Source organism: Equus caballus, chromosome 1 (assembly GCF_041296265.1).
Source record: "Equus caballus isolate H_3958 breed thoroughbred chromosome 1, TB-T2T, whole genome shotgun sequence".
Lineage (NCBI taxonomy): Eukaryota > Metazoa > Chordata > Mammalia > Perissodactyla > Equidae > Equus > Equus caballus.
This window is the reverse complement of record NC_091684.1, coordinates 82007323-82066084: the sequence shown is the minus strand read 5'-3', so window position 1 is coordinate 82066084 and position 58762 is coordinate 82007323. Positions and strand designations below refer to the sequence as shown.

The following is a 58762-nucleotide window of genomic DNA, read 5'->3' as shown; positions in this document are numbered from 1 at the left end:
GAACATTTTTGCTCTTAATCCCAAGTTTCCATCTCCCAGATGGTGTGAGTAAAGATGGAACGAGACCCAGGGTTATGCCAATCAATCTCCCTTCATAGAGAAAGGAAACACTGGGAGTGGGGAAGAAAGACGTTCCTCACTAACGTCTTCAACCTTTCTAAACTTATCTGTGTCTCTACATCAGCAGCTGTGCTCTCTGGCTGCACATGAGAACCAGCTGTGGAAATCCAAATATATCTTATCTGGCCTCTCCCCTAGAGATTCTAATTAATGGTCTAGAGAGGGGCCCTAGCCAGTGACATTTTACAAAGCTCCCCAGATTGCAATGTGCAGCCAAAGCTGAGAACCACAGCTCTACAAGCTTGCAACTCCAGGCATCATCTGGTAGCTTGTAAAAAATGCGGAACCTCTGATCTCAGGTAGACCTACTGAATCAGAGTCAGCATCTGATCCACAGACCACACTTTGAGGAGCTAGATGCTACAAGAACTTTGACATCCAAGAGGATCAGCCCCACTCTAGGGGTTTCCTGTGGGACTGACAGGTGTTGGCAGCCACCTCTTTCTCTGTGGATGGCTTACCTAACACTCCAGAGTTTCATATGCACGGGCTTTCTTCTCCACCCACCTCATCTAATTCATTGTGGTAAATATATATAACATAAAAGTTATCATTTCAAACCATTTTTAAGTGTATAATTTAGTGACATTAAGTACATTCACAATGTTGTATTACCATTGCCACTATGCATTTCCAGAACTTTCTAAATACCTTTTTTTTTAGGGAATGAGGTCAGAATCCACTTTATTTGTTTAAAATTACTAGCCACTTGGCCTAATATAATTTATTGAATAGTCTATATTTTCTTTCATAGTGTTAAGTGGCACTTTTGTTATATATTAAATTCCTATATATATTTGAATCTATTTCTGGATTTCCAAACTTTCAACTATTATAGCTTTAGAATAAGTTGTATTAGTTAAAATGTATACAATCAGCAATATCATTCATTTTTGATATAAAGATGGCAATTTTTCAAAATTACTTATTTATTTATTTAACTGCAGTAACATTGGATTATAACATTATATAGCTTTCAGATGTACATCATAATATATTTCAAATTCTGTGATTATATCACGTTCACCACCCAAAAACTAATTATAGTCCATCCCCTTACATGTGAGCCTAATCACCCCTTTTGCCTCCCCCCCCCCCTTCCCCTATGGTAACCACCAATCCAATTCCATTCCTATGTGTTTGGTTGTCGTTGTTTTTATCTTCTACTTATGAGTGAGATCATACAGTATTTGACTTTCTCCCTCTGACTTATTTCACTCAGCATAATACCCTCAAGGACCATCCATGTTGTCACAAATGGCTGGATTTCATCATTTCTTATGGTTGAGTAGTATCCCATTGTTTATAAATACCACATCTTCTTTATCCATTCATCCCTTGATGGGCACCTAGTTTGCTTCCAAGTCTCGGCTATTGTGTATAATGCTGCAATGAACCTAGAGGTGCATGTATCTTTATGCCTTTGTGTTTTCAAGTTCTTTGGATAAATACCCAGCAGTGGGATAGCTGGATCATATGGTAGATCTACTCTTAATTTTCTGAGAATACTCCATACTGCTTTCCATAGTGACTGCACCAGTTCGCACTCCCACCAGCAGTGTACGAGGCTTCCCTTCTCTCCACATCCTCTCCAACACTTGTTGTTTCCTGTCTTGTTAATTATAGCCATTCTGACTGGAGTGAGGTGATACCTCATTGTAGTTTTGATTTGCATTTCCCTGATAGTTAATGATGTTGAGTATCTTTTCACATGCCTGTTGGCCATCCGTATATCTTCTTTGGATAAATCTCTGCTCAGATCTTTTGCCCAATTTTTAATTGGATTGTTGGTTTTTTTTGTTGTTGAGCTGTATGAGTTCTTTGTATATTTTGGATATTAACCTCTTATCTGATATATGGTTTGCAAATATCTTCTCCCAATGGTTAGGGTGTTTTTTCATTTTGTTGATGGTTTCCTTTGCTGTGCAGAAGCTTTTTAGTTTGATGTAGTCCCATTTGTTCATTTTTTCTTGTTTCCCTTGCTCGGTCAGACATGGTACTTGAAAATATGCTGCTAAGACCGATGTCAAAGAGCATACTGCCTATGTTTTCTTCTAGAAGTTTAATGGTTTTGGGTCTTACATTCAAGTCTTTAATCCATTTTGAGTTGATTTTTGTGCATGGTGTAAGGGAATGGTCTACTTTCATTCTTTTGCATGTGGCTGTCCAGTTTTCCTACCACCATTTATTGAAGAGACTCTCCTTTCTCCATAGTATGCTGTTGGCTCCCTTGTAGAATATTAGCTGTCCATAAATGTGTGGGTTTACTTCTGGGCTCTCGATTCTGTTCCATTGATCTGTGTGTCTGTTTTTGTGCCAGTACCATGCTGTTTTGGTTACTATGGCTTTGTAGTATATTTTGAAATCAGGGAGTATGATACCTTCAGCTTTGTTCTTTTTTCTTGGGAATCCTTTGGCTCTTTGGGATCTTTTGCTGTTCCGTATAAATTTTAGGATTCTTTGTTCTATTTCTGTGAAAAATGTTGTTGGAACTTTGATAAGGATTGCGTTGTATCTATAGATTGCTTTAGGAAGTATGGACATTTTAATGATGTTAATTCTTCCAATCCAAGAGCATGGAATATCTTTTCATTTCTTTGTGTCTTTGTTGATTTTTTTCAACAATGTTTTATAGTTTTCTGTGTACAGATCTTTCACCTCTTTGGTTAAGTTTATTCCTAGGTATTTTATTCTTTTTGTTGCAATTGTAAATGGGATTGTATTCTTAATTTCTCTTTCCGCTACTTCATTTTTAGTATATAGAAATGCAACCGATTTTTGCATGTTGATTTTGTATCCCGCAACTTGACTGTATTCGTTTATTGTTTCCAAAAGCTTTTTTAGTGGATTCTTTAGGGTTTTCTATATATACAATCATGTCATCTGCAAAGAGTGGCAGTTTCACCTCTTCTTTTCCAATATGGATCCCTTTTATTTCTTTTTCTTGCCTGATTGCTCTGGCTAGGACTTCCAATACTATGTTAAATAAGAGTGGTGACAGTGGGCATCCTTGTCTGGTTCCTGTTCTTAGAGGGATAGCTTTCACTTTTTCTCCATTGAGAATGATATTTGCAGGGCCACCCTGTGGCCGAGTGGTTAAGTTCTCCCGCTCCGCTTCCGGCAGCCCAGGGTTTGGATCCTGGGTGAGGATATAGCACTGCTCATTAGGCCATGCTGAGGCGGCGTCCCACATGCCACAACTAGAAGGACCCACAACTAAAATATACAACTACATACAGGGGGGCTTTGGGGAGGGAAAAAGTAAAGTAGGAAAAAAAAAAGATTGGCAACAGTTGTTAACTCAGGTGCCAATCTTTAAAAAAAAAATTGAAAAAAATGATATTTGCTGTGGGTTTGTCATATATGGCCTTTATTATGTTGCAGTATTTTCCTTCTATACCCATTTCATTTAGAGTTTTTATCATAAATGGATGCTATATCTTGTCAAATGCTTTCTCAGCATCTATTGATGCGATCATGTGATTTTTAGTTTTCATTTTGTTAATGTGGTGTATCACATTGATAGATTTGCAGATGTTGAACCATCCCTGAATCCCTGGAATGAAACTCACTTGATGATGACGTATGATCTTTTTAATGTATTGTTGTATTCGATTTGCTAGTAAAAAATGGCAATTTTGTATGGTTCAACCTAATATCTCATTGGGTCAGTTCTGCATATCTTCCTTTTTCAACTCCATCACTCTTTTTTAAAATACACTTTTTCTGCTTATCCTCAGTTTTTTTTCTCTGACAAATTTAGTGTCTCTTTGTCAGATTTTCCCTGTTACAGGGAAACTGTGTCCCCCTAGAGTTCATGTGTTTAAGCCCTAACCCTTAATGTGACTGTATATGGAGACAGGACCTTTAAGGAAGTAATGAAGGTTAAATGAGGTCGTAAGTGTGGGGCCCTGATCCGATAGGACTGGTGTTCTTATAAGAAGAGGAGAGACACCAGAGGGCATGTGCACAGAAGAAAGGCCGAGTGAAGACACAGCAAGACAGTGGCCATCTACAAGCCAAGCAGAGAGGTATCACCAGAAACTGACCCTGCCAGCACCCAGACCTGTGAGAGATAAATGTTATTTAGGCGATCTAGTCTGTGGCACTTTGTTATGGCAGCCTGGGTAGACTAAGATATGCACTCACCCCCATAATTTTGCTGTTTTTGTTAGGATCATCTGAATCTCTAGATCAATTTAGGAAGAATTGAGATCTTTAAAATATTAGTTTTCATATACAAAAAGGCATAGTTTTCCATTCAATCAAATTTTCTCTCATGTTATTCATTAGAGTTTTAAAACTTTATATATTGAGGGTATGCGTATTTGTTCTAACTTATTTCTAGGGTTTCTTCTTCTTTTTTTTGGGTATATGTTACTGTTGATATTTTAAATGGATTTTTCTTCTGTTTCATTTACTTTTAAAAATTATGTTTACATATTTATTAAATACATATATTTGCTAATATATATATTGTTTAAAGACTGAGATAGCTCAAAGGTCACATTACAAACCCCTCAGCCCTCTGTGCCCCTTGCCTGCTTTCTGGAGTCAACCACTTGCCCCTCTTTTGGCTGATTGTTTTACATCTACCTCTGCATTTCTACAAAGTACACTGTACTGCTAGTTCCTGACTTTTTGGTTTTAGGTGTTATCCACTGACTTCTTGATGTGGAGGCTGACAATTTAGTCCTCTTTCTACTCCCCTTTTCTTGGATGAACTCATGCTTCCCATCGCATCTCCTCCAAATGTGGTTATGACATATTATTTTTGAATCAATATTCAGTGTCTCTATTATTTTGATTATGTAAACATTATTTACAACTCAGTAATTTCATAAATTAAGATGAATTAATTTTCCTTCTTGCACTGTTTTTTCTCCTGTAGTTAATAACTCTCTTAATTTTGTTAACTGAGTTTTTCTCTATATTGATTACTACTGCAACCCCACATTCTTCCTTGGGTGTATATATCTCCTCTCAATATGCTCAGAAAACTCAGGTATTTTCCATATCAGGTTTTATCAAGGAAGTTGTTCCTGGAGCCTCCTGACCGGCTCCAATCTAGAGAGGCTGCTTTCTCAGCCTGCTGACACCACATCTTGGGAATTCCCCTCATCTTTCTCTTGCTTTGGGTCTCCTGTGTTCTGGATGCCTCCTCATCTTCTCTTTTTGGCCTACTGCCTCATTTGGTAAAACCCATCCTCTAGGAACTTCCTGAAGAAAGTTCCATGGGAGAAACATTGGAAATGCTTAGAGGCCTGGAATCATGGTAGTAGGGATGAAGAGGAACAGTGCAGGGTAGGGAAAAAGGTCCGCTTAAAATCATGATAATATATGCCAAGATAAGAACAAGAGGAGCATGGGCTCTGCACCACCTGCTTTCCAGTGGTGTGGACTTGGACACGTTCCTCAGCCTCTCAGTATCTATTTCCTTATCTGTAAAACAGGAATTGTGATACTAACTACCTCATAGTTCCTGGCACACAGTAAGTGCTATATAAGTATTGACCATTATTCTCAACTTTGGCTGTGTGTATACAACTAAGAATGAGGCACAAACAAGCTTATTAACAAACTGGCTTCATCATGGGGTGACCTGGCTGGTCCATTTTGATAGCTTTCCTCTGGGGCCAGGCAGATTGTCCAGAGAAGGCTCTATGATCTCCTGCATGGAGGCAGAAAGCCTGGCTGCCAGAAATTTGGGGCTCAAGAGAGAGAGGCAGCTTAGATAGAGGGAGGGTCTCAGTATTCCACACATAAACTTTCTCTTAATCTTTGTTTTCAGTATGGTACCCTCGCCTTTAGCACCCTGTGCTGTCTCCTGGCCCAGATACCTTTGTGTTATTCTCTGAAGAACATAGACATTGTGACCACTGCTGGGTGGGAGAGGAGCCACTGCACAGACACTTTCAGCGAGAGATGAAATGAGTTTACTTCCTTTTAAACATACTTTCAATTGCTTCTCTTGTTTCCAGCTCTCTATAAGCCCACTTAAACCATCTTTTCTGGTGCTTTAATTCTTGAGTTTTGTGGGAATTTGATGGTGTAAATCAAGTGGCACATTTCCTATCCCACATCTGGCTTAAAAGTCCATTTCCTCAGGTTTAGTCAGTTAGTTACTACTTAGCATCCACCTCCAGCTGCCAAAATATCCTTGTTTCTATCATCTCTCCTATCATCTTTGTCTTCATGGGTTTATGACATTAAAAAAAACAAGCTTTTACTGTGTTACATAGAGATTTCAAGAAGGAGTACAGACAAATGAGGGTGTTCAATTATCTACCTTTATCCTCCACATTTTCTACCTGGATATAGTTGCTACAGGTAGAAATCCAGTTTGTATGATATTAATATAACCACTCCAGCTTTCTTTTGATTAATGTTAACATGGTATATATTTTTCTATCCTATTAATCTATTTGTGTCTTTGTATTTGAAGTGCGTTTCTTGTAGGCAGCACATAGTTGGGTCTTGCTTTTTTATTCAATTTGATAATATTTGCCTTTTAATAGGGGTAATTAGACTGCTTACATTTAATGTGATGATTGCTTTAGTGTTTACAGTATACAGCGTTAACTATCTTTAAGTGTACTTACACAGTTCACATGCAGTCTTAAATCTTATGATAGTGTACTGCCATCCTCTCCCTTCTGGCCTTTAGTGCTATTGGTGTCATACCTTTTAGTTCTACACATGTTATAAACCTCACTATACATTGTTATTATTTTTGTTAATAAGAACAAAACTGTATATACTTACTCATGTAGTTACAGTTTCTGACCCTCTTCATTTCTTTGTGTAGATCCAGATTTCCCTATGGTGTCAATTTCATTCTTCCTCAAGGACTTCCCTTAACATTTCTTGTAGTGCAGGGCTGGTAATGAAGTCTTTTAGCTTTTTGTTTCTCAAAAAAAGAATCTATATTTTTGAAAAAATATTTTTGCTGGATATAGAACTTTAGTTTATTTATAGCTTTAATCCAACCGGAATTTATATTTGTGTGTGAGGGTGATTAAAGTCCATTTTTTTGAACAATAAGCCTAGCATTAAAACTCCAGCTTCTGTGAAATTGATGGAACCCTATCTTAGCTGAGTCTTCTTTTGGTTTCTGTTCTACTCAGTGTGAATCTCTTTTTCTCACTGTCTTTTCTTTCAAGAAAGAAACTTAACTTTAAAGATATTACTTTATTGTCTTTTTTCTTCCATTGTCTCAGATAAGAAATCTGCTGTATTCCTTATCTTTGTAATATGTCTTTTTACTCTGGTTGCTTTTAGGATTGTCTTTTTATCACTGATTGTGAGAAATTTAATTATGATGAGCCTCGGTATAGTTTTCCTTATGTTTCTTGAGCTTGAGGTTTATTGAGCTTCTTGGATCTGTGGGTTTATAGTTTTGATCAAATTTGGATTTTTTTTTACCATTATTCCTTCAGATACATTTTCTCTACTCATTTCATTTTTTGTGTGTTCTTTTCTTTTTTTCATTGTTTTATTTTAGGTAGATTCTATATCTTCAAGATCACTAATCTTTTCATCTGCAGTGTCTAATATGCTGTTAATCCCATCTGGTATATTTTTCATTTTATTATGTCACACATTGTAGTTTTCATTGCTCTAAGTTCAATTTGCCTCTATTTTATATCTTCCATGTAACAAATTTCTTTTCTTACTTTTGCTGAGGAAGATTCACCCTGAGCTAACATCTGTGCCAATCTTCCTTTATTTTGTATGTGGGTTGCCACCACAGCATGACCATCAACAAGTCATGTAGGTCCATGCCCGGGAACTGAACCTGGGCTGCCAAAGCAGGGTGCTCTGATTTAACCACTAGGCCATGGGGCCAGCCTCCCATATAACTAATTTTTGAAAAGATACAATGCATTTATAACTATTTTAGTGTCCTTGTTTGCTTATTCTAATATTTTGTCAGTTCTGAGTCTGTTAATTGGTTCATTTTCTTTCTCATTATGGGTTCTGCTTCTTTGTCTGTTGGTAATTTTTGATTCGATGCCAGTCATTGCCAGTCATTTGTTGGGTGCTAGATTTTTTTTTTTTAAGTTGTGCATTTTGGTGAGGAAGATTGGCCCTGAACTAACATCTGTTGCCAATCTTCCTCTTTTTTTTTCTTCCCAAAGCCCCAGTATATAGTTGTATATCATAGTTGTGAGTCCTTCTAGTTCTTCCATGTGGAATGCCACCACAGCATTGTTTGATGAGCGGTGTGTAAGTCTGCCCAGGATCTGAGCCAGCAAACCCCAGGCCGTTGGAGTGGAGCATGCGAACTTAACCACTATGCCACTGGGCAGGCCCCAGGTCCTAGATATTTTTATATTCCTATGAATATTCTTGAGCTTTGTTCTGAGATGCAGTTAAGCTACTTGGAAGCAGTCTAATCTATTTGGGTCTTTCTTTTTAGATTTGTTAGGTAGGGTTGGAACAGTGTTTAATTTCAGACAAATTATCCCCCCTTACCAACTCAAGGCCCTCTGAGTACTCTACCCAATAGCTCTTGAGTTGTGAGGTTCTCCAACCTGTCTGGTGGGAACAGGCACTGCTCCTGGCACTGTGTGAACACAAGGTGCTATTTCCTCCGATCCTTTCTCCAGGCTTGGGTTGGTTTCCTCGCATGTGTGTGCTGAACATGCAAGGGAGACCCTGTGCGGGTCTGTAGTTCTCTCTCTGTGAAGCTCTTTCCTATCTGGTACTCTGCCTTGCCAAGTCTAGTTGCCTTGGTACCTTCAGCTTTGTCTCCTCAACTTAGGAAGTCCTGGATTCTCCTGACATCCCTCTCCCTGCCCCCTGGCTGAAGAGGCCACCAGTAAGCTGGGGCAATCATAGGGGTTACCTCATTTATTTCCTACTTCTCAGGGATCACTGTCCTCCATTGCCTGTTGCAGTGCCTTGAAAACCTTTGTTTCATCTTTTTGATCCATTTTGTTGTTGTTGGTTCAGACAAGAGGGTAAATCAGGATCTTGTTACTCCCTGTTTGTCAGAAGTGGAAGTCAACTTGCAATATATAGACAGTAATAGTAGTTCTTTCAAAGGGATAAATTGTGCTAATAGTTATAAAGGGCTTAGTCTAGAGCCTGGCAGATAGTAACTACTCAATTAGTGTTAGATATCGTACTAATACTACTGCTATTCCTACTGCTGCTACTCTTGCTGTTAGTAATTATCTCATGGATATTATCTCAGGGATAATATGTGTTGCTTAATGTAAAGTGCTTAATGTAAAGGGCCTGGCAGTTAGTACATACTCAATTAATATCACTTCTCCTCCTCCTCCTTTTCCTATACTGTTGCTATGGCTTCTATCCTATTGCTACAGTAACTGTTACTATTACTACAATGTAACTAACAACATTGGCCTCAAAAACAAAAAATTTCACTGTCATGTAACAGAACCTGACCAACCTCTTCTGAGGGGTTGTGATTAAGGGCTTATCTGAGGAGTGGAGTGCACGTGAATCCTCTAGTCCAAGCCCTGGTGTACTGATCCAGGGGAAGTCACTGCACCATATGGTTGTGAGTCCTCTTTGGTCTGGGAGACGCCTTCCCCTGAAAGAAAACTTCAAAATTCAGCTTCTATGTTATATGGTCGCCTCAACATAGTTTATGCCTTCCTTCTTTCCCCTATTACCTCATCCCAACGTCCTGGAGTTGAGAGGAGAGGGACAGGAAAGGGAGCTAGCATCTCCTGAGGGAGTATACCAGAAACTCTGCTAGATGTTAAAATGGCTATTTTGTTTAACATTTGAACCTTAATTTCCTCAACTGTAAAATAAGGATAATAGTACCAATCTTGTGTGGTTCTTATGAAAATGAATTTTAAAAATGTAAAAGGGTCTTGGATATTATTTAGAATTACCTGTATTTAATAAATTTTATCTACGATTATTGTCTTCACAAAAATCCTACAACGTAGTTAGTATTATTGTTTTCTTTTGATGGATAGGTAAAATGTTGTTTACATAAGACGACTGTTGGAGCCAACATCAGACCCACAGTGATGACAAGCCCATCCCTAATGCTATTCACTCATTCATGCATCAGGGATTTGTTGAGGTCCCTCCATCTTCCAGGCCTGGGGAACACAGGTTTCTGCTCTCATGGAGCACAAAGTACAGACTCTAAACTTAAAAGTGCAATAAACTATCACAGGAACAGTCGTAGAAATATGTGTGGAAGGCACTGATTTTACACGATTTTGGGAAAGAGGAAACTGTCACTAAATGCTTCACTTGGACTAAATCTTGAGACATGTTAGTGTTTGCCCAATGGAAAGGAGAAGAAGTGCTTTATGAGCAGAGGGAATAGCATGAATAAAGGCCAAAAAGCATAAAATTGCCAGATTATTAGTATAAATGGAATGTGAAATACCAGTAGGGCTGGATGAGAAAATGGTCTGGAGTAGGTGGTTCTTGATGCCAAGAAAGGAGTTGGAATTTTATCTCGTAGGCCATGGGGAGTCACTGAAGGATTTTAAACTGGAAAGTACCTAAGCTAGTTTTGCAGCAATATTTTAAGTCAAAATAAAGTAAATTAACATATTCCTATGGTAACAAACCAAATACAGGCATACCTTGCTTTAGAGCTCTTCGCAGATATTGCATTTTTATTTTTTTTCTGCTCTGCATTTCTTTTTTCTTTTTTTTCATTTAGGTAGCTTTGGTTTATAACATCATATAGATTTCAGATGTCCATCATTATACTTCAAATTCTGTTTAGACTACATCATGTTCCCCACCCAAAAACTAATTACTGTCACTGTATACATGTGCCCAGTCACCCCTTGCACTGTCTTCCTGCCCTCCTCCCCCTCCCGTAATTACCAATCTGTCCTCTGTAACTATGTGTACAGATATTGCATTTTTTATAAATTGAAGGTTTGTAGCAACCCTGTGTTGAGCAAGTCTATTGGCACTGAAGGCTCAGATGACAGTTAGCATTTTTTAGTAATAAAGTATTTTTTAATTAAAGTATGTACATTGTTTCTTAGACATAATGCTACTGCACACTTAATGGACTACAATATAGTGTAAACATAATTGTATATGCACTGGGAAACCAAAAAATTCGTGTGACTCACTTTATTGCGACATTCATTTTATTGTGGTGGCCTGGAACTGAACACGCAGTGTCTCCGAGGGGGGCCTGGAGTACCTATTTGGGGATGAGGGACTCAGTTGCGTGGTGCAGTGTAGAGTAGTGTAGTGGGTAGAGTTTTTCATACTGTTGTCTCTGCAGGTGGCGTTCTCTCCTGACCAGGATGCTCTCTGTGATAAATGATTGCTAGTGAGCAAGTGTCACTTCAGGGGGAGGGTAGGAAGCCAGAACCTGGGTGTAGATTCCCCAGATCCCTGAATGAGTAGAGGCTGAATCTGCAGCCTCACCCACCACAGGGGGCCCAAGTTCAGTTTCCTTTAATAAACAACCTTGTCAACTCTTGTTGAAAGATGCCCAGTCAAAAGCTTCTTGAGGGCTGTGCACTGGGGGGAGTCTTTCTTCATTCTGATTTAGCTGTTAGTTAACTCGCTCTCACTCACTTTTTAACTCCAAAGATGTTGAAATGTCCTTTTCACAAATGCCGTTTTTCTTCATTAGTATAGATTCATACTGTTTTTATGACTATTACAATTTAACATTTAAGTTTTACCTTCTTGAACTAGAATCCTGATTTTTTTTTAAAAAGGTTCATTTTGTCTGTAGTGGGGATAACTGGAAAAGAGTGGCCTGGCTGTAGAGAGCCTATCCAGAGAGTACTGACTGTGTGGTCCAGGTGAAATGGTGGGGCCTGAGTCAAGGGGAGCAACGGGTGTGGAAGGAAGGGAAGGACCCGGAGACGTTAGTGAGCAGCTCTCACGGATGAGGCACAGGAGACAAGGGAGGGGTGGGAGTGTGCGGTGACTGCCAGATTTTAGACACGGCCGACTGGGTTTGTGGCAACATGTGAGGAGAAATGAGCTTGAAGCAGAATATAAGGAGATAAATTTTGGACAGTTTGGATTTGTGGCTCTATTGAGACATCCTGATTGTTATTTTTGTCTAGAACTGCTGCTTAGGAGGGATGTACAGAAAAAAATATAGATTCGTGAGTCATCAGCATATGACTTTCAATGACAATGTGTGGTGCTGGGCATCTCCAAGAGCACCTTCAGGTTCCACGATTCCCTAGAAGGACTTGCAGAACTCAGAAAAGCCATTATACTCATGGTTATGGTTTGTTACAGTGAAAGGAGGAGATGAAAAGCAACAAAGGAAAAACTGTGAGGGCAGAGCCTGGGCATAAGCTTCCAGTTGTCCCCTCCTGAGGATTCGTGCAGATAGCACTTACTTATCCCTCTAGTGATGTGACAGGGATGTGTGACAACACATATGAAGGGCTGCCAACTGGGAATCTCACAAGAGCCATGGTGTCCAGGGTTTTTTTTGGATAAGTCACATAGGCATAGGATGCCCACATGACTGACCTTAGCCACTCAATTTTCAGCTCTGTCAGAGGTCAAACCGATACCGCATGACCCAAGATGCCCACTATAAATCTTTGTTAGCATAAACTATCTGGCATGGCCTGATGCCACAGAAAAACAGACACTTACCAGCAGGATATTCTAAGAGCTTAGAGGTTGTCTTCTATGAGACAGGCAAGGGCCAGAACTTTCTTTGGAATGTGCAGGGTTTGAAGATCCCAGACCTGCTGAATCAACTCTTTCGTGCACACGTGGGGTTGGATGAAGTCACTGGGATGGCTACGTAGCAGGAAAAGAGAAGAGGGCCATGGGCATACTGGAGAGCATCCCAGCCTCTTAGGGGTAGCCAGAGAAACTGAATCTGTCAAGGGGGCCTTGGGAGAAATGTCGGAGAGGTAGGAGGACAGCCTATAAGGAGTATATATTGTCCCAGAGGTGGAGGGAGCAAGGAAACCATAACAAATAGGACAGGGAATTCAGGTAAGAGAATCTTTGGTAAACAGACCCATTGGATTTAGCAATTATGGAGTTAGTGCCACTTTTAAGAGAATTTTTCCATCAGAGGGGTTGGGGCTGGAAGTCTGACTGTCACAGGCTGGAAATGTTAGGAGAAGGAGACAAGGAATGCAGATAAATATTTTGAGCCGTTTGATTGTGAAGGGAAGGAGAATGATAAGGTGGCAGCTAGAAGGGAAGAGCAGGTCAAGAAAAGTATTTATTTAACCATGAGAAACATGGGGAGACTTGAGTATGTTTATAGATTGTGGGAAAGAAGCTGGAAATAAGAGTGAGTGTGAGAGAAAGAGAGAGAGAAGGATGACTTGAAAATATAGGAGAGAGAAGACATGCGGGGAGGGAGTGCCTGGCCTGTGGGGGAGAGTGGTGAGGAGGAGCTGCTTTAGGGAAGAGGAGAGGGAACTGAATGCCAGCACAGCTGAGGCACGTAAGGAAGTTACTAACTGGTCTATTCCATCATAGTGTGTAGGCTGGAAAGCGAGTCCTGATTCTGAATGCCGTTGAGTAGGTATGTGGGGATGAGGAAGTAAGAAGACTGTAAGGAGAGCAGATTATGATAAAAGGGCTGTTGAGAGTTTAGCTAAGTTACTCCCTGGTATGGCTGCCTTGGCATCCATTTTGTTCGGCCAAGTGGCCTACAGGGACTGTAAACTGCCACTAGCCCTCTAATGCCAGCACATACTCTAGATAGCATCCTGAAGAGTCACCAGCCAAGTAAGTTCCCAGTATGATTTCCCTCACAGCCCTGTGATCAACAGTCTCCCCTGCCTCCCAGGGTCTGTGTGCCTCGTGCACCCCTTAGAGAAGACCCCCATGGGGCTTACGAAAATCCAGCTCTTTTGGATTGAACTGACCTTTCCAGCCCTGGCCAGGACCTCCAAAGCACTCCACCCATGGACCCTAATGAAGGCACGTCCCCCTGATTCCGCTGCTCTCTCTGTCTGTACTCTGCCTTGACCTCCCTGTGTGGCCACTCAGGGTACGCCGTGAACTTCTTCCAGGACTTGTGAGCCATAAACTTTCCTCTTTAAATTTCCCTGTGGTCTCTCGTTGAACCGTGGCTCACCATCTGACACCCTGTGCTCCACTTAACAAATGTTAATTTAACCAAGTCACAATAGGAGCAGAGCATAGAGTTTTGGAGGTTCTGTGTGGTGACCTCCAAAGTCTAGGGTGCGGCCCGGAATGGGTAGGTGGAGTTCACTGGAGTCCAGGGGTTAAGAAGTGTTGAAGGTTAGGGATCGGAATGGGTCATCCACAGGATGATCTCTTTTTTGGACAAATCCAATACTGTACCTGATGGAGAGGAAGGTGCTGGACTGGAAGCTCCCCTGGTTGGTTTTCTGGAAGCTGATGGTAATGTCTTCTTTCAAGTACAATATGGCAGCGGGGATGACTTAGATCATAACTATCAGAAAGCCAAAAGTAAACTGGCTTAAACACCGTGGAAATTCGTGAGACAATCAGCTTCAGGGCCAGCTAAATCAAGAGAATCCAGGTCTATTTCTGTATCATTCTCTCAGCCTGGCTGTCCTCTGTATGTGGGATTAATTCTTTTAAAAAAATTGACCATGTTAACCATTTTTAAGTGTACAGTTCAGTGGCATTAAGTACACTCACATCGTTGTGCAGCCATTACCACTGTCTCTGTACCCATTAAACAATAGTTTCCCATTTCTCCCTCCCCACAGCCTCTGGCAGCCACCCTTCTACTTTCCGTCTCTATGAATTTGACTACTCTAGGAACCCTGCAAGTGGAACCAAACAATATTAGTCCTTTCGTGTCTAGCTTATTTCAATTACCACAATGTCCTCAAGGTTCATCCATGTTGTTGCATGTGTCAGATTTCCTTCTGTCTTAAGGCTGAATTATATTCCCTTGTATGTAAATACCACATTGTGTTTATCCATTCATCCATTGCTGGGCACTTAGGCAGCTTCCACCTTCTGGCCATTGTAAATAATGCTATGAAGAGGCCCTGCTTTCATTCTTTTGACATATACCTAGAGATGGAGTTGCTGGATCATATGGTAATTGTATCTTTAATTTTTTGAGGAACCACCGGACTTTTCCATTGCTGCTACACCATTTTACATCCCCACCAACGGTGGGCTTAATTCTTAAGCTGCTTTCCTCCTTGTGGCTACTGTGCCAGGCTCTACCTCCTCATACTATGATGTCAGAGGAAGGCCGGAAGCTCTTTGTCCAGCATTCTAAGCAGGAGTTGTGAGACATGCCCTGCTTGGGCTCCTCAGGTCATGTGGCTAACCCTGAGCCAATGGCTGGTCAAGGGAACCACGTGAACTGGTGGGCTTCAGACAACCTGGCCCACCCTCGTCCTGGGGGCAGAGTCAATATCCCCCTAAGTACATTTGCTGCATGGAGCTTCTAGCGGGAACTGCTGATACAAAGAGTTCACGCCTCAGTATATCAGGTAAAAAGGCATTTTCACGTACATATATGTGGTGGGACCATTCTCCTGAAATCTGGATTCTTTTTACCTTGCCACGTTATTTTTGTCTCCTTGCTTAACTGAAGCATAGATATTTCTCTGACATTTAGAGTCTGATGATGCAGGGTTAGGAAAAAGGCTGACTTGTTTTAAAACATGGTTTTCTTTTATTAACTTTACAATGGAAGGGGAACTTTTGCCAAACATCAAGACTTTTCTTCAGTGTGTCGTCTACAACGGGAGAAGGCATGTTGGCCAGGTTCCCCCAGTCTCAGAAAAGAGAACTGCACTTCCATCCTTGGAAGGCTGTTTGTTTACTGGTGGCAGATGGCAACTTCTAGGCTCTGGGCTAAATAGTTGCACTCTTTTGCTTGCAGCCCAGGCTGGGCAGCACGGGCCACCTTCCTACAGTCACTTGGATGATTTAAGATCGTGTTAGGAAAGAATGCAGATGCCAGTTTCCAGGTCCACATTCAAACAAAAATTTGAAGGGAAAGCCCTTGGAAACAAATGTGCCTGGCCTTTCAGAAGTGAAAGGTCAGCTGGTTACAGCCAAGCTCTGAGCCCATTTTGAAGGTTTCATTGTTAATCAGGACTGCCTCTGTGAAAATGAATTTTCCTGTGAAAATTCAGACACTGCAGCTGTTCTCCCAGCACCGGCAAGGGGAACATGGAACCCAGATATGGAATAAAGAGTTGATCCCACTTAGAGAGCTCAGGTGCTCTGTGGACACTGGTTGCCAGGTTGGTACCGTCCTGTCTGCCTCAGAGGCCTGGGCTAGCTGAGGATATGGTGGCCTGAGAGCCACCTCACAGCAGTGTGCACACACAGGGTGGAGGTGGGGGGTCCCTCTCTCCCCGCTTGGCTGGGAAGGCAGGCCTGTTCAGTGCCTACCGCTCTGAGAGGGGGCACTCCTTTTTTTACCTTTGAGAATGAAGTGCCCTGGGCCCTGGGATGCCCAGGCTCCTCATGAGCATCTCCTCCTGCCTGTATAGGGGCAGCTGCCAGGTGCTCGAGTTTGCGAGGGGCCAGGACAGACCCCACTTCTGTTTCCTTTGGTTCCATATTCCCAGGCTTCCCGGCTGGCAGCTTAAATAGTGGCCGACTAGTGGCGAGCCCTAAACAGTCAGTCCTGAAGGAGGCTCTGTGCAGGGACCCTGCTAGGGCTGGTGCATGGAACATAGCCATGTGGGCCTCCTTACCCTGGCTCAGGGCCGTGGAGGGGGACCTGCCTTCCACAGGGGGCCCAGGATGCTTTGACCTCCAAGTTGCCGGCCCAGTGGCCTTGGCTTTGTGTGGCTCCGGGCAGGCGGGCCTTTCTTCATGGAGGCCTCTCAGGGCAGCAGAGAAAGGACCCCAGTCCCGTTTCCCACCCTCAAAAAACAGGGACTTTGACTTCCCTGGGTGTTCCAGGCTCTTCTTGTTTCAGCAGGAGGATCCTGTGCGTTTGATCTAAATCTGGTCTCCCGCTGGAGAGACCCAAACAATCTAAGTCAAAACAGTATTAACAGGAAACCTGTCTCTTAAGGCCAAGAATGCAACCAAAATAGCTCCAAGTCTTTAATTCTGACAGTAGCACCCTTTGCGGGAGGAATTTACCTGAGAGAAACAATAAGTGGAACTCAGGCCCCAAATTTTCTGGCCTGCAGGGCCTGTGAAGTGCAGGGAATGTGGCCTGCTGAGTGGCCTGACACAGCGAGGCCTGGGACCACCGTGGGCCTGGACCACTGAGGTGCACCTGAGCACAGACAGCTGGGGGTTCCAGCTCCCACCAGACAAGGCCACCTGGAGAGCCAGGCAAAGAAAAAATGTGCTTTCATGCAGTGAACTGACCAAGTATTTTCGTTTGGTGGAGTGAATTGAGAATTTTAGGAGGAAAAAAATCCTGGTTGTTTTTCAAAGAAAGCACTGTTTGTCACTGGTGAATATTTGTGAACTCAAAACACTACAAAGAGAAAAATCACTATAATCTTACAATATGGAGACAACTGCAGTAAATGCTTTGTGGGAACTGTCGATGCAAATAATCCATGATCAATCTATACATCAAAATTGGGGTGAGTTTATTATGAGCCAGATCTGAGGACTAGCCTGGGGCCTTCCTAAAGAAGGGCACCAAAGAAGTGGGGTGTAGAGTGGTTACATACTGTCTTGGAACAAAGCGCATACATCACATATGATCGGCATCTCCTTTTTACAATAGTTGTGAGATTGCTTTGCTGGCAGAGCAGGTCAGTGGTAACAGGGTGAGCACAGCAAGTTGGCAATTAATCCTTGATTTAGGGAGAGATGCTTATCCTTAAAGAAATGCTGATATGCGGGGAAGTTACATCCCTATCTTTAAGGGCATCATTCTGGTCTTTGGGACATAGTAAATATTTAAAGCAGATGTACAATGCATGCACAACAGGCCACGTCAGGCCCTTTTGGAAAAACAAGGTCAGGCCCAAATTAGTTTTAAACCAAATGGCTTCCTCATATACTCCAGTATATCCTATTGCTTTTCATTTATTTATCAGAACTTTCAATATTTCCTTTATTTATACACACACACTTTTTAATGGTTTGTGCACCTCCTGTTTTAGCCCCTTGATCCCCTGTTTTCCTTTCCTACATGCAATCACTGCTGCCAGCTTCTAAAGATACTCTCTGCACATACAAGCAGATACATCCTTATTCATTTATCTTTTCATATGTAAGTAGTAGCACAGCAAAATATTTTCTGGAAGTTGCTTTTTTTTTTAACTTGACAATTTATCTTGGAGAGCCTTCCATATCTGCTTCATTCTTTTAAAAAGTTGCATAATATTCCATGATATGATTGCACCATCATTTACTCAGAACCCTGTTATGAACATTTACATTGTTTCCAGACTTTTGATGTTAAAAAAAATACCATTTCTCACTTGCTAGAAGCAGCAGTGTTGGGTCAAAGGATTTCCCATGTTGAGAGCCATTGCCAGATTGCTCTCCACGGAGCTAGTGTCAGTTGGCATGCCCACCTACAACACACATGAGGCTGTTTATTTTCCCATAATGTTGATCACACAGCTTGCTTTCACAATTTTTGAATTTTGCCGATTTCATAAGTGACAAATGTCACTGCAGTTTTCCTTTGCCTTTCTTTTAGGAGTCAGATTGAAACTGTTCGGCCGTCTTTGAGAGCATTTGCATTTTCGTTCTGGGAACCCTCCATGTTACTTGCTCACTCCTCTGCTGGGCTGTTGATATCTCTCTTTCTCTCCACCCTTTTTGAGAACGAGGTCTTTATTTTTTGGCCACTGCTCCTTTTCTTCCTCCCAGTCCAAAGAGAATGGAAGCTAAAGAGCTGCTCGCACACAGAGCTTCTTTTCTTCTTTTTGATCCCCAGCCTCACAGACTGTCTGCTTCCTGCAAATATGGCTTTCCCGTGCGATCCTCCTTCAGCCTGGTCTCCGATGCTCCCTCGCCACGACCAAACCAGGCCCAGGTGCTCCTACCACCAGCCATGCCCCCAGCTCCTTTGGAAGGAATCAAGAGATAATGGGTCATGCACCTCGATTTGTACCACTCGCTCAGGAGAACTCTGCTTCTGCAGATTTTTATTTAAAAATAAAAAGATTTGCAGCTGCAGCCATTTTCTTTGTATGTTGTCTTGTCTTTGACCTGAAATGCTTCCAGAAAACCTCCCTATTTTGTGCTTCATAATTCCAGAATTTTCCTAGTGTTTCCAGGATGGAGTTTACGGTTGTGTTTATTGCTTTAGTGTGATTTCTTAAAGGTGAAAGGGGAAATGCTGACTTTTCCTCCTGCCTCTACATTCACACTTTCTACGTAATTTTGCACTAAGTATCTCTGGTTTATCACTAGATTAAAGCTTGTTCAACAAAAATTATCTACGTATGAGATGAATATTGTTTCTTCTCTTATAGTTAACAAAGAACACTGTCATTTTTTCCTCTATAAAGAAATTTTTAATTTTTTTCCTTTCTACTATAGATAGAAATCACATATACAGAGTTATATTCCCATCACACCCAAAACAGAAAACAACAGATGACATGAATAAGGTGATATATGTCTGTTATAAGCGTAAATGTGTGGGATAAATCAGCAACAAAGAGAACTGTGCAAAGCAAACATACAAACCTCTCCTAAACTTGGGGAATCCCGAAGACACATATTAAAAATTGACTTTTATTGGTTGAGTTTTCATAGTGTGTAAATATATTTCATGAAGATAGTATAAGATGCAGTTCAGCGCAGGCCCTCTAACTTTCCAGTTCTTTTATTCCAATCACACATTTTCCAGGCACTATTTCCTTTGCTAAAGACTTGTTGATATGTTTTATATCCAGAGATCTTTAAAGAGCATTCTTCCTAGGGCAAAAAAAAAAAAAAAAATATATATAAAGGACCCTGCTGCTCCCTTGTGCACAGCAGATATTTTAGAATGCTCGTTTTCCTCACAGACCCTAAACATCTATCCTGATAAAAGACATGAGATATAACTTTTAGCTACTTGGTATAATTTTTTATAGATTTCTAGAATGCATTTTCTTTAAAAATTTTTCTGTTGCTACCCAACCAAGTCTTCAAGAGGCTAATCAGAGACATTCGAAGGGCCTGAGCTTACAAGGGGATGGATAAGTGTGGATTGATTTGTTCAACTCCTTTTCCAGCCTCCTGCTAGTGCACAGTCCTGTGTTCAGAACACAGAAAGCTAAAAACCCTATTTCCCAGTTGCCATTGCACTGGGACCCCTGACGGGCTGTATGGCCCACCAGTCAGACGTACCGGTGTGAGACTTCAATTTGGAATCGAGACGGGAGGCGAGCGAAGCATGGCGTGGGGGATCCTTTTGCTGAAAGCGTGGCGGCAAAGGAAGCACGTTTTGGAACCAGCAACTCCTAACAGTCAAAATAATGTTCAAAAGTCACCACAAGCAACTCTTTGTACAGATATGTTACCAACCAGCTAGTTAATTAGGCTTGTCTCAGATTGCTTTGGGAATTGTTTTTGATTTTCATCTTTTTTTAGAATGTAAAACGTGTTATGTTCCCAAAGTCAAAGCTCTGTAACCAGGTGTCTTCTGAGAAGTCTAGTTTCCATTCCTGCCCTCTCTACCTCATTTCTCCTTCCCTCTTTATGTAACACATTTTAAAAATCAACTTTTGGTTTCTTTTTCGAGTACTTCATTTTGCAACCAGGAGAAGATGCATTTATATTTATATTTCCCTATGTTTTCTACAGAAAAGGTAGATATTGTATTTAGTGTTATGCTTCTTGCTCTTTTTCCCATGTCAGGTTAGGAGACAGTTTCACACCAGGCTGTGGCACGCAGGGCCGCTCCCATTCTCTTGTCCAGCTGCCCTGCCCACTGGCGTCAGCACGAGGCAGAGCGGGGACACCGCCAGCCCCCGCTCAGTGAGACGCTGGTTTTGCAGGGAGTGATATATATATGAAATCATATCGGTCAAATCAGTATCCTCGCTTCTTCCTTAACTGAATATTTTCTAACGGCAGAAATAGGTGTCAGATTTTGTCAAATGGAAATGGAAACTGTGCCTGTTATTTTAATAAAGAGAATTTAACACGAAGAATTGTTAACTAATTGAAAAGACAAAAGGGACCCCTAAGGTATCTGAGAGGCAGCAGAAACTGTAGGAAGCAGCTACCACACCTACGGCTGGGAGAGCACAGGGAAGAGCAGGGACCCCAGGGATGTCAGACCTCCGGGAAGGCGTCCACTGCTTGGCTGAGGAGGGGCTCCGAGGAGCCGGACCTACACCTCTGGGGAGGGGACACCGGCCAGCTGGAGCAGCAGGCCCCGGAAAAGTAGCAAACTGAATTCAAAAGCTGTTACTGGAACAAACCACTACATCTGAGGTGAAGAGACAATTTTGGGATGATATGTGGCAAGAGGAGAGAGCAGACAGGAAGGGGAAATCTCTCAGCCTCCCACTCCCCAGGCTTGCGCTCTCCCCATAGCGCCCCCTACTGGCCGACCCTGAGGAGGTGCAGTGGGCCAAGCAGGAAGGTGGTTTGCAGGGTCCCACCACCCAACAGAGACAGAAGGTTGGGCTTGAAGCTAAGGGACAACAGCTGGATAACTGGCACAACATCGGTGGAAATGACGAGTTTTCTTCTTAGAGATATGGATATCATGAATTACATTCTAATGTAATCAAGCTTTCTAATACTGATTTCTTTCCTGGAATGAATCCTACTTGGTCACGATGAATTATTTTCTTAATATACTGTTTACTCATATTTTAATATTTTTTATATCAGCATTTATAAGTGAAATTGGACTATAGTTTTCTTTCTTTCTTTTTTTTTGTGAGGAAGATTGGCCCAGAGCTAACATCTGTTGTCAATCTTCCTCTTTTTGCTTGAGGAAGATTGTTGCTGTGCTAACATCTGTGCCAGTCTTCCTCTGTTTTATGTGGGATGCCGTGACAGCATGGCTTGATGAGCCGTGCTAGGTCTGTGCCTGGGATCCAAACCTTCGAACCCTGGGCTGCTGAAGGGGAGTGTGTGAACTTAACCACTAGGCCACCAGGCCAACCCTATAGTTTTCTTTTTAAGGCAATATTTATCAGATATTGATATCTATGTTGTTTGCTTCATAAAAAGAATTGTTGGAAATTGTAGCTCTTTCCCCATGTTCTGTAACAGTTTAAGCAGCAGTGGAGTTGTCTGACTTTAAAGGATTGCTGCATTCCCCAGTGCAGTCATCAGGGCCTGGTGTGTTATTTGAAGAGAACAGATTTGCAATTTTCTCCATAACTTCTATAGTAATTGATGTCTTCAAATTTTTTTATCTCTAAAGGTTCAGATTTGGTAAATTATATTTTCCTAAAAGTTCATTATTTGATTTCGGTTGTCAAATTTGTTTGCATAAAGTTAGTCTGCTATTGTCTTAAATATTAAAAAAATTCTCTATTTCAATGGCAATTTCTTCCTTGTCTCATTTTGTTTGTATATTTGTGCCATCTTTTTTTCTTGCTAGCGTTTCTCCATTTTGTGGATTTTTTTCCCAAAGCAACAGCTTATTGACGTGTTTATTAGTTGTATTGCTTTTTCGTTTTCTAATTCAATGTCTGATCTTTATCCTTAGTAATTTACCTCTTCTGTTGTATTACATTAGTTTTCATTCCTATTTATTTTTATTGATACAGATGTTTAATACTGGTTTTTTTTTTCTCTGAGTACAGCTGAACTGTGTTCTGTAGGCTTGAGCATGTGAGCATATGTCTGCATATTTCTCCTGTCATCTCCTATAATTTCTGCTTGGCAAACTTGATGTGTTATCAGATGCATAAATATTAATAACTGTTATATATTCATTATGAATTATAGCTGTTAGCATTAAAAAGTGTCTTTCTTCATCCCATTTATTGCTTTTTGGCTAGAATTCTACTTTGTCTGATACCAAGATATGCCTAGTGTGAATTTTCTCATCTTTTGACTTTTGCCCTTTCTGAAGCTCTTTGCTTACAGAACCAGAGAATCTTTCACTCTCTTAACAGTGTCTTTGAAGAGGAGAAGTTTTTAATTTTGATGAGGTCAAATTCATCAATGTTTTCCTTTGTAGATCACGGTAAGCAATCTTTGTCTAAATCAAGGTCACGAAGATTTTCTCTTATGTTTCTTCTAGAAGTTTTGTAGCTTCAGGTTTAAAATTTGTCTGTGATCTATTTTGAGTTAACTTTTGCATATGGTGCAAAGAATGGATCAGGTTATTATTTTTATTATTTCGCCTAAGACTAGCCAATTGTTTCAGCCCCATTTGCTGGAATAATTATCTTTTAGCCATTGTAATGTCTTTGCATCTTGGTTGAAAATCAACTGTCCATATGGGTCAATTTCAGGTCTCTCTGTTCTGTTACACTGATCTCTTTTTTGTGTCTTTATACCAATACCACACTGTCTTGGTTATTATAACTTTATAATAATAGTGAATCAGGTCCTTCGTTTTCCAAGTTGTTCTGGCTGCTCTCTGTCCTTTGCATTTCCATATCAATTTTACAATCATTGCCCATTTCTCCAAAAAGCTGACTAGGATTTTGAGTTGGATAGCGTGCTGTATTTATAGATCAATTTGAGAAGAATTGACATCTCAACAATATTGAATCTTCTCACTCATATCTCTCCATTTATTTACATCTTCTGTAATCTCCTTCAGCAATGTTTTGTAGTTTTCAGTGTATAGGTCTTATATTTCTTCTCATGTATTTCTTAGTATTTCATAATTTTATGCTATTGTTAATGGATTTGTTTTTTAATTTCAAGTTCTGATTTTTCGTTGCTAGTATATAGAAATATGATTGATTCTTTTTGTGTGTGTGTGAGGAAAATTGGCCCTGAGCTAATTTGTTGCCAATCTTCCTCCTTTTGCTTGAGGAAGATTGTTGCTGAGCTAACACCTGTGCCCATCTTCCTCTGTTTCATGTGGGAGGCCGCCACAGTGGCATTGATGAGCAGTGTGAAGGTCCATGCCTGGGATCTGAACCAGTGAACCCTGGGCTGCCGAAATGGAGTGTTCGAACTTCACCACCATGCCACCAGGCCAGTCCCATGACTGATTTTTTAATGTTGATTTTGTATTTCACAAACTTAATAAACTTTTATTAGTTCTAGGAATTTTTTTTGTAGATCCATAGGAATGTCTGGATGTATGATCATGTTTTCTGCAAATAAAGACAGTTTTTATTCTTCCTTTACAATCTGGATGCCTTTTCTTCTCTTCCTTGGTCTATTGTATTGGCTAGCATTTCCTGTACAATGTTGAACAGACATGGTGAGGGCAGACATTCTTGGCTTGTTCCCCGCCTTGGGGGGAAAGCATGTATGTTTTCACCAATAAGTGTGCTGTTGGCTGTAGATCTTTTTCCAATAGATGCCCTTGATCAAGTTGAGGAAGTTCCCTTCTATGCCTAGTTTGCTGAGAGTTTTTGCCAGGAATGGACATTGAATGTGTCAAATGTTGTTTCTGCGTCCATTGAATATTCATTGTTTTTCTTTTTTAATTTGTTAATATGGTGAATTATATTGATTTATTTTTGCATATTAAATCAGCTTTGAATTCCTGGAAGGAACCCCACTGGGTCATGATATATTATTCTTTATATTTATTACTGGACTCAGTTTGCTATGTTTTAAAAAGAAGCGTTGCGTCTGTGCTCATGAGGGATATTGAATTGTACTTTTATTGTAATGCCTAAGTTGTTTTGGGATGAGAGTAATACCGGCTTCACTGAATGAATGGGGAAGTATTCCCTCTTATTAAATTATCTGGAAACATTTGTGTAGAATTGGTATTATTTCTTCCTTAAATGTTTGATAGAATTTACCAGTGATAGATTTCACCAGTCTCCTGGACCTGGAGTTTTATTTGTGGGAAGATTTTTAACCACAAATTCAGTTTCTTTATAGATATAGGGTTTTATTTTTTTCAGATGAATATTTTTTCATCTATTTTTTTCTGGATTTAGTTGTGGCAGTATGGGTCTTTCAAGGAAATTGTCCATTTCCCTGAAGTTGCCCAATTTATTGGCATAAAATTGCTCATAATATCTCCTTATTATTTCTCTAATATCTGTAGAATTTGTAATGATGCCACCTCTCTCATTCCTGATATTGAGAATTTTTTATCTTCTTTTTTTATTAGTCTGTCTAGAAGTTTATAAATTTCATTGCTCTTCTCGAAAAACTAATTTTTGATTTCATTACATTTTCTTCATTGTTTTTGTTTACTATTTTATTCATTTTTTTGTTCTGATCTTGATTATTTCCTTGACTTTGCTTACTTTGGGTTTAATTTGCTCTTCTTTTTCTAACTTTTAAAGATAGAAGCTGAGATAACTGATTTGAAACTTTTCTTCTTTTCCAATATAAGCATTTATTGCTATAAATTACCACCTACATACTGCTTTAGTGGCTTTCCAGAAATTGTGATATATTGTGTTTTCATCGTCATTCAGTTTGAAATATTTTCTAATTGTCTTTTAGTTTCTTTTTTGTGCCATTGGTTATTTAGAAATGTGTTGTTTAGTTTCTAAATATTTGAGAATTTTCCAGAGATCTCTCTGTTACTGATTTTAATTTAATTATTTTATGGTTAGAAAACATTTGACAGAAATTGAATTCTTTTAAATATATTAAACTTATTTTATGGCCCAGAATATGGTCTTTCATGACTATTCTGTGTGCACTTGGAAAGAATGTGTGTTCTGCTATTGTTTGGTGGACCATTAATGTCAATTAGGTAACGTTAGTTGATAGTCTTATTCAGGTCTTCTAAATCTTTACTGACTTTCTGTCTCTTTGTTCTATTAATTATTGAGAGAGGGATATTATAGTCTTTGATTATAATGGCTTCATATATTTTGAGACTGTGATTAAGTGCATAAATATTTAGGATTGTTATGTCTTCATGATGAATTGACCCTTTTATTAATATGAAATAACTATCTTTATCTTTAGAAATGTTCTTTGCACTGAAATGTACTTTGCCTTATATTAACATAGATAGTTCAACTTTTTTTGATTAGTGCTAGCATGATATATGTTTTCCATTCTTTTTATGTTACTATTTGTATGACTATTTTTGTTTCTATCTGTATCTTTGTGTATTTTGAAACTATGTAATTAAGTCCACAAACATTTAGGATTTTTGTATTTCTTGATGAATTGATCCATTTATCACATTGAAATACCTTTTTTTTAAATCTCTGGTAGTATGCTTTGCTCTGAAATTTCTTTTGTCTGATATTAACACAGTTATAGACTCATCAGCTTTCTTTTGGATCAGTGTTAGCATGGTATATCATCTTCTATTACTTTACTTTTAATCTATTTGTGTCTTTCTATATAAAGTATGTTTCTTGAGGGCAGTATATAATTGAGTTTGCTTTTTTGATTTAATCTGACAATTTCTGTCTTCTAATTGGGATATTTAGACCATTTACATTTAATGTTATTATTGTTATTGTTAGATTTAAATCTATCATCTTATTTGTTTTCTATTTGTTCTATCTGTTTTTGTTCTCCCTTTCTTCTTTTACTGACTTTTTTGGATTAAATATTTTATATGATTCCATTTCATACAAATGTTGGTTTACTAGTGATCGCTCTTTTGTTATTTTAGTGGTTACTTTAGATATAGCATATAACTTTAACTTATCACAGACTACCTTCAAGTAATATTATACCACTTAATGAGTACTATAAGAACCTTATGGTACTATCCTTCCATTTCTCTCCTCCTGGTCTTGTGCTATTATTGTCATACATTTTATATTTACATGTTATATAAACCTGACACTACATTATTATTATATTTGTTTAAAGTATAAACATATTTATCTTTATCTTTCATAAAGATATTTTAAAGATGCTTTAAATAATAATTTTTGAATAATAACAGTCTTACATATTTTATTCATGTTGGTAAAACTTTCAATGTTCTTCATACAGTTGTACAGATCTACATTTTCATCTAGTGTCATTTTCCTTCTGATGAAGAACTTCCTTTATCATTTTGATATTATGAATCTGCTGGTGATAAATGATAAACTTTATATACCTGAAAAAGTCTTTTTTTTGCCCTCAGTTTTAAAACATAATTGTGCTGGATATAGAATTCTAGGTTGGCCATTTTTTCCTTTTGTATTTTAAAGATTTGCTTCTCTGAATTCTTGCTTGAGTAGTTTTCAATAAGAAATATGTTGTTATCCTTATAAGAATATCCAATAAGAAATATGTTGTTTATCTGTATGTCACATGTCTTTTCTTCTCTGGCTACTTTAAAAATTTTCTCTTTGTCACTGATTTATGATTTATGTGCCTTAGTGTAGTTTTCTTCATGCTTCTTGTGCTTGGGGTTCATTCAATTTCTTAGATCTGTGAGTTTATAGTTTTCATTAAATTTGGAAAATTGCAGCAATGATTTCGTCAAATATTTTTTATCTTTACTCCTCTCTCTCCTCTCCTTTAGGGTCTTCATTTACACGTATACCAGGCTTGAAATTGCCCCACAGCTTACTTATGATGTGTTCATTGTTTTTTATTTTCTCTGTTTCATTTTGGATCACATCTATTGTTTGTTGAAGTGGTTTGTTTCCTTGTGGAGATTTCCAGTGTTTGAGTTTGCTAATTTCCTCTCTAATCCCTGTATTTTGTGTAAATTACCAGTCAAGTCTGGAGGCTTGACAGATTCAGATTCAATTTTTTTGGCAACAATACTTCATAGGTAGTGTTGTGTACTTCCTTTAGGATTCACATAATGCCTGAGTTTTTCTTTTGATGTTAACAAACTTTGACAATCATCACTATCAGTCCATATGTCAGTCTATTTCCAGTAGCTTTCTCATGAATGACTCAAGGGAATAATATTTCTTAAGTTCTTGCTTTTCTGTAAGAGATTGTCTTACAGAAGATTAGTTTTGCTGGATGTAAAATCCTTAGCTTCCTTCCTTTCCTGGAGTACCTTAAATATGTCACTCCATTGTCATTTGGGACGAAGTGTTGCTATTTAAAATGTCTTATGCCACTCTGATTTCTTTTCTCTTTTAAGTGACTTGGTATTTTTGTCTGGATAACAAAATAATTCTTTGAAGTTTAATGCTCCTTTCTCATTTTCAACCACTGTTTTCATATTGGCCTCTCTTGCTTTCTAAGTTGGTATCTGTTGGACATTTTTGTTCATTGATTATCAGTGTTAACAGAAGTCTCATTGTCTCATGCAGGTCGTGGAGCTGTCAGTGGTTGGTTCCTGCCTACTTTTGATTTGGGATTCATGAAGATATGTGTGATTGTGGTGTTTTGGTAGATACCGCCTTTGAGCTTTTGGTTTTGCTCACCTTGTTGCTCTCAGGAGGATTCACGACCTATGCAGCTGCCATCATGGCTGTTTTCTCAGAATCCTCCTAATATGTTTTGAGAATCTTGGATGTATTTGTTTGTGTTTTGTTTTTTTGTTTTCATCACTTTTAGGGTCCTGGGGCCTTCCTCTCATTTCCCTAACTGAGTCCCACAGCTGCTGATCTCTTGCAGTGCTGTTCACCAACTTCCCTTATTCAGCTGCAATAGAGGGTTCCCTATCACTCAGTCTTATTGAAGACATTATTCTTGGGTTTATTTTTTCCCATTCTCATGTTTGATCTGTTTACTTCTTTTTGGTAAGGAAGATTGGCCCTGAGCTAAGATCTGTTGCCAATCTTCCTCTTTTTGCGTGTGGAAGATTGTTGCTCAGCTAATATCTTCCTCTCTTTTGTATGCGGGGGTGCGACACCACCACAGCATGGTTTGATGAACAGTGTCCACACCTGGGATCTGAACCGGCAAACCCTGGGCTGCCAAAGTAGAGCACACGAACTTAACCACTATGCCACTGGGCTGGCCCCTGATCTGTTTACTTTTAAGAAGGAGTTTGGAAGATTGAGAAAAACTCTCTGCTGCTGTGGTCAGTGATATCATTGGAAGTTCATGCTTTTAAAAAAAAAATTTACAAAAGTGTCATACTGTAAATATCACTATGTCATTATGCAACTTCCTTTTTTATACTTAAGTTGTTTTTGAAATCTATTCATGTTGATACACATATACGCATATGTATACATAATTTCTTATAATTACTGTGTTATTTTCCCATTGTATTGATATACCACATTTAATTTACAAATTTGTCTATTCGTTTACATTTCTATTTCAAATTTTTCATGAAAACAGAAAAGACTGCAATAAAATACTGATATACTTCTCCTCAGGCTCATGTGTGAGAATTGCTATAGAATTTATTTATACAAAATTATCTTTAATCTTTCAAAATTTAAATAACATGAAAGTGTTTTATAAATGGAATATGGTATACAAATGTTGGGCACTTCAATTATCTTAGACTTTGGCCTTTTCCAATCTTTACAAAAACTGTCTTATGTTTTGATATCCACTCTTTTGGGTAAGAAAGACCTGACTTTTAAAAAATTTAAATTACAGCTTATCAAAGTAAACATTTCACTTCCCTTATAAGTTCCTTGAATCTGCTACCTTTCCTTTTAAGGGCTCAACAAACACATACCCCCAGCCCCCCGCTGCCCCTCGCTGCCCCAAGAGCCTTGTATGGAAGTCTCTGTGTTGGTAGTTTCCTGTGGTGGTTACCCTTCCAGTTTGTTCTAAATCAAGCATTCTAAAAAGAGAGAAGAACGGTATATTGGGTTCCCTTTCAGGCTTTTCCACCCTGTACCCACGTCCTCACGGTTTCTGACAGGCTCCCAGCAGTTCCAGCCAGGCAACTTAGCCTGAACTGAAACAAGGTTCTTAGTTTACATAATATTTTACTAACAAATAAGTGAGCCTGACTCTGGCCTGGAGGGCTGTGCTTTCATTTGGGTAAATTGACTGAGGAATCTTGAGTTCAATTCCTTGAATTTCCTGTGTATCCTTTTGTTGAGGAAAGCAGTGGTCCCAGTGCTTTTAGCTGTGGTCCAGGCAGCTGCGACTGCCCCGAACTAGAGCGGGTAACGTTTCTGCTTTTACTCAAGTCATGATTTTATAAGTTCATTTATTTGTTAATTTGCTTGACAGAACTGTCTGGAGCATTTGCTGCGTGTCAGGCTTGGTAGGACCTAGGGATGTAGAGAAGATGATGATGACAACGATGATGCTGGTACTGATTACAGTGGTGGTGTGTTTCCTTTCTTACAATGGCTGGAGGGTATTTTTCTAGTGTATGAATATACTGCATTTAATTTATCAGTTTCCCTATTCATTCACATTTAGGTTGTTCCATAATGTTTACTAATTATTCTAGTGATTTATGTGTATTAACTGCTTTCATCCTCACAATAACCCTGTGAGGTTGGCAATCTTGTTATTGCCCCTATTTTACAGATGAGGAAATTAATACACAGATCGTGAACCTGGGGTTTCATCCTAGGAAGCCTGGCTCCAAAGACCACATGTTCGAGAATTCTACTCCCTCCACCCGCCTCAGAAATATTCACCATCCTAAAGTCTTCATAGGCTGATAGCTTGACATGTAAATAAAACAATTATAGTACAAAATAATAAGAAACAACAGAGGAGCATTTAAAGCACAGGTGTAGAACAGAGGACAGGCGACCAGGTCACCTTTGGGAGGTGGGGGAAGTCTGTCAGGGAGGATTGCTGTTTTAAAGGATACACAGGCCCAGGCCAGTCAGTGTTGATCCTTTTCTCAAAGGGCATTTGCACACATCCAGGCACTGGTGGATGATGTTGACAGTGTGAGGCCATGAGCAACAGGGGTGGTCCAGTGGCCAGGGCTGCTCCCTAGAGTGACTCCACCAGGGGTCAGAAGTTCAGGCCCTGCCACTTCTGAGTCTCATGGCCCTTGGCAAGCCACTTAACTCCCCTGATGTGGTTGTCACTTAACAACCTCACAGAGTTGGTCTTAGTCTCAAAGGGAATAATTAATGCAGAAGTTCTTTGTAAATGGCAAAGTGCTAGGCAACTGTAAAGGGCTGTTAGCATTCCTCAGAAAGGGAAAATAAGGCCAGCGTGTCTCACGGGGGCAATTGTGAATTGCGATGCTATTGCCTTGCTCTACTGACTGCCTAATAATACTGGATTAATCTCTACATTCCAGCCTAAAAGTGTCAAGTACGGTGTTTTGCCATGATTTCTAAGCTGTGTGGTGTTGACCTGCCTGTAGGCTGAGGTGTGCTTCTCCATGGCACTAGGCAGTTACATCCTCTCTTCCTCCCCAGGCAGAAAGTATCCATTTTTGTACGATAATTAGACTTGGTCCACTAGTAATAGTCACCAAAATGGCCCAAACCACCAGAATGACAGTGTTGATTAACTCTATGAACGGAAGAAGGAATTTTCCCTAAGTCGTTCGCAGAGAGGGGGGAAAGCACAGCTGGGCTGAGGGGTTGTCCTGGGACGATTTGGCAGATTAGCTCTTTCCTTATAAAGGGTTTTATCTGTGACTCAATCTATAATTTCTTAGACCTGACGAGTTCTCCACCTATAACGATGATGAGGAGAAAATAACTGAAATGATGACACAGATTTCTTTAGGTCCTGAGTCCTTCCAATTTCCCTAGCTCCCTCTTGAGGGAGCTGCCTTCCATTCAGATCATGAAGAATTTACATTTAGGGTGTCCATCCTGTGCTACCCTGCTGAACGAGCTGGCCAGAGACATCCCCCTTGGAAGACGTATGATGACGTTGGCAGGGAAGGTCTCCTCCCCTTCAGCTCTGTGTCATTCTGGGGAATGAGCGTAGGCCCTGGGTTCTGGTGGGCAGGAGAGGGTTTCTTTTTTGGAGTCCATTGCCAAGTGAGGCCCCAGTGAGGAAAGCACCAGGCCTGAAGGTCTAGAGGTCAGTGTCCCTGTGCTTGTTGGTGAGCTGTCTTTTACTCTGGGCTTAGCTGGAAGACGTGGCTATAATATGCACTGGGAAGTAGAAGCAATGACAGTTTGCATGAAGGTGCTCTGTCAGGTTAATGGCTACCTTCATGACCCCAGCGTGGTTCCCAAGCTCAGTAGGCCACGGCTGCCCTGGCGCTCACCACCTGGCCACGCTACACGTACCTAGGCCTGGGGACAGCTCAGCTCTGCTTCTTTGTGAAGCTTCTAGTCAAAGAATCTCTCCAACAGCTGATTTTTGTCTTGCTCTGGCAGCTGTGAGGCCGCTGTAGATGTACACAGACTATTTCTGGAAACTTCACTGCAATGACCAGCTTGGGAGACCTGCTGCCTTTAACTCAGCAAGTCCTGGATTTCACCTGACAAAAGCACCAGCTTTACAACATTCCAGATCTTCAGGTTCTGAGTGCCCCACTTGCTTTCTAGTAGTTTCCACATAATTGACCCCATGGCTGCTGTAAGCTACCCACTTAGAATTTCTATATCTTTATTCATCCAAGTTATTTTAGCATATTTTATTGTTCCAAATTATGTAGTTTGAAATTGGTTTTGCCTTGAATGACTAACTTATTTCTTGGAAATAAATGATTACAAGCCCCTAATTCTTTGCGTCTACCTTAGCTAAAGTCATATTGAAGCCCTAAGCCGCACATTTCAAGCCTTGAGAGGACTAGTCGTTCTTGACACAAGTACATCTGAGAGCGCACAGCACCCGGCCACCGGGACTCTTTGTTTATGTTCTTCTCAGCTGATGGCCCTCTGCTCACCCCGCTCACAGTCACAGCCAAAGTTGCCTTTTGCCCTCATCTCCTGCTCCCCTCTCCCTTACTCCGTCCAGCACACAGGTCTCCGTGCTGTTCCGCAGACATCCCTCGCTGCCTCGGACACCTTCGTACCAGTGTTCCCTCGGCCTGAACGCTTTCCCTCAGGTGTCCATGGGAGGGCGCCTTCACCTCCTTCAGGTCTTTGTCCAAAAGTCACCTTCTTAGGGAATTGTCCTTCCCCCTCTATGTGAAAATGAAGCAGCTTCCTGGAACCAACTCTCTCTCCCGCTGCTCTATTTTTCTCTATAGTCTTTACCACCACCGGACATACACTCTATTTTGTTTATTGTATATTTCTCCCAACTAGAATACAACCCTTAAGAGGAGAAGATTTTTATCTGGTTTGTCACATCCCCAGTACCTAGGCGAGTGTTTGGCATGAACTAATGCACAATGAATATCTTTTAATGAACGCATGGACATTATAGCCTCTTATTTGATTAAGAATATAATTTGAAGTTATTCCCCCTTCCATAATATTCCTTCAAGTAAAAATTAAATGTCTCTAAAAGAATAACTCAAAAACAACAAAAAAAATCTCATTTTCTACAGATATATTTTTTTGAAGAGCATTTTTTTTCTGGCAATAAAAGTAATACTGATTCATTGTAAGAAGTTCAAAAAAGTGTGGCCAGTTTAAATGGCTAGCAATCCCGCAGAGTTAGGCACCCTTAGCATTTCAATGCATTTCCTTCCAGACTGTTAACCAAGCATGCACATATGTGTGCACACATATTTTTAAATGAATACATAATTGCATGTCTTGACTATATATATGTGTTTAAATTGAGATTTTACTATGTTTAATTTTATCCTGTACTGTGCCAGGAGCATACTAGGTATTGTTGCTTCTTTTTCTAAAACATTAAGTTCAGAAGTATCTTAATATTGTACCATATAATCTATCATAATTTATTTAACTAGTCTGCTATTGTGGACATTTAAAAAAATATTTTTAAACTTTCATTTGAATAAAAATTTCATTCATGTCTATTTGGTTTATTGGTCTTTAACAGCTCTTTTATTTATTCTAATTTTTTAAACTTATTTTGCTCATGTATTTTACTCATAAATAATCTTCTTCAGAGTTTAATCTTTTGTCCTTGTGATTAATTATTTAAGTGCTGTTGTCTAAGTGGTTTAGTCTCACGGCCTGTCTACCTTTAATTCCTTAGTTTTAACTGTCTTACCTTCTTTGTAAATTATTTCTCTAAATTATTTTCTAAATGGTTTCATCTTTACATGACATATTTTATAGTGTTTTTACTTTGGGCATTTGGGCAACAGCAGTGATTTCTTGCCTGCGGCCACCTCTTCCTCCTCATCTCTCATGGCCCCATCCTGGCGCTCTCAGAAACCCCTTACTTTAAAGAACGTTCTCAGGACATTGATGGTTTTCCCTTGCAGCTGACCAAGTCACAGGGCCCTCTGGAATCACATTGTGACCACGTCTACCTGAAGAGAGGAACATTCCAAATTCTAGTCTCTGAAGTGCCCAGTCCCTGGCTGGAGGATGCAGGAACGTTACCCTGTTACCCGCCTGAGGTGACGGGCCCAAGTGAAGGAAAGCAGACAGCCCTCGGGAAGCTGCTCCCTGCTTCTGTAGCTGGAATGCTGGCATCATTTCTCCCTCAGGCTCTGTCTCTATCATTGTTATTTTAAGCTTTCTACTGATTTCCTTTTGGGGCAGGTAACACTTTTGAGTCCCCTCGGCCACCATCAGGCCCAACGAAGAGCTGGCTGGAGCTGGGGTTACTCCTATAGGCCTCAGCGCCAAGAAGATCTGAGATCCTGGTGAATGAAACAGATCTGTCCAAATTGCAGCCTTAAAGAAGAGGCCTGTTTCTTCAAAGTGGACAGTGATGGATGTTGATGGGGTGTTCTTTCTCTGCATCTTAAGGTGGGCAGGGTGCTACCTGAGGAGATGAGGGCCTCTGAGAAGCATCCACAATCATAGCTCCCTGTAATGCAGGAGTGTCTTCCCACTGGCTTCTCTCGTTCTCTCTGAGCCAGGAGGAGCTATTTCTCTTGGTGAAGCATTTTCTCTTCTCTTGAAACCTGGATGACTGCATGTCCTTTGACGCCCACCCTCCCTCAGCCCTTCTGAATCGATGACTTCAATCTCTGGCTGACTCATTCACTGGTCAACTCTGTGGTCCTCAGGGGTGTCCAGGAGACTCTTTACATGGGTCAATTCACAAGGGTGGGAACCTTGCTATAGGTGCACTTAGAAATCCTGGGACACAGGAATTCAATTAATAGATGAAACTTCCCCAGATGAGTTGACTGGAAGACTCCCCTTGACCCTGACTCATGGGAGCTCAGGTGAAGGCTAAGGCCACCCAGGTCTCATGAATCCAGCTGGAACTTTTGGCATTGCAAAGCCCTCTCAAGCACTAATTTTGGTGAGGATCAAGGCTGCCCCAGGGAGAAAGGCCCAAGGTGTCCTGCCCTACATACCCATCTATATCATCCTCTGGGAAGCACAGGACGTCCTGACCTGATCTGATCTGATTTGTATTCAAAGTTATATGACCACCCAATAACCAGACCTCACCTGCACTGATACCATTTTAACGACTTTTTAACATAATCTTTCCTTTGTCTTGTAAAGAGATAACTCACACACCTATGCCTTAAATTTAGCCCTACCCTCAACCCATTGCAGCTCTTCACTGCCCATGGGTCCTGCCCCCATGTTACTCCATGCTATTCTCCGAATAAGAGAGCACTACTGCCAGACCTTGAGAGTCCAAGAAATCTTTCTTTCGACTCCTCGAGCCCGCATCAATTTCACTTCTTGGTGTTCACGTCACAATGCATATTACAGTTGTCTGATTAGATAAACTCTCCAAGATAAAGGTCCAGATATATTGCTAAGAGACTTGGATTTTAGGAAACACATCTTCTCAAATTTAAAGTTTTAAGCCCCTTTTCTCTCCAGCTTTGTGGAAGAAAATACCTTTGGCAAAGGTTGGGTGGGCTGGCGCCTATATCTGCTCAGCCTCAGGGAGGATTGGCTTACGCGGTAAGAACCTGCTTCTTCCAGATCTGATCTAGGAGTCTCACAGTTGTATGATCTGCAGTCAAACATAACACCCTCTGGCCAGTGGACATTCCATCTACGTGGTTGTTTGGTCCCACTGCAGGCCAACTTTAACCCTGATTCTCTACTCCAGGAGGGCAGTGGTTAGCCGAGAAGACCTGTCACTGGGCCCAACCCTGGGCTGGCAGGGCCTAACAGGCCACCCCGCCAGGTGGTGCAGGGTCACAGCTGGGGGCGAGGTCGATTTCAAGGATTTGCTACAGTTTCTAAGTGAATTTTATTGTCATGACATTCTTCTCACTCCTTTGCTCTCAGAGGTGCTTTCTTGAGCAGGAGAGAAGGGTCAGAGTGTTTCGGTGGGTGCCTTTATCCTCGGGCACTTCTGAGAGTGCCGGCTCTCAGTCCAGAGAGCGCGACTACACACACCCTGGGGCTCTAAATGCTCGAATCCCAGCCGCTTTTTGTCTTGTAAATAGCAAATCCACCTGAGATTGTGTGCATTCTGGAGAAGCAAAGCGCCTCTTCCTCTCTGTTAAATAGCCTGAAGGTGCATTTACAACTTGAAGTGTGAGAAATTCACCACCAGCTGGGGACCAAGGCCAAACGACTTTCTAGCTGTCAGCCTGTTCTGTCACACGACTTGGTGCCTATTGCAGCTCTCACACCTCTGACAATCTCAACCAGATGGGATGAGGGCCATTCAGGTGGGTATTTAGTTTCTAGACTTTATAGTGTATCCATACCTTGAAGTCCTATTGCAACTATTTAAAAAGCAAGCATGCTTTTGGAGATATTGTAAGACATGGGAAGACGTTCATGGTACCATACTAAGTTAGAAAAATAAAACGGTAGGGTCCACAACTACTTCTTCAGTATGGTCCCAGCTTTGTTATTTGTGTATGTGTCCATGCCAAAATGTTACGGTAGGTATTTTTGAGTGACTCCATTATAGGTACTTTCCAATATTTTTTAAATGTGTACAATGTGTATGAATTATTTTTATAATGAGAAAAGACATGTAATTGAAATAGCATAAGACCAAAAGAAAAACTTTATCATGGACATAGGATAATATAATGAACCCCCAGCTATGGACCCATCACCTTGCTTCAAAAATTATAACTATTGACTACTCTTGTTTCATCTATGCTCTCATCTACTACCTCCCTGCCTTTATTATTATTTTTTAATTAATAGACTTTATTTTTTTAGAGCAGTTTTCGGTTTACCAAAAATTGAGCAGATAATATGCAGAGTTCCCACATAGGCACACATCTTGCGTTAGTGTGGTACATTTGCTACAACTGATGAACCAATATTGATACATTATTACTAACTCAAGACCATAGTTCATATTAGGGTTTACTCTTTGTGTTGTACAGTTCTGAGCATAAGCTTTTTATTTCACAATTTATAGTTGATTATCCCCAAGACTACAAATGTCTGAACCAAATCAACCACTTCAAGTATCTAAATTACCTTCTAACTAGACAGTTCAGGAACCAGTGAAGTGATGAAAAAGCCCCTTAGCACTACCTGAAAATTATAAAGTTGAGAAAACAGCTAACTTTTCTGTTACTAGACCATGGTAAAAATCACTACTCACCAGAGTGTGGGTTGTGGGTTGCCCCAAGTGTGGGAGGGGCGGCGGGTGGGGGAGGAGCCTGCCTCCTGCCACAGCCGGTGTGGGCCTGGAGAAGACAGAACCGACTCTCTCTCGAGGGAACAGTAACTTTAATTGGAGCACAGCTGTTGTTGAGGTAGGGGGAGAGGGAAGGCGAGTGCAGAAGTTTCTGCAAGCGTGACTGGAGCCAGAACCTACAAGGGAATTACAAAAATAAAAAAGTCATCCTTCTGGCAATTGAACGGAGGAATTTTCGGTAGTGGAATGGGGGTGGGGCACGTGCGGGGCCATTACCTCACTGCTGCCCTGCAGCTTTTCCCAGACACCTGCCAGATGCTAATTAGTCAAATCCTCAGGAGCTGGGATACAGATCGGGGAGCGAGGAGCAGAGGTCATTTCCCCCAAGATTTTTGCAAAAAGTCAGAGTTCACTGCCCAGTCCTCTCAATCAAGCACAGACGTTGTTTCCTACATGCACAAGGGGATCAATGATTGTCACGGTCACTGACCTAGGCCCTAAATCTGTCATGCCAGCTGTTGGAGAGACCACATTACTGGCTTGGCATTCAACAATGCCACTAAGAAGACTTCATTGAGCACCTGGGCCGCTGGCACTTCCCAGGCTGTGGGGATCCAGCAGTGACAGACCAAGCCTGTGCCTCATAGCGCTGACCTTCCACTGTGGGACACTGAAGCTCCTAAGGACAATGTGGTCTGCTTGTCTTTTGTTTATTTCCAACCTGCCTTCACCCCACTCTCCATGTAACCAAAGGGACACTTCCATTCACAGACACACGTAGTCTGGGTTTCCTGAGAGTGACGCAGACGTGAAACTGAATTCTAAGTTTCCAAGTTACCGGATATTCAGCTTCTCATGCTGGTGTGGTGAATGCCCTGCTGAGTGGGCGGAGGCCCAGAGTGAGTGGCACTGCTGACCGCTTCCTCTCGATGCCGGTCACTTCTCACCGAGTGGCCTGCACAGCTTCCCAGGAGGACCATCACACTCTCAACCCAGAATCACCTCAACTTTTTAAGATGCTTAAGTTAGTCTGAAAAAATCTGCATATTAAGGCCACTAGAAAAGTTGAAAAAAGAGAACAAAGAAGAGACTAGCTCTACATGATTAAAAAATGTATTTTAGATTTCCTTGGAAATAGCACCTGGTAAGAGTTCCAGATACAGCCTTACCTCCCTTCCCATGAAAACACCTATGAAGAAACAGAAGAAATTGAGTAAGAACAGAATCTTATACAGTATGTATTCTGTGTCAGGTACCACGCTAGGTACTTCCTACAGCTCACTGAGGTCAGCTGATAACTGACCCCATTTTACAGAGTGGGACACCGACTCCTTTGTGAGGCAGATGACTGCCATAGATTACCAGTTGGCAAGGGGAAGGGTGAGTATTTTGTCCAGTCCTTCCTCCATCCCAAGGCCTTGCCCCTTACCATGGCCACTCAACTGATTTTCAAAATCCTGGAGGAATTTCCACAAACGTGAAGACCATAGGGGTGGGACCAAGAATCATGTGCAGAGGCTGGCAGGGCTCTGACCCCAGGACTGGTTAAGAGGGACAACAGCTTGGGGCATGAGGTGCTGCAGGGCCCACGCATCACCTCTCCGCTCCTGGACCCTGCACGCGTGGCTGTGCAGGCCATGGTGCAGTCATGTCTGAGCTGCAGTTAGTTCTTAAGGGCTTCTTAGGGGGCCGTCCATAACTGAGCTGAACCATTATTCTCTTCCAGCCTGAGACAGAGCAAGTCTGCCAGCCCACTTCAAGGGAGACACTACCATCCTTTCTCTGGGAGCGCCCCCTGGCTCGGAAACCTGTGATTAACTCTATCATGTCCTGTATGAGAATTCCTCTGCGTTGTCCAGAGAATTGCTCCCCTTGTTGTTTGCCCCATTTCTTCCACCCCATTCTCCCATAAGCCCTCTCTTTCCAGATCCATTCAAGGGAACAGCTTCCACCAATTGCAGACCAGAAAGTGGAGGACAATAGGTAGTAGCACTTCTCTCCCTAATTCTTCCCTTGCCCTCAACCGGCTACAGGCAGCTCTCCATGTAGTAGCTACCATGATTCTTTTAAAATGTAAGTAGGCTCATGCTGCTATTCTGTTGGAACACCTCCACACGTTTCCCATCTCAGAGTAAAAGCCTCTTCTCCCCACACTCCACTGCTGGCCTCGAGCTGCCTCAATATGCCAGGTGAGGTCCTGCCTCAGGGCTTTGAATCCCCTGTGCCCGTCCCTGGAGATATTCTCCCTCCAAGTGTGTGCATGCTCTGCTATCCCCACTATCAGCTTGAACAAGGACTACTAAATCTTTACCAAGGTCAAGTTCATTTACCAAATCTGAGCACCTCAATTTCCGGAATATTGGTAATGCAAGAAAGAGTTTTGGCTTGAACTAGAGAAGTTGGATCTGTTCGACCTGTGAAATCTGTCAAGAATACGTAGGGGTGATTCAACAAGGGGGAAGTGAACTGGTCTTCTCTCCCTTAAATGATCTGCCAAGGAGAGGAAGGGAATCCAGATGTTTCAGGACAAAGGCAGATGTTGGAAAGGTGCCTGTTGAAGTATTCATTCCATAAATACCTACTGAGCACTGACCATTGGAGATAATGAGTTAGGAGGTGAGGCTGTCGCACAGGAGCAGAGTCCTTCCCTCACCCAGCTCGTGGTCTAGTTGAGGAGACAGATGCTGATTAGGTGGCCATACAAATAATTATAAAATCATAACTCTGAGAGGTGCAGCGAAGGTGGGAAGGCCAGTTCTAGGAGATTTGTCTGTTAGGGAGGTCAGGGAAGTCTTCCTGAGGAAAGGGCTATTTGACGTGGGGTGTGAAATATGAATCGGAGAGGTGTCAAATGGGGCTACAAGATTTCTGGCTCACACTACTTGATGGGCTATAGTAAAATTCAGTGAGATAGAAAACACCAGAACATGAGAGGAACAGGTGTGGGTTGGGTGGGGAAAATAAGTTCTGTTTGTGACTTTAGTTGGAGAAATATTTGAGACATTTAAGAGCCAATATTATGTAGACAATTGGATATTACAGGATATATCAAAGACAATATACAGACAAAAATGTGGAAATCAGAGGAGTGGTCTGGCCCAAGCCACCTGGCACGCCGTGTGTGGTAATAAGCCATGGGTGCACACAAGTTCATCTGAGGAAAGAGTGTAGATGGAGAAGAGGATGGGTCCAGAGGCAGCCTTGAGGAGCTCCAACATTCCAAGTTTAAGTAGAGGAGGATGAACTTGCCAAGAAGGCAGAGAAGTTTCCAGATCATCAGGAGGAAAAGCAGGAGGGTGTGGTGTGAGTGAAGTTGAGGGGAAGTTCTTTGTACTATTGTTGCAACATTTTTGTAAGTCTGAATAATATTTTTTACCCAATTAGGGCTGTTCAGATAGAAACACAAGTAACTATGTGGAGTTTACAGTAAAAAATAGATGTATTTTTGATGACCAGACAAGCCTGGCTTGTGCCCTCTGTCCTTCACCCCACCATCCATCATCTGTCTTCCATTTTGGAAGGTGGACACAGTGCCTGGGAGCACAGCAGCTCTCCTGTATTTATGGTACAGAAACCTCAAACTAAGGTTGGTGGGTTGGGACTACAGATGGGGCCTGGATCCTTGTGACACTGTCAGCCTCCATACTAGCTGTGGGCTGTGTTGCACACATTGCTTCTTACTATGGACAAATAAGCCAGCACTGTCGGGTCTTCCGTTACTTGCAAACAAACTCAGTCCTAAATGATGCAAATAAAATATTTGTATTACTATATATAATAAATAATGACTTCTTCATATAGTATCATGATTCTGGACATTTGGAAAACATTTACAAAAAATGTCACATTGTTCTCATCTTCCTTCATAATGGTAAATGGCATATAACTTTCTATAATGAATTTAGAACAATTTTTCTGCATAACATTGAGGGAAAATTAAATATTATCAAGGGCCTACAGAATGATGAGTTGTACACTTTGATCTTCTTATAAAACTAGTCAATCTAATGTAATAATTTAAGATATTAAAGTTAGTTATTCAAACATTGACAGTCATAAACACAGCAGCAGTATATGCATCTTCTCAACTAATGTCACCTGGTTATTGATATAAATTATTCTTAAACATATAGTTCGCTGAGCGATTCATGTATTGACAGCTTCACCTTCAAAAATAATAGGGAATACAACATGAAAATGACACTATACTAAAAGAAACTTAGCTCACTGAGTTAGCATTTGGAAATGACTAAGAAATAGCCCGCTATTTGAAAATAAGACAAAACTTTGGTTGGGACATAAAATTAAACTTATTACTTGGTAAATTTCTTACTCAAGTAACATGTCCACATGAATTCTGTTTCACAAATTCTGCTTTATCATGAATTACATAAGAACTTATTTTAATGTGTTTGCTTTCCTTTAGAAAAAGAATTATAATAGGCTTTTCACCATGTTTGCCTCATAGGCAGAAGACTCTTAGGAGTAGTTCCAGACGCAGGAGCCCCACAGCAAACCTGAAGCCTTTCTGAAACACCCTGGGCAGACCTTGAGCGCCCCTAGCTGATACCTTTGTTTGGGTAACTCTGTCTGGATCAGTGCAGCTTCTCTTTGCAATTCATGACTTGGCACTAAACCTCTTTGATATTGTGCTCTGACTTCAGGAAGCATACCTCTATCTTGCAGTATCTCCACTGAGCCACTGACAGGTGCCTGAAAATTGCTTTGTAAATGGTCAGATGAGACTAGCAGGTACTTTTGGATCAACACTGCAGTGAGAGGAGTCTAGAAGATCATGGTTGCTAGCAATTTTGGTGTTCTTTCTAGGTGCCCCAGACTTGGGGATGCAGTGATGGTCAGGGATGTTGGTTGGAAAACATTTCTTCCTGGGCTGTGGACGTTTCAATATTTCTACACCCCACATTTCTACTACATTGAGTTATTCTTTGAACATTTCCCGCCTATTTTACTTCCACGAAAAAATTTTCCCCAAATCCACCATCTCAGTGTTGAGCGGTGCAGATCTAATCTCATCTCCCCCAAAAGCTTTTCCAGATCTCATTAGTCATCCCCCATGGACGCCCATGATTTTTGGTCCACATCCCAGGGGCTTTGTATCTTGTGCCTGCTTTCTCACCAGACTCCTAGCTTTTAGAAGGAGGACATTGTTCTTATCCCCCGCTGAAGGCCCCCAGTGTTGGTACACAGTGTGTGGACCTAGAAGGAGCGTCACATGTGCTTGAACAGGAGTAAGGGAGATTGGAGATTTCCTCCGTCGTGTGATTGATGCTGTCTCCATCCCATCGATAAGTGGAGATTGGTTTGGGTTCTCTGGAGTGGTCTCTGGCCCTTGTAAAATTCAAAGTGGAGAGAATTTTGGTTAACAGAAGAAATGGAGAAGGACCAACTCAAATTTTCCTTGCCAAAGGTCAGGGCATTGTTTATTCTCTAAATTGCTCTGAAATCGAAACTTTCCTTAATTTGGGACAGATAAGAATAATTTTGGGCAGATACGATAAATACTTCTGGGAAGCTGTCATTGCCCCCTGGCTTGGCAGTGATGCTGTTACAAAATGATTATTCAAGACTTTTTTCTGCCTAGTTTGAATTATTAAAAAACCCAGAATTACCTGATCTAAAAATAGATCAAGATCTCCTTCCGACACACCTGAAACTCATAGACTGCACAAACACGGGCTTAGTCCTCACTTGAGAAACTATCCAGACAGCCCAGCATTTGGTAGATGTAATGATTCACCACCCCTTTAGATTCTTTTCTCATTAGTTGATTGCATGATGGGCATATTAGAAAAAATGAAGTTGTGTGCTAGGGTGAATACTCATAAAGGAATCAAAGAGCAAACTTTTGTGTGCCAGGTTAGCAACTCTCTTGGCACAATTTACCTGGGGGAAAAAAAAAGTGAAATTGATTAGGCTAATTTCTGGCAAACCAAAAGAGGCTGCAGTAAGTTCTTGAAAGGCGCAATCTCAACTCTTTGGCCCTATACCTCTCACCTCGCCTCACCCCATTCCTCAGCCGGGAGTGGAGGCTGATCAGTGAAACAGGGAAAGACACGTCACTCCCTGAACCCTCTTCTCTGAGCTGCGACTTCTGCTACAAAGCTGAACACGGGGAAAGACATCCTGACCAACTCTTCTTGTTTGGGGCAGAGCATCAAGTCCTCACTTCCGGGAGTCACACATACTTGTTTCCATGCCAGGCCCTGGTCTGTCTTGTCAGAGGGAGTTCTGTGGCAGAGGGCAGGTGTTGCTCCTCGTGGAGTCTAGGGGCCTCAGGCCCATGAGGCCTGACCCACGCGAAGGCCCTGTGAGCCATGCTTGGTTGGGGTGAAAGGAGGAGTTGAAAAGGAGAGAGAATGGCCACTGTTGGGTGTGGGGTGGAAAGTACAAGAAAATGCAGATATCTGTGAGGTGGGAATGGTTGCCTCCTCCTCACAGGTGAGGACTGAGGCTCCACATGTGCCGTGTCCATGTCACAGTCAGGAGGGAGCAGGTGCCCTGTTGTTTTCCATCCCACTCTGCATAGGCAGGTGTGAACGCTGGTATAACAAGGGTTCGCAGGCTGTGTCAGTTGTGTGCATTTGGTGTTTGAAAGGGTATTACATTTAGGATGGGGCTGCAGTATGTCCAGGTGGTGAGGAAGGAGGGCTGAACTGGGAATGAGAAGACCCAGTCCGAACTATTTGTGTGACCTTGGCTGGGTCACTTAATATTAGAAATCCTGGCTTACACAGTACTAAGTACTGGCGTACACAGACACTGGCTAGCTGCTATCTCTACTCTCTCTAACGGGAAATGGTGGACCATAAGATACCAAACTGTATCTGCCTCTGTTTCCAACAGAGTCAGGTTCAACTGTCATCTCCTTCCCCCCTCAAAAAAAAAAAAAAAAAAAACTGGGAAAATTTTGTTAATCCTTTTTTTCAAAAAAATTTAATACAAAATTATAGAAAAAAAGAAGCCTGAACTTTAGTAACGTAGCTGGAATAATTGGTGGCAGAGGCAGCAATGGGAGAAGAGGTTTAATTTAGCTTATTTTCTGTGGTTGTTGATTGTTTGCTAGTCTCATGGTGATGGAAGTGACCCATGTTTTCTAAGGGACCAAGAAGCTGCTGGAGGTTTGGTTCTCCCAGCAGCAAACAGTTGCAAACCAAGGATCTGGGAACCTCCACACCATCCCAAGATCCCAGTGGGACATACATTTGAAGGATGTTTTGTGTTCAATTATAAGTGTGACAAAAACTGCCAAGCAGCAAGCTGTGGGCTCCGAGTAGCATGTTTATCTCCAAGAGAAGTTTCATTTTGAAGACATGTGGAACCACCTCTGCTGAAAGCACTGGATCCCCTGTTGAAGCTTGCCAGGGATTACAGTGGGTTTGACTCAATTAAAATCTTTTATTTTCCTAAGGATTTCATGAAGGCTTCTCTCCAAGGGTACATACACTGGAATTTTCAGGAATAACTAGCTTCTTAATGCAATTTTCCCAAATGGAGCAACCTATTGTCCGGGATGTGTGAATTCCGACTGTTGGTACTTGTACAGTCTGGGTTTCCCAGAGACTCAGGTCATCAATTAGCCAGATCAGACCCTGGAAATACTGATGCATGAGCTGGACCCAGAAGTTATGGACCAATTCTACATGAAAGATGGTGCTACTGCAAAAGATGTTATTTGTGAGAGTGGAATTTGTGACCTGATGCCAGGTTCTGGCCCTGATGTCACACTGTTCAATGCCTGTGGGTATTCAATGAATGGAAAGTAATCAGAGAGAACTTATTGGACTATTCATATCACTCCAGGAGCAGAATTTTCTTGTGGTAGCTTTCAAATAAACTTCAGTCAGGAACTGTTATAATGACCTGATTGGGAAAGTCACGAGAGTCTTTAAGCCAGGAAAATATGTGACCACCATTTGTCTCTCAGAGTTCTAAATATCCCACAGTGCTATCTTTGCTCCAGAAGATAGAAGGTTTTAAACATCTTGGTTGCCAGAGTCCTATGTTCAGGACTCTGATGATTATGATTTTGTTTTTACCAGTTTTGCTAAGAGGCAGTAACAGTAGCAGAGTCAGTTGAGAAAATGAAGAAAAAATGCCAAAAGGTAACACACATAAAGGAGGCAGTGGCTGCTTTCTAGATATTGATCCTGGGTCCATGCTTTCCATAGCTATCACCTTGTGGTTGCAGAGAGCCCTACGTGTGATGATAGTGTGAGCGTGTTGAATTGTATGCGTTATTATATCAAGGAGTTAGATATCTCACATGAGTGTTCTCTCCTGTGTTTAGTATTCTGTGAAACTGAAGTGCATGTAGGAAAAAACTTTTATATGAAACATTAGAACACTTGGTGAAAACAATTCAATTTGATTATGCCTGCTGTAATATTTCTCCAGGTATTGTCCAAAATTCCCCACAGACAAAGCTTTCATCCTCATTAGGTGCTGACCTCAGCCTAACCATCTGGGACTGTTCTATTATATTGCTCCCAGAATTTTACATCCAGTTAGTGATACTTTCTAGAACATATTCTCTGCTAACGTTATTGAGACCAATTTATACTTCGTGTGGATTTTGTTTGAAATAGTAATTAAAGTTTTTCTTCCACAAATCAAGTCATCTTGAGAAAATGATCACAGTTACTCATTTTGTGCATTACTGTTTTCACATTATTGCTCCCTGCATTTGTAGCCCTTTAATTGATTTCTTTCCCTACTAAGGTATAACCCCTCCCCCCTCCAATAAAGCAATAGACCGTTACACTGTGTGTTGGTACTAATCTTACACCCCAGAGAGGGAAGGCAGGGTGAATCTTGGGCTTAATTTTCTTTTGAGGTCAAGGGAATTTGGCCTCCTTTTTATTGGCATGGACTCTTTTGGAAGATAGTGACAAAATTAAACTTCTCTAGTGGTGATTATCAAGGAAGACCCATAGAGCGTTGTAGATTGAGATTAGGATGTACTGGCAGAACTGCGTGGAGACCATATGCCATTCTGTGCTCCCTAGCAACTGAGATTAGCTTCCCATGAGAACCGTGCCTCTACTGACTTGTGGAGTAGTAGTAGACAAGGATTTTCATCACCAAGTCTATTAGTAGGGAGATTCAGCATGAAGGTTGTACGGGATTCAGTAAGTCAGTCAGCTTGGATCATTCACCTTAACTTTTACATTAGTTGCCATTTCCACTAATTTCGAGTGATAATATCCTGTAAGCTTTGGTGCAAAACTGAATCAACGTCTTTTCCATCTTGTGACTTAAAGTTGGGTGACTTTGTGATGCATGTGTTAAGAGTTCTGACTTTGTTCCTCTCACTGTGGTGTCCCTGTCACCACGCCTCCTAGGATCAAGTGAATGGCCACTCAGAGTGGGAACTGTCCAGTTTATTCAGATGGAAAAGTGAAGCAGAATGCTATCCATAAAACATAACATGCAAAATTCCAATACAGTCAATGGGAAATGCCTAGAAATATAGGCTTTCGAGAGTTAGCATCTTTCAGCTATATTTGCAGATACTGTGAGATTTAAGCAGCTGAAAGAACAACAAAGTTGACTAAATAGTATTTCTTCTTGTTCTCAAAATATTTTTTTAAGTCTTTCTGGATTGATGCAGTGATGTTTTGTTCCTTCTGTATTTACTTATAAATCCTTTTTCAGTGTTTCTAAACATAAAATCTACTTGTTTGAAATCAATGATTGGGACACTACTTTGACTTTTATTTGAAGCACGTTGTTGACTGTAAGTTTCACTGGCAAAGCTTTCAATCAATGTGATCAGTGTGGCTCTTTAATTAGCACAAAACCTAATGGTCGGTGCTCTCAGTAGATTTGATGACATTTGTTGGTTTGAAGTCTGATTTTTTTCCCCTAATAAATTAAAAAATTTTATCTAATGTTGAAAAACTGCACAAAATTGTATGCAACAAAGCCTAGGAAAAAGAGAACTATAGATTGAGTAGTAATCTAAATTCATCCTACTGTGATAGATGAGGGAATGTTTCAGTGCTGTAATTTCTCCTTTATGGTGTTGGACTTAAATCAGTTGAAATGTATTTTGGTGCCACGATTTAAGTACCAATAAAAGTTTGCTCAATTAAAGGCAATATTCAGCAGCCGGTTTTCTCTCCAATGGGAAGACGGGTCCTATCTGCGGGTTGTGCCCAGTGTGGGAAGTGCTGGAGTCCTGAACAGCCATTGCTGCTCGTCACTCATGAGCCGCGAACACTTTCCCCCAGCTGCTGAGATACTGCTTATTCCATTCAGGGGGAGAAACAGTCTGATGTGAGAGACGCTAGTGATGGTGGAGGACAGGGAAGGGCCTGGCAGAAATCCAGAGGGTGGGCGTGGTCTGCAGAGCCCAGGCCCAGGGGAGTGGGCACTGAAATCCTTGAGACAGGGGATGCACTTCAATGATTTCATATGTTTGTCCCTGTCTGTGAGCAAGGTTCCATGCCAGGCACTGTGAGATGTGCCTGCCTTCTAGGACCCACCCTTCCAGCGGGTCAAATTTGTGTTTGCAACAGGGAAATGTCCCAGGTGACCGTGAATGACATCGGCTGTCATTTATCTTTGGAAAGAGTCTGTCCTGAGGAGGCTTACCTTTCCATTGTGAAAGGAATTAAGAAGCAGAGAGGGACACAGGTGCCACTCCACCCCAAGTGGTCTCCTTGAGCCCCATGGCTGCTGACGCCCGGTCAACAAGAGTGGATTGCCCCAGCAGCTCTCCAAAGGGCAGACAGCAGCACTGACCGGGCTGGCGGGAGTCAGGCCCCGGACCACAGGCCTGCAATGTGCAACACTAAGAGTGGGGTTGGAATCGTGGTCTTTTCTGAGCATCCTCTCTCTAGACTGGAGAAAAATCCTTGTAAAATAGACCAAAGGCCAGATGATCTCAATAAAGTCTCTAAAATGATGCGTATTTTTCACATACCTCAGCCTAGCTTCCTTAGCATATTGTATCATGCAAACAGGAAGTTTATTTTATATTTCTTTTTGTTTCTAATCTCTAAAAGCGCCTAGTATAGCATTCTGCACACTAATTCTGACTAGTGGATTTGTCTTTACCTTATTTTTGGTGAAAATTACTGGCTCATGAGAGCATTTGTTTAGGATTTGAAGAAGGCATTAGATCTTTTCTTTTCTATATTATTTGATACATATTTTATGTACCATATGTCAGTGATGAAGCCCAATACAAAGAGCAACAGCCATGAACTGCTACGCAGCTTGAAAAGCTATCTTTGTGTTCTTTCCGGGTCCCAGCCCTTCCTTTCATGAAATCCAGGATTTTGTGTATATTGTACCCATAATCGTATCTCCAAACAACATATTGCTTAGATTCTGCAGATATTGGCTTTGTTTGGGAGTGTGTGGTACAGGGGTTACATAGAATGGCTTTGGAATCAAACTGATTATGTTGAAATCTCGGATGAACCACTTGCTAGCTCTGTGGCCTTGAACACATTACTTATCCTCTCTGAACATCACTTTCTTCAGCTCCAAATGGGAGCAATCCTTCCCACCTCATCTCCCTCCTAAGGTTGCCTGGGGATTAATCGGAATAAGAACTGTTAAGGAACTTGTACATTCCTGGTCCCTGATGGACACTCACGAACGTTACCCCTTGCCCTCCTTCTGCCCCGACATGCCTGGGAACTCCTGTGAAGCACACTCGCCCTTCACCCTTCCCGACTAGCACCTACTCCAAGCAGCCAGGCCTTAAAACAACAGAAAACGAGACACCCGCGGAACGAGCAAGGGCCCCAGACTGTATTTCCAGCCCTTAATCTGTCCACACAGGGAAGACAAATGAACTGGGCAGCGGACAGCGGGTGCCATTGCCAGATCATTAATTAGCAACTTGCTCAGCCTTGGCAGGAAATCGTTCATCATTTTCAGATGAGTAGAGAACTGCAGACCCCTCGAACTGCCCTCCCTCATTCTGCACCAGTGTGGCGAATGCGACCGTCCCCGCCAGAGCTTTCCCTCCCACGGTGCCTTATCGAGATAAGTGACCAGGGCGCTGCTGCCATGTGATCTGCTGAACGGAAGAACCCTGAACTCAGAAGGGCACTGGGGCCAAAGGCTTTTAGGGTTGGAGGGCCAGGCCGGAAACCCAAAAAGATAGAAGGAGACTTCTGGAACAAGATGAGAAGATGAATAAAGTATTTGCTTTGAGAATGGACGTGATGTTCCAGAAAAGTCCACTTTGGCTGACAAAGTAACGCTTTTGGAGTTCACAAAGAACCTCACCAGGGCTCCCACACACGCGCTCAGTGCTCAGGGCTTGTACGGCGTTTCACAGCAATCCAGTGAAGTAGGGTTACTGAGATGCTTCACAGAGGAGGGACCAGAGGCCTGGCCATCAATAGTTACCGTCCAAATCGAAATATCTAGTAAGAGGCTGATTTGGAATCCAACCAACATCTGTTTGATTCCAAAGCTCAGGCCAGCTCAATGACACCATCCTGTGTCCCTCGGCAGGGTGACAGGTCACCATGAACAAGACAGCCACTGGCTAATAGTGTCCTAACCACTGATTGCCCACTGCCTTGAAACACACACAGGTCCTTTGTGCTGAACAGGTGATGCATCTTTGGCCTTTTAACTGGTCCCTAGTCTTTAGAAGCCCCTTCTCTCTGGTTGTAACAATTTCAGATGGCTCAGGTTTATGGACAATGACGCGTTCGTTGTTTGAGAGGGAAGTCCACGTTTTCCCCTGTGCCACAAAGGCAGAGAGACTGTCTCAACCAATTCATCAGGTCAGGAGCCTTTCAGGAAAAGGACACGGCCGAAAGTTCTCCCGGGAGAGGGCAGGAGGCTTCTCAGGAAGGAACAGGGAGAGGCGTCTACATGGAACCTCCAACCTAAGCTGGCGAGTACAGGCCATCAGATGCCAAGAAAATGAGCAGCAAACATTGCTCTGAGCCCTCGAGACTTGGCTGGAAGTAGGGGAGACTCCACGACCTGGGGTGGTCAGGTGGTTGGGTTTCTGTCCTTCCAAGTGTGGCCCCTGAAGACGGCAGCCCCTGCCCGGCTCGGCGGTCGGGGAGCAGCACGGTGATGGAGGCTGCAGTGGGGTTGCTGCCCCGCAGGAGACCGAGGGTTGGAGGCGGCTGTTGCTTTCACCGATCCGTCGTGCGTGAGGGGGCGCGTGAACGATATTAGGAAATGTCTTAAATGGTCTTAAATCTAAAACTAAAATTATTGTCACAAAACCGTATGTAGTTCTTAGTCTCTGATAGAATTAAGAACACATTTATTTATACCTGTGGAGAGTAGATATTTAGATTAGGGAAATCGAGGGTAAGCATGAAACTGCAATTTTTTTTCTTGTTTCACTTATACCCCACTTTCTCCATCTCTGCTTTTATTCCTCCCCAAATTATTTAAAAGAAAATCCAGATTCTATACCAATTCACTAATAAACGTTTAACTGTGTATTCCTAAGAGAAATGGGCTACTTTAAAAAACATAACCATTTACCATTATCACCACAGCAATGTGAAAAATAATTCCTTAATGTCATCTAAATATCCAGTCAGTGCTTAAATTTCCCTGATTCTTTTCATAGTTTAAAAAAAAAGGAAATGAAACACTGTGCACTGTATCTCAACCAAAAGTTCCTCCTCCTTCCTTTATCCCTTGTTATTTATTTGTTGAAGAGACAGTCATTTGTCCTGTAGAATTTTCCACATTCTGGATTTGCTAACTCTGTGATGCTGTTTCTCTATCTTGTTTTGTGTGAGTTGATAATAGATCTAGAGTCTTGATCAGATTTGGATTTTTTGCAGAATGATGTCCCAGCTGGTCCTGTGTCTTTCCCATAACTGTCCACCAGGAGCACTGGAAGGCAGCCACCTTTCCTTTTGGGATGTGAAGATTCATCCGTGGCTCAGGTAATGTCAGCCTGATCCACCCAGTAAGAAATGTCTCATCAACCTTCTACCCAATGGATTTGGCAGCTGTTGATGATCATTGCCGGGTTCATCATCTTATTAGGTCTGCAAAATGGCGATCCTCTAGCACAGTAATTCCTCCTGCATTTATTAGCTGGAATTATTTCATAAGTAAGAACTTTCAACCATCAATTGGTTGGTATCCCCAAAAGGTAGTTTGTACAGGAAAGTCCAGATAAATGCTTGATACTTCCATTTATTTACCAGTTTTCAGAATAATGGTTTAGTCTTTCAGCAATCTCCAATGTGACCAATGCTGGATTTTTGCTGTCACTATGGACTCAGGAATTTTAACTTCCTTGATATAGTTCAACACTTTGCAAACATTATTCTTTTTGATGTTTAAATTGTCCCATCTTTGGCCAAAAAGAATTATTTCATTTGGTCACTGGGCCCTTTTGACTTTTCTTTGGTTGTCTCGGTTAGCGTTTTTGTTTTCTTGTACAATAAAATAGTCTAGAATCATCTCATATATTTTCTGCTGAGACCTGGCGACTAAAGTCTGCATGCTAAGGGTGATTACTACTTGGTTTTCATTGCTTCTAGGTATTCTCAGTTAAAATACATATTTCCACAGAGCTGGGAAATACATATTTATTTTTATTTGAAAAAGAAAAATACCTTATGAGTTCATACTTGTATTTCTAAATCAAATGTAAGATTATAGGAATTTTATTTAACTCGTTTGATTTTATGTGAATTTTCTTTACTGTTACACCAAAAGTTCTTGATTCCCAATAACGCTGTGAGGTGTGTGTGCAGTTTTTTTTTTATTGAGTTATTGATAGGTTACAATCTTGTGAAATTTCAATTGTACATTAATGTTTGTCAGTCATGTTGTAGGTGCACCACTTCACCCTTTGTGCCCACCCCCCACCCCACCTTTCCCCTGGTATCCACTAAACTGTTCTTAGTCCATAATTTTAAATTCCTCATATGAGTGGAGTCATACACAGATTATCTTTCTCTCGCTGGCTTATTTCTCTTAACATAATTCTCTCAAGGTCCATCCATGTTATTGCAAATGGAATGATTTTGTTCTGTTTTGCAGCTGAGTAGTATTCCATTGTATATATGTACCACATCTTCTTTATCCATTCTTCTGTTGCTGGACACTTAGGTTGCTTCCACGTCTTGGCTATTGTAAACAGTGCTGCAATAAACATTGGGGTGCATAGGACTTTTGGGATTGCTGACTTCAAGCTCTTTGGATAAATACCCAGTAGTGGGATGGCTGGATCGTATGGTAGTTCTATTTTTAATTTTTTGAGGAATCTCCATACTGTTTTCCATAGTGGCTGCACCAGTTTGCATTCCCACCAGCAGTGTATGAGGGTTCCTTTTTCTCTGCAACCTCTCCAACATTTGTTGCTATTAGTTTTAGATATTTTTGTCATTCTAATGGGTGTAAGGTGATATCTTAGTGTAGTTTTGATTTGCATTTCCCTGATGATCAGCGATGATGAGCATCTTTTCATGTGCCTATTGGCCATCAGTATATCTTCTTTGGAGAAATGTCTGTTCATGTCTCCAGCCCATTTTTTGATTGGGTTGTTTGATGTTTTGTGGTTGAGTTGCGAGAGTTCTTTATATATTATGGATATTAAGCCTTTGTCAGATATATGAGTTGCAAATATTTTTTCCCAGTTAGTGGGTTGTTTTTTTGTTTCAATCCTGTTTTCATTTGCCTTGAAGAAGCTCTTTAATCTGATGAAGTCCCATTTGTTTATTCTTTCTATTGTTTCCCTTCTCTGAGAAGGCATGGTGTCCAAAAAGATCCTTTTAATACTGATGTCAAAGAGTGTACTGCCTACGTTTTCTTCCAGAAGCCTTATGGTTTCAGGTCTCACCTTTAGGTCTTTAATCCATTTTGAGTTTATTTTGGTGAATGGTGAAAAAGAATGGTCAATTTTCATTCTTTTACATGTGGCTTTCCAGTTTTCCCAGCACCATTTGTTGAAAAGACTTTCTTTTCTCCATTGTATGCCCTCAGCTCCTTTGTCAAAGATAAGCTGTCCATAGATGTGTGGTTTTATTTCTGGGCTTTCAATTCAGTTCCATTGATCTGTGCACCTGTTTTTGTACCAGTACCATGCTGTTTTGATTACTGTAGCTTTGTAGTATGTTTTGAAGTCAGGGGTTGTGATGCCTCCCGTTTTGTTCTTTTTTCTCAGGATTGCTTTAGCAATTCGGGGTCTTTTGTTGCCCCACATGAATTTTAGGATTCTTTGTTCTAATTCTGTAAAGAATGTCATTGGGATTCTGATTGGGATGGCATTGAATCTGTAGATTGCTTTAGGTAGAATGGACATTTTAACTATGTTTATTCTTCCAATCCATGTACATGGAATGTCTTTCCATCTCCTTATGTCGTCATCCAATTCTCTCAGAAAGGCCTTGTAATTTTCATTATATAGGTCCTTCACTTCCTTAGTTAAATTTACCCCAAGGTATTTTATTCTTTTTGTTGCGATTGTGAATGGTATTGTATTCTTGAGTTCTTTTTCTGTTGGTTCATTACTGGAGTATAGAAATGCTAATGATTTATGCAAATTGATTTTATACCCTGCAGCTTTGCTGTAGTTGTTGATTACGTCTAACAGTTTTCCAATGGATTCTTTGGGGTTTTCTACATATAAGATCACGTCGTCTGCAAACAGCGAGAGTTTCACTTCTTCCCTCCCTATTTGGATTCCTTTTATTCCTTTTTCTTGCCTGATTGCTCTGGCCAGGACCTCCAGTACTATGTTAAATAAGAGTGGTGATAGAGGGCATCCTTGTCTTGTTCCTGTTTTCAGGGGGATGGGGTTCAGTTTTTGCCCATTGAGTATGATGTTGGCTATGGGTTTGTCGTATATGGCCTTTATTATGTTGAGGTAGTTTCCTTCCACGCCCATTTTGTTCAGAGTTTTTATCATAAATGGCTGTTGGATCTTGTCAAATGCCTTCTCTGCATCTATTGAGATGATCATGTGGTTTTTATTCCTCAGTTTGTTGATGTGGTGTATCACGTTGATTGATTTGCGGATGTTGAACCATCCCTGTGTCCATGGTATGAATCCCACCTGATCCTGATGTATGATTCTTTTGATGAATTGCTGAATTCTGGTTGCCAAAATTTTGTTTAGAATTTTTGCATCTATGTTCATCAGTGATATTGGCCTGTAGTTCTCTTTTTTCGTGATGTCCTTGTCAGGTTTTGGTATCAGCATGATGTTGGCCTCATAGAATGTGTTAGGAAGTGTTCCATCTTCCCTAATTTTTTGGAATAGCTTGAAAAGGATAGGTATTAAATCCTCTCTGAAAGTTTGGTAGAATTCCCCAGGAAAGCCATCTGGTCCTGGGGTTTTATTCTTTGGGATGTTTTTGATTGCTGTTTCAATCTCTTTCCTTGTGATTGGTCTGTTCAAATTGTCTGCCTCTTCTTGAGTGAGCTTTGGGAGATTGTAGGAGTCCAAGAATTTATCCATTTCCTCTAGGTTATCCATTCTGTTGGCATATAGTTTTTTGTAGTATTCTCTTATAATCTGTTGTATTTCTGCAGAGTCTGTTGTTATTTCTCCTCGCTCATTTCTGATTTTGTTTATTTGAGCTTTCTCCCTTTTTTCTTTGTAAGTCTGGCTAGTGGTTTGTCAATTTTATTTATCTTCTCAAAAAACCAGCTCTTTGTCTCATTGATCCTTTCTGCTGCTTTTTTCGTTTCAATAGTATTTATTTCGGCTAAGATTTTTATTATTTCTCTCCTTCTGCTGACTTTGGGCTTCATTTGTTCTTTTTTCTCTAGTTCAGTTAGGTGTGCTTTAAGGTTGCTTATTTGGGATTTTTCTTGTTTGTTAAGATGTGCCTGTATTGCAATGAATTTTCGTCTTAATACAGCTTTTGCTGTATCCCATATGAGTTGGTATGGCATGCTATCATTTTCATTTGTTTCCAGGTATTTTTTTATTTCTTCTTTAATTTCTTCAATGATCCATTGCTTGTTCAATAGTGTGTTGTTTAGTCTCCACATCTTTGTGCCTTTCTCAGCTTTTTTCTTGTAATTAATTTCTAGCCTTATAGCACTATGATCTGAGAAGATGCTTGTTATTATTTCAATTTTTTTTTAATTTGTAGAGGCTTGCCTTGTTTCCCAACATATGGTCTATCCTAGAGAATGTTCCATGTGCACTTGAGAAGAATGTGTATTCAGCTCTTTCAGGGTGGAGTGATCTATATATGTCTATTAAGTCCAGTTGTTTTAGTTTTTCATTCAGCTCCACTATTTCCTTGTTGATTTTCTGTCTGGATGATCTGTCCATTGATGTGAGTGGGGTGTTGAGGTCCCCTACTATTATTGTGTTGTTTTTAACATCTTCCTTTAGGTCTGTTAATAGTTGCTTTATGAATCTTGGTGCTCCTGTGTTGGGTGCATAGATATTTATAAGCGTTATTTCTTCTTGATGAAGTGTCCCTTTGATCATTATATATTGTCCCTCTGTGTCTCTCTTTACCTGTCTTATTTTGAAATCCACTTGGTCTGATATGAGAATTGCAACACCTGCCTTTTTTTCCTTGCTATTTGCTTGAAGTATTGTCCTCCACCCCTTCACCCTGTTTGTGTTTGTCCTTGGGGCTGAGGTGTGTTTCCTGGAGGCAACAAATTGTTGGATCGTGTTCTTTAATCCATTTTGCCACTCTATGTCTTTTTATTGGAGAGTTCAATCCGTTCACATTGAGAGTGATTATTGATGCATGTGGACTTAATGCTGTCAATCTGTTGCTCATTATCTTGTTTTCCTATGTTTCTTTTCCTGTTTGCTTTAGACTACCCATTTAATACTGCAATTTCTTATGCTGCGTTTCTTAGATTTTTCCTTATTTATGATTGTGACTCTGTTCTGTACTTTATTTTAGTGTCTACCTTGAAGTTTGTATTTAGAATCTAGTGTATAATATAGTCTATTCTCTGGTGGTCTCTTATCTACTTGACCAATACTGATTTAGACCCTTTGCTCTTCCCCTCCTAAATAATTATTTTCATTTTTTGTTCCAACTCGTCTTATTAATTTGTAGTTAGAGTGCTAAGATCGTCCTTGTTTTGGTAGTTTCCTTACCTTTACCCTAATGCTATAATTGAATATTTGCTATTTTGTTCTGGTTCTATCCATTGGTCTCCCTAGTTTGTGGATTGTGTCCCCTTTCTCCCTTTTTTCTTTTTTCAAGTATGAGAGCCTTCTTGAGGATTTCTTGTAATGGAGGGCTTTTAGTTACAAATTCCCTTAACTTTTGTTTGTCTGGAAAAGATTTAATTTCTCCCTCATATCTGAAGGAAATTCTTGCTGGATATAGTATTCTTGGCTGAAGGTTTTTATCCTTTAAAGCTTTGAATATATCACTCCATTCTCTCCTAGCTTGTAGGGTTTCTGTAGAGAAACCCGCTGACAGTCTGATAGGGGCTCCTTTATAGGTTATTCTCTTTTTTTTTCCTTACTTCCCTGAGTATTCTCCCCTTATCATTCCTATTTGCCAACTTTACTACTATGTGCCTTGCAGTAGGTCTTTTTACATTGACAAATCTAGGAGATCTAAAACCCTCCTCTAGACACATTTCTCCATTGATCCCTAGATTTGGGAAGTTCTCTTCAATAATTTCATTAAGCATACTTTCTGCTCCATTTTCCTTTTCCATATTCTCAGGAATTCCTATGATCCTTATGTTCTTACTCCTCATTGGATCCATTATCTCTCGGAGATTTTCCTGATTTTTTTTAATTCTTAGTTCTCTTTCTTCCTCTGTCTGGCGCCATTCAGCCTGTCTGTCCTCGATTATGCTAATTTTCTCGTCTATGTTGTCTACATGGGCATTCAGGGAATCCGTATTCTGTTTTATCTGGTCCATTGTGTTTTTCATCTCAAGTAATTCTGTTTGATTCTTCTTTATGATTTCAATCTCTTTTGTGAAGTAACTCCAGAACTCGGCTTGTTTCTTTATCTTTCTCTCTACCTCATTGAGTTTTTTGGTTATAGCTGCTCTGAATTCATTATCACTTAGTTTACCTAATTCCAAGTCCTCAGGACTTAATTCTGTGTTTTTATTGTTTTCCTTCTGGTCTGGGGCTTTTATAAATTGCTGGATGGTAGAGGAGCAGTTTTTTCTCATGGTGGTAGAATTCAGTTGCAGTTACAGCCTGTCGCCACTAGATGGGGGTCGAGAGTGGCGTGTTAGCTCTCCGCCTTGGGGCAAGATGGCTGCGCCCACTGGCTTTGCTGGGGGGGAGGGGCTGTTACTCACACGCGCTGGTCTGGGTTCAGATCAGTTCTGTTCTCTGGTCTCCCAAGGCCCTTGATTTATAGGGTCCCCGCGGACGCAGACGGAAGCTTTCCCCCCATCAGCGGGTCTCCACTGAATCAGCAGCAGGAGTCCTGGATGATCCCCCAGTCGCGAGGCCCCTCCCCCGCTCCTTCCCGATGTGCGCCGCAGCAATCGCAGACTCTAGGGGAGGGAGCGATGTTCTCTCCTACCGTTCCAGTGCCTCCGAAGGTGTAAAGCAAGGTTTATGATCTCCGCCTTTTGGTATTGTAGGTCTCTAACGAGCTGGCATTATGCTTATTTTCTGAAATTCAGTTCTTCCAATCTTCTGTTGTATTTTGGAGGGGAGAGAATCCCAGGTCAGCTCACCCTGCCATTTTGCTCCGCCCCCCATTCCCTGTGTGTGCAGTTTTGGAATAACAATATCAACAGCACGACTTAGCACTAACAAAAATAAGACTGCTGAATCCTTTAAAAATTTCTTTGCATTCTATTTGTCTTTTTTTTTTTGATGGCTCTCTAATCCATGCACCCCTCTCTATACATCTTTCCCCAATCTTCCCCATTTTCTTCTGGACTACAGTCTGGCAAACTCCTCTATTTCTTTTGTTTTTTGAGGAAGATTGGCCCTGAGCTAACGTCTGTTGCCAGTCTTCCTCTTGCTTTTTTTTCCCTCCCCAAAGCCCCATACATAGTTGTATATGCTACTTGTAGGTCATTCTAGTTCTTCTGTGTGGGATGCTGCCACAGCATGGCTGGATGAGTGGTCTGTAGGTCCACGCCAGGATGCAAACTTGCAAACCCCAGGTGACTGAAGTGCATCGCAGCACCTTAACCACTCAGCCACAGGGCTGGCCCCTCTTTTGGTCTTTAAAATAAGATCAGCAGAGATGAATAGTTCCATTACTGTGTTTTGAGTTTACTTAAAGCAATTCTTCTCTATGTGGTAAAACACTTACTTGATGTATAATTAGTTTCATTTCCTTTATTTTGTTTTTATTTATAAGAACATTTCCAT

General features: G+C 41.1%; 1 long non-coding RNA gene and 1 pseudogene across 2 annotated transcripts; one reads left to right on the top strand and one right to left on the bottom strand.

Moving 5' to 3' along the window:
- Nucleotides 1–11216: 11216 nt before the first annotated feature.
- LOC111774456 (uncharacterized) lies at nt 11217–15306 on the bottom strand. 2 transcript variants are annotated; one of them, XR_002809460.2, is made up of 4 exons: nt 15118–15306; nt 14410–14521; nt 12727–12876; nt 11217–11403 (listed from the first exon to the last, which is right to left on the bottom strand). It is a non-coding gene; the product is annotated as an uncharacterized lncRNA (long non-coding RNA). The 2 variants fall into 2 exon arrangements; XR_011437680.1 differs by having other exon boundaries at nt 13968–14521; nt 15118–15258.
- Nucleotides 15307–44573: 29267 nt separating this feature from the next.
- Nucleotides 44574–45585, top strand: LOC100054916 (S-adenosylmethionine decarboxylase proenzyme-like; annotated as a pseudogene).
- Nucleotides 45586–58762: the final 13177 nt, after the last annotated feature.